This window comes from Lathamus discolor, chromosome 1, assembly GCF_037157495.1.
Source record: "Lathamus discolor isolate bLatDis1 chromosome 1, bLatDis1.hap1, whole genome shotgun sequence".
NCBI classification, from domain to species: Eukaryota; Metazoa; Chordata; class Aves; order Psittaciformes; family Psittacidae; genus Lathamus; species Lathamus discolor.
This window is the reverse complement of record NC_088884.1, coordinates 41,475,099-41,546,125: the sequence shown is the minus strand read 5'-3', so window position 1 is coordinate 41,546,125 and position 71,027 is coordinate 41,475,099. Positions and strand designations below refer to the sequence as shown.

Genomic DNA, 71,027 nt, shown 5'->3' with positions numbered 1-71,027 from the left:
CTCTATGAAAGCAAGAGCTGCAAGAGTCCTGTTGATTTCTCTGCAGAACAGATTGTATCTAGTGTTCCTAGTCATTTTCCTTCAAAAGGATAACTTCAAAGATGTTCTCTGCAATGACAGTGTTTCAGTGCCAAACTGCAGCAGCAAGGAGATTTCAACAAGTTCTTTATAGGCTGGAGCAGTATTTGTACAAAAGCATCCCTGTCGTGGTTTAAACAAAGTCAGCCATAAATTATGCGGTCGCTGTCTCACTCCCCACCCTTCTTGCCCTCCCCCTACTCCCGGAGGGATGGAGAGGAGAATCGAAAAGAATGCAACTCCCACGGGTTGAGATAAGAACAGTTTAGTAACTAAGGTATAACACAAACCACTACTGATACCACCAATGATAATAGCGATAAAGGAAATAACAAGGGAAGAGAATACAACACCTCAACACCAGCTGACCAATAACTCGCCCCACCCCAACTGAGCACCGACCAATACCTAGTCCAACCCTGCAGACCTAGCCCTTCCGGGTAACTGCTCCCAGTTTATATAGTGGGCATGACGTGCTGTGGTATGGAATACCTCTTTGGTCAGTTTGGGTCAGGAGTCCTGTCTCTGCTTCCTCCCAGCTTCCCCTCCTCCCTGGCAGAGCACGAGGCTCACAAAGTCCTTGGTCAGACTAAAACACTTGAGCGGTAACTAAAACCATCGGTGTTATCAGTGCTGTTCCCAGGCCAAAAGTCAAACCACAGCACTGCACCAGCTACCAAGAAGGAGAAAAATGACTGCTACTGCTGAACCCAGGACAATCCCTCACTCAGTGCTTAAGTGAAGACCTTAAAAACATCCATCACTTTATTTGTGCTCTGATGTTAGCATCCTCATGGTGCTTTTTGTGCCTTAAGGTTCAGTCACAAGCATAAAAGCCACAAAACCTTAAATAAAGCCATCAGTGGGAGGGAGAAATGCAGAGACCCACACTCGATGGCTTTTTGAAGCACTCCATGAGCAAACTAATCTCCTGACCAGTGCTAGTTAAAATTAATGTGGTTACCCTTCCTTTTTCTCCACTCTCTTGACCACAATTTCTTTTTCTAGGACAGACAACTGAGTGGATCTACAACTGTTTGCTATATAATTAATGTTTGTGATTCTTGGCCAAGATCAGAATCATGGCTTCATCAAAAATACCTCTGGATTTTTTTTACATCTATATTAGGTCAGATTCTCTTTTACGTTCTGCCTGAGGAAAGCATTTCATGTCCAAAATTACAAATCACCACAAAGTTTGTTGGAATAGTTCCTGTATGATCATGAGCAGTGAGCACCTTAAGTTCATTTTTTTCAAGGGTGGAGGGGGCAAAGGGGCCAATTGCTGGTTAAGACACTTGCTGTAGCTGTATATTTGCAGCAAAAAGTGTTGTTTCTCTGTGCAAGGATGTCTCTGCCTGGAGAAGCCACTCTTCAACACAGCTGCATGAAGCATTTACAGTATCAGCAGAGCAGCTGCTTTTGAAGGATTTTGTGTTTTTGCAGGGTGGCTGAGTGTGACTAATAACAGCCTCTTAATCATCAGGCCTGATGACCAGAGCACAAACACCTCAAACCCTATTTGTTACCATTGTTTTTTCTCTGCTAGCAATTCTAAGTCAGCAATCTGCAAGGAGAGTCCTTAATTTTCCTGAGCCTGATTTGATGGCCCGCTGTCAGTGGGCTCAGGGTGTTTACATTCTGTTTGCTATTCAGGTCTTTTAAGTCACAAAGAAAAGTACAGGCTAGCCCCAAAACCCATTGTCTTATGCCTCACTTAAACCCATGCTTATGATACTTGTGCTTTCTCCCCGCTGAATGGAGGGTAGGACCACTGTACAAACCCATTGCTACCCTGATAAGATACTTAAATTACTTTGAATGGGATTAAGCACAGTATACAGGATTGATTCCCTGCACCCTGAAAGGAAGAAACTACCCAGCTGAGTGTCTGGAAGAGATATCCCCAGTTTAAGGCTGGCAGAAGATGTAGTTCAGTGACTCTTAGGGAAGATTATTTCCTCTCTCTTTTGTCATCTTGGGAAGCATGGGAGACCCCTGCAATTTGGCTGCTTTACTCTCTTTGGGAAGGAGCCTGGAGGCCTATGTTGAAACAAGAATGAGGGGGGAGCACTGGGGACCTCCATCATCACCAGCACCATAGGGACTGCAGTGGCAATGCCCATGTGCCCCTTACAATCCCACGCTGGGGAGTAGAGCTGTAATGTGCAGCTGAGACTGGAAGGTGTCCCCCGTCACATTGCAGGCATGGGTCAGCTCTGCAGCATGCCCAAGCCCTTTCCTCCCACTGTTGGGACTTCGTCGTTGTACAGATGGCATCACTAAAGGGATTAACTACTTCCAAATCATGTCAGCAGCACCTGACACCACCTCCCAACACACAGCAGCACAGCGCTCCCAGAGCACGGGACAAAGGAGAAGACATCAGTGACCAGAGTATTAAAATCTCTGTTACATGCTGCTGGGCCTGGTTGCTGAATGTGCTGTGGAAATGGTGGGGAGAGAAATCTCAGAAAGGAAAAGGAGAAGATAGAGAAGGAATGATGTTATTTTGTTAGGACTTTTAGGACCCAACAGATCTGAGATGTAGCAGTAGTAACTAGATCATTGAGGAAATAAAAATAGGATGCTTTGGAAATATGAGTACCGGGAAGAAAGGAATTGGTCTTGTATGTTGTAGATAAGCTTGAATGATGGGGTCACATGCTGCAAGCTTTGTAGTACAATTTCTTTTCCTTCACACATCATTCAGTTGTGTAAAGCCTATTCATCTAGTTATCTCATTCTAAATATTCTACCCTGCTGCAGCCATTGATGGTTTTTATCTCATTACCATATGCTTCTCTTCATCAGGAGCGGTTCTTCGTGAGCAAGATTACCCTGGTAACAAAACAAAAACAACAGAGAAGGGAGAAAGATATATCATTCAACACTGTTTTTTCAAAGATAATACTTGATTTTATAAATATTTCCCCATCTAGAACAGTTTTCATTCTCTGCTCTGAAGGAGAGAAGGTAGCTTGTGGTTGGGATTTGTTACATGGTACAATTTCCAAACAAATATTCACAGAAAAAAGTGGGTTTGTTTCAGTAAGTGCAGGAAATGAAAGCTTGACTTTTCTGATGATTTTTCTGTTCTCCCCATGCATCTTGATATCAAAGGAATAACGAAAAAGAGACTCCGGCACCAATTCCTGTAACTACACAAAACATCGAGTTAACGCCACAACCCTTTTTTGCCCCCTACTTTTTTCTGTGGAAACCCTCAGCTTATTATGTTACAGTGTGAGGAATGTTTGCACTGGTAGCAGTTCTCCAATGAGGGAAAAATATTAGTTCATTTATAGGCCAGGTAATTAGCGAACCCTGAATCTGATCTTGGCTAAACATCTATCCCATCAACATAGGATACCTTCATATTTTAAGACATCAAGCCTTCAAAGCAGAAACAAAGGAACTGTCAGTGATAGTGACAGTGTCCTTTTAGACAGCCTTCAGGACCTGAGAGCACCATCTCTGAAAGTCAATTTAAATTCCTGTAAGCATCTAAGCAACCAGGGGTAGAGCAGGCAGAGGGACAGATAACAAAAATCAATACAGGCCTTTAATAAAGGACAGTTGCAAAGGAGAAGGAATGTAAAAATATTGTAAGGACAGGAAATTGCTGTAGCTCTAGTAGTGTTTCAGCCCTCTTCACCTGGTTCAACCTGCTGTTCAACCTCCCCTAATAAAGACACGGGGTTGTTAAACCTCTTCCAGCCAAGGGAAGATGTTGAGTAGAGATGGAAGAAAGCAGCCTGCTTTCTTCTGTAAGCCTTTTAAAAAGCAGAGGACAATTACATTAGAACACTTTGTCATGGTTTAAACCAAGACACACTTCCTGCCCTTTTCAGGTTTTGAAGAGAGGCTTATTGAGAGTGTCTGTGACTCTTCAGCATGAGAAAGCCAGCAGTTAAAAACTACTGTATGTGTACACCAGTGCATTCACCTTGTGAGGGCAAAAAATCACTAGTGGCTCCATGGCACCCTTTACACTGTCTCTAACTGGAGCAGCAGTTCTTGCCCAGGACTTCCCGAGCATTGATCTCAGAGCTCATGATGAAGAAGGCTTGTGGTATTGCATCGGTGTCACTTAAACAAGAATGAATGTGCTTTACAGTGCAGTTCTGCAACTACTTTAATACTTTAAATATTAATCATTCAGACCAAGCAGGACAGAAATGTGAGGAAGGTGCAGACATCTTGGCTTCTGAAAGTCCCCGTAGATGAACTCAGTGTCATAGGCTTCTGCAGCTGTAGGCTGCTGAAGCCCAGCCAAGCCCTGCTTGGGTTCAGGTGTCCATGGAGACCATAAATTGCATTTATGCCACTCCAAAATCTCCCTCATCTTGGGATCAGCTGGGGATGGCTTTAATCTCGTGCTGCTAGTGAAGCAGACCTCTGGACTGACCACAGTCAGCCACCAGTGCGGAGGTGCTGTGTCATGCAGCTCCCCACTGAGCATCCTCCACACTGGGATGGGATAAGACTATGGGCAGGCTGTTCAGAGCTGTGCAGGTCCTCCCAGTAAATCCACTGCCTGGTTTGAAATGAATTTGTGTACTTTTTCTCCTGCCAGGTTGGAGCAATAGCTCAGCAGCAGCCTCCTGCTCTACTTCCCTAGGCTGCATGGGGGCTGCTTCGCTGTCATGGCTGCAGAGCTTTGGGCCCACCTCTGGAACCGTGCTCAGTGCTGGTGCCCCAGCACTTCCTATAAGCATCACCTCCAGGGTTGCACTGGGCTGGCTTCTGCTAGAGCATGAAACCAAACTTGTTTTTTTCCACAAGAATCAGTAGCTTAAAATCCTGTATAACATGATGCGTGTGGGGCAGGGCAGGAAGGGTGGGCTCTGGGGATGTGGATTTTGTCTGCATGAGCAAGGAAAAAAAGCATTTTGCTCCATTAGTCATCCCATAATGAAATGTCTGGCCTCCAGAGGCATGGAGGATGTCATGATCTCATCAGAGTTGCACGGTGGGCTTCTCCAAAGACAGTTAATAGGATCAGCGCCAGCTGGAAAAATCTTACTGTACATCCTGGAGAGCAAAGGCACTGCAGCAACTCAGGGGGATGCGATGCACCACTGCTGCCTATATACATGATATAAATTGTCCCCAACACTAACCAGCCCTTCTGCTCACTGTCAGTCAGCCAAACAGAGAAAGAAATAATTGAACCTGGGCATAGCTCCTGGGTGGGCTGATGGAGCTGACCCTCACACTGCTCATGGCCATGGCTGCATGGGGTGAGCCTCCCTATGTGTTTCCAATGCGGGCCTTGGGAGCAAGACCCTGCCGGCTCCTCTCTCCTGCACACACTGCTGTGGGTGCTGTGTCCTACCTATAAGCACTAGGCAAGCTTCAGCAGGGACTCCCTTCTGGTATGCCACAGCGAATTGTTCTTTTCATACCACTGTTATTGATTGATTTGCACTAGCTGTACTGAGAGCTGCAGCCCACGGGGTTCATCCCTCTCCGTAAGACTTCTGCCTGCAGCTGGAGGGGCAGCATGCTGCCAATCTCCAGGCACCCCAGCTATTGAGAGCCCATCACAGGGCTTGCATGGTATTGGTGTGGTTGTATGGTGGCACAGGGTAAGCCAGCTCTGGGTCCCGGCTGGAAAAGGTGACAGTCCCACTCTGGCTTTTGGCCATGCCTGCTGCATGGGGCCTGTGACAGGAGGGCTGGGCAGTGCTGTGGCAGACAACGGCAGAGACAGGTTGATATCAGGCCGACTACGGACTCTCCAGTGGGATCTGTCAGGTTATTGCAGTTAGGTGCCAACAAGGAGACGTTTTGCAGGTTTCACATGAGCAGGCATACCTAAGTACAATTACAGCATCAAGAGGCAAATTTCAAGTTTTAAAATGCTTTTCATAGTTTGGAAAGCCACAGTTACAAAGCTCATAGAAAGTGCAGAAGGGTAAAAAGTAATCAGAACAAAGTAACTATTGCTAAGCATATGCAATCTCGTTTGCTGCATTCACACAGCGGGGCTGCAACAGTGCTTTCCCATGAAATATCAATAAGTGGTCAACATCCCTCAAGGAACAAAGCGGTGGGGTGTTTTTATGCTCTAACTTCCTTTCCAGTGTTTCCTAGACACTTCTTTGTGATTAAGCATTCTCATTAACTAGAATTGATCCTTTGCAAAGCTAAACCTAATCTGTATGTAACCTGGTGCATTTGTTTATTACCATTCAGTGACAGTTTATAGTTCAGCGGCAATGGATATGCAGTCAGAAGAGAAATTGGGAAAGAAGAGATCCCTCAACAAAGAGCCAGTGCTTGTCCCTGTACCAGAAATATGATCCTTTGTTTCAAAGGAACATGAAATAGATCTTAAAGCTTTGTCGACTTCCTGAAGGTTGCCAGTGATGTACAGATAGGAGAAACAGCAGATGAGGCACAGATAGGGCAATGGCAGGCAGTAGACTGCATCACCTGATAGTCTGGATGCTGTTAAAAAACATGTAGTTAATGCAGCCAAGCTCAAATCCAGACACATGAGGAGATGGGTGCAGAGCATCCTTCTGGCGGAAGGGCAGCTCTTCCTCCCAGGAAACAGTGGCAGGCTGGAAAAGAGCTGGAAGCCATGCTGAACATGAGCTGCTAGCCCAGCCCCTTCTGCCAAGTGATTAAAGGCAGGAGAATACTGAGTAAGTAGGATATATTACCTCTATGTCTGGCAGCAGCACACTGGCCAAGTAAGTCCATTTCTGGTGTCAGCAATCCAAAGAGGATACTGAAAAATTGGAGGGGATCCAAGAAACAACTACCAGGATGTAAAAAAAAAAACCAAACGGAAAACATGAGGAAGCCTCAAGGAGAGGAGCCTGTTTATCCTATCAAAAACAAGGGTAGTGCAGTCTGTGAATGTCTACAGAAGAAAAATTTATTAGCAGATAATGCTTCAGCCTAAGAGACAAACATACAGCATCATCCACCCAGAACAGCCAAAGACAGAAACACTTCAGATTTAAAGCATGGTGCAAGCATCTAACAAAAAGAGCAATAAGCAATTAACCTCATTAATAACTACAGTAGATTGCCTTTTTTTCCTGCTGAAAGAAATGCTCTGGTTCCAACAGGGGTTAACATGGAAAACTGAGGTCCATGTTCTGCCAAACAAATGATCTCGTTCATCTCTTCCAGCTCTGCCACTGAATCTTGTAACATGTTCTGTTCCTAGTTCAATATGGGGAAAAGGTTTCATCTCAGTATCTTTAATTTCTATCAAATGCTTTTTGCACTAATTTTCAGTATTTTCGATTTCCTGTAACGAAATTTTGGCTGATCTTTAGCTGTGTGTATAAACATTGCTGGCAGATAATGGGTAAGGACTTGTTTCACAATCGGGCAGCAACATCCAAAGCTTCATAGGAGCACTCCATAACACTGCAGGCAATTATGAAAATAAATGATTAGATTATGAATCTGCTTCTGTGCCCTGAGGGAATTTCAGCCAAAATCCCACCCTTTTTATAAAAGAACAGTCAGGCCTTTTACCAAGGGCTTGCAAAGGGGATTGGAAAAACAGCTGTTAGAGCCCTATATGTCACCCCTAACTGTATTTTGTTGTACTTGCGTATTGCAGATGTGTATCCAGGAGTGCATACTTTAGAAAATAAATCTTTCATCACAGCTTGTGTGAGATTTTCATTTTTCAGGCCTTTAACTCCATTTCTTCCATCAGCCATATTGTTACAGCGCTGGGAGTTCATCATAACTGTCAAAAGCTGCAGGATCCAGACTGGTACCTAGTACTGCAATGAGCTGAAAGAGGGGTACGTGGCATCAGGAGAGAGAGGAGCTAAAAAGAGCAGAGGGGATAATGGTAAGGCCTCTGCTTGATACTGTTTTGCCCACTGGAGCACCAGTCCTGAAGGCACTGCATGGTTACACAGTGATGGTCCCTGCAGCTGCGGGAGGGATGCAGGCATGCAGTTCTCAAAGGCATGCTATATCACAGCAAAGCTCTTCTTGGCATCAAGGCCTGGTGGCATTTTCTGACATTAATTGTGGTGCTTGCTGAAATGCATCTCTCTAACCTGGTTTTGCATAGCCTCGTATGCTGGAAAGTCCATGCTAGGTGGATGTTAAAAGGTACTGAGCTACAAGATGAGTATTTTATGTTTGTTTTCTGGGGGAGGAAGAGCAGGACAAGTACCTGAGCTCAGTTATTATATTTCTTGTCACACCTTGTCTATGCCTTGTGCTTAAGAGAACTGCATTCAAGGACCGCTTCTTCCAAGCTCAGGATCGGAGCGTCCCAATGAGTAGGAAGTCAAGTAAGGGATCTAGGAGACCGGCGTGGTTAAACAAGGAGCTGCTGGGCAAACTCAAGTGGAAAAGGAGAATCTATGGATTATGGAAGGAGGGGCTGGCCGCTTGGGAGGAATATAGGACAGTTGTTAGAGGATGTAGGGAGGCAATTAGGACAGCTAAGGCCTCCTTGGAACTCAATCTTGCTAGTCGGGTTAAAGACAATAGAAAGGGCTTCTTCAAATACATAGCAAATAAAACTAAAACAAGAGGCAATATAGGCCCACTGCTGAACGAAGTGGGTAACCTTGAGACAGAGGATATAAAGAAGGCAGAGGTGCTGAATGCCTTCTTTGCCTCTGTCTTTACTCCTGCAGACTCTCCCCGAGGGCCCCGGATTTCTATAGCCCCAGAAGGAGTCAGGACAAAGGAGGAGTTTGCTTTGGTAGATGAGGATTGGGTTAGGGATCAGCTATGCAAACTGGACATCTGTAAATCGATGGGTCCGGATGGAATGCACCCACGGGTGCTGAGGGAGCTGGCGGAGGTCATTGCTAGGCCACTTTCCATCATCTTTGGAAAGTCGTGGGAAATGGGCGAGGTGCCTGAGGATTGGCGGATGGCAAAGGTCACACCAATCTATAAGAAGGGCAAGAAGGAGGACCCGGGTAATTATAGACCGGTCAGCCTTACCTCCATCCCTGGAAAGATGATGGAACAACTTATTCTTGACTCCATCACTAGGCATATCAAGGATGAGGGGGTCATTAAGAACAGCCAACATGGTTTTATGAGGGGGAAGTCATGTATGACCAACCTTATAGCCTTCTATGAGGAAGTGACTAGGTGGAGGGATGATGGTAGAGCGGTAGATGTAGTTTTTCTTGATTTCAGTAAGGCATTTGATACTGTCTCCCACAGCATCCTCATAGATAAGCTAAGGAAGTGTGGGCTTGACGATCAAGTAGTGAGGTGGATCGAGAACTGGTTGAGAGGAAGAAGGCAGAGAGTTGTGGTCAATGGCGCAGAATCTAGCTGGAGGTCTGTGACTAGTGGAGTTCCCCAGGGGTCGGTGCTGGGACCGGTGCTGTTTAATATTTTCATCAATGACCTGGATGAGGGAACTGAGTGCACCCTCAGCAAGTTTGCTGATGACACAAAACTGGGAGGAGTGGCTGACACACCAGAGGACTGTGCTGCCATTCAGCGAGACCTGGACAGGCTGGAGAGTTGGGCGGGGAGAAACTTGATGAAATTTAACAAGGGCAAGTGTAGAGTCTTGCATCTGGGGAAGAACAACCCCATGTACCAGTACAGGTTGGGGGGTGACCTGCTGGAAAGTAGTGAAGGGGAAAGGGACCTGGGGGTCCTGGTGGATAGGAGGATGACCATGAGCCAGCAATGTGCTCTTGTGGCCAAGAAGGCAAATGGCATCTTAGGGTGCATTAGAAAGGGAGTGGTTGGTAGGTCAAGAGAGGTTCTCCTCCCCCTCTACTCAGCCTTGGTGAGGCCGCATCTGGAATATTGCGTCCAGTTCTGGGCCCCTCTGTTCAAGAAGGACAGGGAATTGCTTGAAGGAGTCCAGCGCAGAGCCACAAAGATGATTAAGGGAGTGGAACATCTCCCTTATGCGGAGAGGCTGAGGGAGCTGGGTCTCTTTAGCTTGCAAAAGAGGAGACTGAGGGGTGACCTCTTCAGTGTTTACAAATATGTAAAGGGTAGGTGTCAGGATGATGGAGCTAGGCTTTTTTCAGTGATATCCAGTGATAGGACAAGGGGCAATGGGTGTAAACTGGAACATAGGAAGTTCCACGTTAACATCAGGAAGAACTTCTTTACTGTAAGAGTGACAGAGCACTGGAACAGGTTGCCCAGGGGGGTTGTGGAGTCTCCTACACTGGAGATATTCAAGGCCCGCCTGGACAAGTTCCTGTGTGATGTACTGTAGGTTACCCTGCTCTTGCAGGGGGGTTGGACTAGATGATCTTTTTAGGTCCCTTCCAACCCTTGGGATTCTGTGATTCTGTGATTCTGTGAAATCTCCTTTATTGAGGGATTTCTGGGTTGGGCCATTCACTGGATTTAGTATATAATTGTCACTGGTTTATTACAATGATATTTTAATAATCATTATTATTGGTGCTACCCAAAGAGTTTACAAGGCCATGGCATGTGAACACATGATACATAACATTTATATTACCATTCATTTATGAATTGACCATATGTATATTCTAAAGCAATAATAAAAAAGCAGCTATATTTAACGAGATAACATGGCCAGATTCTGCATGTAAAATTTGAGGGAAGAAGACTTCATTAGGGAAAATTCAAGGTGTTTGGTTGGTTTAAGATGGCTGTTTGTGAATGACTCGTATAACTCACTTTTCTGCTTGTGAGGCAGAGCAGCTCCTCTAGTTTCCATTTTTAAATAGTTTGGTATGTGCAGGCACACATTGATAACTGAGATCAGGCTGATGAATTGGGGCACTGAACTCAAATGAACACATTTTCTCCATGAATTTGGAAGGGGCAGGCACACTTAGTTGACTTGTTAACTTTGTATTGTTTTCAATGAAAATGGAAGTGAAAATCCCATGCAAACAGCACGAATTACTGCCTAGACTTTGAGGGCACCCACAAAAGGATTTGCTATTTACAGGGGTTTAGATTCAGCATTTCAGTGCTATCAGCTCCATTATTAAAGTCAAACTTTGGTTTTGGATTTACCATGCACAAACATGCCATTAATACAAACCCTCTGTGTTTAAATAACAATAATGTGAAGCACCGGTAAGCACAAATACTACTGAGAAACTTTCAGACCCCTTTTCCACACTTGCTTTAGAAGTCACCCCGAAGCCTTGGCTCAGACTTGCATTTCTGTTTCTCTTGAGAAGCCTAACACACCATGTGTTCAAAACATGAACACCTAAAATGCAAAATTGAGGCAAATTTGGTCTACAGACATGTGGGGCTGTGGCTGAGTCTGCTGCCAGAAGCAGACAAGTCAGTTTGGCTTTGTCAGGTCAGTAGCCAGGCCGGTTTGGGTTCCCTCAGCCCTGTCATAGGAAGGCAGGTGTGGGTTTGGTGTTGCTTCCGTTTCCTTATTCTTTTTCTTCTTTTCCTTCCTGTTTCGTCCAAGGTGCCTCATGCCCATGGTTGCGTTTCAAAGCAACACTCCCCACTACAGGTCGTCACCGAGAAAGAGGAAAAGCCATGTCCATCCTGTGAGGAAGGCAGATAATGATCAAATGATCAAACGCTCTCACCCCTGATACAACTGACCCACTGGAAACTTAAATCAGACAATCCTGTGCTCTTACAAATTCACAGGCAAGCCCATTTACTAGTAAAGTTTTTCTAGGTCTAACCCTTAAATGTTTTTGAGTTTCTAAGTTAATGCTAAGCTTTGGATGAACAAGTGTACGCTGCAGAATTAACAGGGGTAAGAGATAAAGTAAATAGCTGCCTGTGTTTATTCTGCAATATATGAAATACTGAATTCTGAGCTCTGCAAGAGAAGTTGTTCCTATTTCTGAATAGGAAACTTACGGGGGTGTAAATTCATTCTCAGCCTGCCTTCCAGGCAGCCTCTCTGGTCTGGCCCTGGGCACTTTCAGTGTCCGTGTTACGGCAAGTAGCTTTATACAACTGCTTTTATAACTTTCATAATGCAATGATAAGACCTGCTTTGAGTTTGAATGTGTATGAGTCATTAGTCCAAAGCCAACAAGCGTTTTAAGGAAAAAGAAAATGCCAGGATGTGTTTTTGTGTGCTTCAGCCATTGAAATGTGAAAGCAGGAAGAATAGCAGGAGCAAACAAAAATGTCATCCCAAGAAAGTCCAGTCTGAGAAACCCTTTCAGATCAAGAACAGGGGTATTAATTACTGCATTTTTGAGGTACGACTTTGCACAGGACTTTGTTCTGCACATGTGCAAATTGCTCTCATCAAATTTCTGCTGCAGATGCTGTCATTGGCTGTGGGGGTACCTGGGAGGTAAGTATTTCAGCCTCTTTTGTTCACTTGTGTCTTCCTAAGACTTGTTAATATTTTAGGAGTTAAATGTATACAGGATGAAAGTGGGATTATTTCATCAGGACTATCACAAAAATGTCCTTTAAAGTGCATTCAACATTCCTTGGAGCTTCTAAAATCAGTATAGGAGTATGATAACCAAAGTAAAGATGTGGTGTCTGTAAAAACATGACTAAGCTGTTACTAAGAGGGTTATATCTCTTAAAACCAGACAGAATTCAGAAGCATGGCTTTGCTCTGTGTTCGTGTTCATGTTGAAGAAGGCTGAGATAATTCAGAAGGGGGCTTTACTTATCCAGTAATGACTCAAGACTAAAGAAGGATCTTTTAATTACACCCCAGTGACAGAAAAGTATGAAAGCACTATTCATGATACCCTGGAGACCACGCGGTATCTTGGTGGCAGTTGTTCTGTCCAAACAAAATTATACAAAGAAAACTATCTACATTTTGTCTAAATATGCTCCTACAAGGATTAAAATTTGCAGGGGATTTGGGAAAAATTGGTTTCATATCAACATAGGTTATTTAAATGAGAAACTGAATGTTACAGCAACGGAAAAGGATCCCCAAAAACCGAATGACCAGTGGCTGTATTTGCTAAGACAGAGAAATACAGGTGTTGGGACTCAGCCTGTAAGTAACAGGTAAGGACTCAGGGGCTGGGTTTTGACTGATGCTGGCCCCACTGAGGGTGCAGATGTGGCATAAGCAAAGGTGGCTGGACCCTGGGGAAACAATGGGCTATGGCTACCCTCTTTGAAGGTGCATAATGCTTGGCTTTTTGCAGTTTCTAGTTGAGTGGAGTTGCCTCGTTCCTTTGTTTAAGACAAACAGATATTTTGGATGTATATACCTGAAATCCCATTGCTCAGAATTACTGGCCTGGCCAGCAGGGCGCTGCACCAGCACACAGAGATGGGCATTTGTTTTGTCACAGGCACTTTTGGTAAACACAGCACTGATTTTCATAAGAGAGGCAAAAAATGATCGCTGTTATCTTTTATGTTCCTCATCAGGTTTGTGCCCTGCCCTCTGGGGGTTTTGAATCCTTTTCATGGGGAAAGCTAGGACCAGTCCCTGCTGCAGGCGGGGCAGTGCTCTACAAGGAATAGAGGGGTGAGCTATTTCTGTCATTTCCCATATTTAAAATGTATAGCTTTGTTGGTGTGGGTTTTTCTGAAGCCGGGGGGAGGGAGAGCGAGACAACCACAGCCTTTCAAGGAAGGAAAGCCAGTGGGAATTTTTGGTGTGCTCCCAAGTCATTAATTAGCATCAGCTGATGAGTAAGAAAAACGTGTCTGTCTGCTGACTTGCAACGTGTCTTAGTAACAAAACAGGTTCCTGTAGCAGCAGTTCACCGTTACTAATGCAGAGTCAAGCCCTCTGTCAGCCCCACAGCCAAATAAAGGGCTGCCTTTTTGCTTCCCGTTCGCTTGCCTGATCTCTTGGTCCCCCTACCGACCTCTGCGGACAGCCTCGCGAAAACACTGTTTATCAAACTCTACAGAATGCTGTGTGTAAATATACTCAAAATGAGTCAATAAGGATACTAGACTGCATCGTCAGTGAATAAAATGGCATTCTCCATGTTTAAGACTGTTTGACCCTCACTACTGAAAACTGCAGGGGTTTTGCAAAGCAGTTTCAGGTCACAATAGTGGGGAAGCACTTGAGGTAGGCACTGAAGGCATCCCTTACCCTAGCATGATGTCTCCCCCAGCAACCTAGTGCTGGTTCTCCCTGCCCGGAGAAGCAAGCAGCATCATCGACTGGGATATGCTGCTGCAGGGACCTGCCTGTGTCTGCTGGGAGGCAATATGCTCCTCGGGGTCAGCTGTGAAGGAACGGACCTAGGGAAAGGCAAAGGCAGATGGCACACAGGTTGATCCTGCTCTGAGCGTGAGGCTGGGCTATAGCAATGACCTGCGGAGGTCCCTTCCTTACCCAGGTCACCCTGCAACCCTCTAACCCACACCAGGACTGCTCAGGATTAGATACCCTCTACCCACTTGCCCGTGTCAAATACTTGTCTCTCTGACCTGTTTTCAACTTTGGCTTTTGGACACACACTTGTACCTGTATCATCATTTCATAACTTAAAATTCCTCCCCACTCATCTACATTTTCTGCATGTGCACAAAAGGAAAAAGGGCATTTTTGGTTAGGGAAATTATCCAAGGCTGTGTTTTCTGGTGGATTTTTATGGTCTGAGATCCAGATTTGCTATCTGCTACCAAAGCTGAGAGACAGGCTTGTCCTAAGGAACCTTAGGAACCAGGGCAAGAGGCATTCAGGGAGCCTGAGCTGGCAGGCACTGGGGTATTTGTCCTCTGTGCTGGAGCTTGCCACACTTTGGTGCCCAAGACATGAATTGTTGTGGCTACACTGGTCAGAGCAACGCCGTGCTAATGTCACCGTGAGAGGTAGGGCACATAGGTCCTTGGGATCACAGTGGAGCTCCCAGCCTGGGGGCCAGCAGTGTCACACCCTTCCTTCCAGAGTAGCTGGGAGGCTGTGCTGTGTGCAGGGGCCGGAATCAGGGGAGCACACCCACTTCAGATACAGCTCAAATCCATCACTCCTCCCATGTTCAAGTAAAACAAGCCAATGGCCTCTGCTTTGGTATTACTCCCAGTGGTCAGAGTTCAAAAAAACACTAGTGTTTGCTTTTTCCTAGCAAACTGGGGAGTGTAGGAGCTCGGAAAGGCATATCCAGGCACATCCTTGAAGCTGCTGGTTCACCTTCCCTGCTCTTCACCCAGAAGTACCAGGCTAGACCTTCTTGCACAGATGGGCTGGTGCAACTTGTGAACTATCCCCCCCAACCCCAAAGTTTGCCAGTGGCTGAGCAGCTTGGACACTGACTGCCAGTCTGTGGACCAATGTAGCTGTTCCTCTTCCCAGTGGTCCCCCATGCTCCTCGGCTGCCGGTGTGCTTGGTCCCCAGCACAGTGCCTGCTGTGGAGAAACAGCAGACGGGGCTCAGTGGGAACAGCCCCTGTGGAGCTGGACATCCCTGGTCATGTGGCAGGTCCCAGTGTATGAGTCCTGCTGTAGGAAGAGTTGGCATCCACATCCAATGGCTGCTGCACTGGGAGGGGTTGAAAAACCTACAGTTCCTTTGTGAGTGACTTTTAGACATATCAGCATCAGGTAGTGATGCTGACCATTAAAGCCCCTCCTGGAGAGGCAGCAGCTCTGCGCTTGTCACCAGCTGCTGTAATGAAGGGGAAGGGGAATCACCACTTGCCACCACCGCATGTGCCAGGAAGCATCTAAGCCATCCCCCTCCACTGCCTTCCTGGCCCACCAGTCCCCACCAGTGACACAGGCTGCAGGTAGCTCCCTGTCCATCACCCCATGCACGCCCACTGTTCCTCCTCCCAGCCACCAGCACATGGCAGCCCAGTGGGCTTACATGAGGTTGGGAGTGCTTTGGCCAGCAGCACATCTCTTTTAACCCAGCCTATCTCCTCATGGAACTGTGTTTCAACAGGAAACCACCTTGGCCACCGTTTAATGGGGGAAAAGGAAATGTCTAAATCTCTGCCCACATGGTACGACCTGTATTTATTTCACCCTGGGATTTTGAACTGCAGTGTCCCCAGTCAAACAAAGTCACTGTAAATCTGTTCACTCCTTCATATAGGGTAATGAGTGCACATGACTTATCTAAATTACTTAACAGCACCGATCAAACATATTTATCTGCTAATGAAATAAACAATTGCTGGGCCACAGCACCATACGAGTGATAGCTTAGCGAAGATAGCTGGGTTTCAGGCGCCTGCCAGTCATTGCTAATATTGTTTCGAGACCTAATTGGCAAATGAATTGTGTTTTTAAAGTGAACTGGTTTTTGTTGTTTGCTTGTCTGATTACTCTTATTTTCCTCTTAGCAAAGTTCTTGCTATATGAAAACCAGTTAAACGAAAAATCAGCTTATGAGACTGTTCTGTTTAGCTTCATAAGTTTCCATCTTGCCTTTTTTCTAGCTAGCTAGATATTTTTAATCACTCCTGGTTGACAAGCTCAAAGGTAAGGACCTAACTGCCTTTTGTTCACGTTAGCAGAAACTCAGGCACATCTCAGTTTAATCATAATCTCTGAATCTGGTTTGGAGGAAAAAGGCTGCTCAGAATACATACAGCGTCATGATGTGTGGACTGTTTCCTGTAAATATAAAGCGAACTGGGGGAGAGGGCAGGAGGGACACGAATATTTTGACACAAATAGACACACAAAACATTTTTTTTCTGGTAGTTAATTTTCAAAACAGAAATCACTTCTACGTAATTAAATCTTTTGAGAGGTCCATCTGCATGCTTGTCCCTGCCGCGGGACTGGTGTTTTGCTATCCATAATTAGGCACAACTGGTCCCTCCTGCAGCTCCCCAGTGAATTGGAGGCTCGGTCAGCAGCTCCCAATGTGTTTGTGGAGGCGGTGGCCGCAGCTCCAAGCCGCCACGTGCTGGGGAGGGGAAGGGCATTGGGAAGAACCAGCTAAAGTAATGACAGGAATCACCAGTTCCCCGGGCCAGGGTTTCAAAGATAAGCATACAAGCCCTGTTTCCAGCAATGTTGCACATGTAGCCACTATTGTCCACCCAGTCTTTTAGCCTGGAAATACGTTATCCTGATGTAAAGAAAACAGAAATGATCAGCTCTTACTGAGATTTATTGCCCTCTCTGCTTGTACTCGGGGTGGGGAAAAAAAATATGTCTGCAAATGTGAGTAGTACTCTGCACTAAAAATAACAGGTTTTGATCAGACTGGTTTCATATGTGTGTGTCTCCTCTTCTTGCTTCTGTCATTAGACTCCATGTATTTCTCTGCACAGCACAGAACAACAGCCTGTTTTCTTTCAGAGTGCCTCGTGTTTAAGACCTCAGCTGCAGGTATCTTGGGTATAAATTATCCCAACACACTGTGCCAAAGCTTGTAGAAGCAATGCAAATGTCCCTAAGCCAAGCAGTCAGCATCAGGGTGATGTGGGAAGCCATTTGCTTCCATGGATGGGGTGATTGCTGGCAGGCAGCCCTCATCCCCCATGCAGTGGGGGGAAGAGTGGCAAGATGCTTGTGGAGGGGTGGCAGGACCCTACAGAGTCTTCCTGTATGCTCCAGGAAACACATTCCATGCACTTAGAGATAGATCAGAGCTTTCAGGGAGGCTGGGGAGAGGGGAAGCTGCCCCCACGCCCAGCATGCTTTCCTGTAAGAGCCGTAGAGCTGGGCTGAGCTGCTGCAGGGGAGGGGGTGGCTTTATGTATGCAAAACTGCACTGAGCGCTTCCTAGTGTGCTGAGTGCTGGACCTTCCCAGGAGGAGAAGAGCCTGGGTGCCACCAAAGCACTGATCTGTGCCAGCGTTGTGGGGAGGGGGAGCATCAGACAACCACAGTGCTGGAAAGCTCATGGAAACTTTCCAACATGGGGATGCCCTGCAACAGTCCCGGTCCCCCTAGAAATCTTCATAGAATTATAGAATCACAGAATGGTTGGGGGTGGAAAGGACCTTCAGATCATCCAGTTCTAACCCCCTGCCATGGGCATGGACACCTCACCCTAAACTGTGTCACACAAGGCTCTGTCCAACCTGGCCTTGGACACTGCCAGGGATGGGGCATTTACCATGCTTCTCTGGGCAACCTGTGCGTCACCTCCCATCTTTCCCCAGGCCAGCTCCACCAAGGCAGCCCTTCACTAACAGCACCACACACTGGCTTTCCCTGCTGTGCTCATGGGCAGGAGGGAGCCGCCCTGGCACTTCGTGTCAGGGCAGGGCTAATTTTCACTGGTGCCTTTTACATGATCCGGGAGCTCAGGGGTAACAGATGGCAGTATTTATGGCGTTGCGGTGGTGTTCCCTGCCAGCTTCACACTGATCCAAGCCCAGCAGGGCAGGACAATCTCTCCCATTCATAAAATCCTGGGATTTTTACTGTTTCCTTTGACATTAGGTTTTTGAATGATACTGATTTATGCACAGGAACATCCTAGTGATCTTGTGAAAAATCACACAGTGGCATGGGGTCAGGGCAGGGAGGCAAAAGCGTTATTCTTTTTGCTCCAGTTCTCTCCCAGCCTGGGTTTGAAATACGGTCTGCAGTTAATGATGAAGTGCTGAGGCTGCGGGGACATTCTGCTTACCCAACAAAAGGAACAAAGCACATCTTTTAGCAAAAAGCAATATTTTTTCGTATCTGAAAGACTGATAGCACCCGCAAAGCACTGAGGCTTTGAAGCTGGTGTTCAGGGGGAGGTTAAGTGCATGCAGCAGTAAAGCTAACTGACAGCTTTAGAAGCAGGGACACCTAAAACCATTCTCAAACAGAACTGCAATGCATACAAACTGCTAGATTGGGCTTTCATCTCTTTATGTGCTATTGTTTTGCTCTTGTATTTGGATTTGAAGCTTACAAGTAAGAAAATCGCTTCTGCTGCCATTGCTTTTAAAGCAGAAATTAAAGATTATATTAACCATGCTTACAAAATGTGAAGGCTCATTTCAAGTGTTTTCTCAGAGATTGCTTGAAACATCCTCTTCGGTAGTGTGTAGGTCTAACTCCTGCTCATAGATGTGGTTACAGCTGAGAGTAAATGACTGTCAAAATAAAATGCTATTATGGCACAGTGCTTAAATGATCCCTTATGCAGCTACAGCACAGTTACAACTTAAAGTCCTGGTGGAAAGGGGATTGTAAATGTCAAGACCAAAAGGGTAATATGATAATATAATACAATTTTGCAGTACAAAAGCTTTGTATCTGTCCTGGATTTCATAAACATGAATTGGTATCTTCTGGCATGGTAATTCAGAGAAACCCTAGGCCATCAGGCTTCTCAGTGGGTAGCAGTAGCCTTGGATGCAGTCAGTATCCCGTGTGCCAGCACCTCACAGGAAGTGAGTGTCTCACTCCCCCTGGGAAAGCTGCTTCCCCCCCCAACATGATAAATATCATGTTCTACTCATTCAGCATCCTGCACATGGTCCCTGCTGTTACTGCATATCCAACCCTCTCACAGCCAAACCCTGTCCTCCATTCCCTGAGCATGCTGGGTCATGAATTTCATTACACGGCCTCAGGCAGGTGCAGTGGAGATACAAAGCACTGTAACGCCTACCACAGAGGGATAATAAGTAAAATCAAATGTGATTTATGATGTATCAAATATGGCGTACTGCTTACCAAGTAGTATTAAATAGAATTTTCAATTTACATATCTACAAACTCATTTTTAACTTCAATTTTTTGTTTTCTTGAAATCAGTGTAGATTTGAAATTTAATTCACAATCATGATGGCCTATTTTAAAGTTACTATAAGGTATTAAAATAGCATGAACTGAATAAACACTGATAGATAATATTCAAGCAATACTTGTTTGCTCTCAAAGTCCTTGAGACAGCTGGAGCTCTAGAAGAAGGTCACTCACAGCTGACCACTTTGAACCAGAGTTTTACTGAGGAGACGTACTAGCTTTTGGCAGCATTAGCCTTTTTTCCAGGTACAGAAGGAATATCTGCTTTGCTTTGCTCTATTTGTTTAAAATCCTTGACTATGGACAAGGCTTTCAGTAACCAAGCCATCCATTTCCAGTGCATAACGTAATTTGAGAAGAGTAAATGATACATATAAAACAAATCTACCCTAGTTTTACATTTCTGCGCTTTTATTAAATCTCACTTTCCATCCAGAAACAGCAGGATGCAAAAACCAGTTGGTTCTTTCAGTTCTCATTTGCTGTTCTCTGTTATATAAAACCTAAGCAGGGTTTGTTAAGTTGTGTAGTGGCTTAAATATGACCACCATGTGTCCTCCTGGGCAGCAAAAACAAATGCCAAACTCTGTGCAAAGACCATACACAACTCCAAATCAATACATCTTTCTGGCTGGTAATCAGCAAGGTTCTTGCTCCTAATTCATACTGCAATTAAAGCCACTGATTCTAACCACTTTGGCTGAAATGAACCTATTCATATGCCCCGCACTCTGAAGATGCCTCTCACTGTCTCCCACAGCTAGAAGTCACAGGTCTGCGTGGACAGAAACTTCGAGGAAAAAACAATTGCTCTTGAGCAATGCAAGTGGATTAAAGGACCAAATCAGAAGCAGGACCCACTGACTAGGCAGGGCAGCCAGTCCTGTCCTCATGAGAAGAAATGTTGTTGCTATGGGAGTGGGCAGGCAGTCATGCTCTCTTCTCCTACCTTAAGGACCCAGTAGGAAAACGTTCCTGTGCCAAAATGTTGTCTCATTGCAGCAGTTGATGACTTCTTTGAGGCAGAGATAAGAGCCTCTGTGGTCCCTCTAGAAGGGATAATTGAAAGGGTAACATAAAATATCCTGCTGCTGCATTGTGTGCTACTGGAATTATTCATGAAGTGTTATCTGCTCTAAGGTTCCTCATGCCCCATAGGGATGTCACGGCCGGCTTGTTACCAAACACAGTCTCATCAATTATAAAGGGAGAAGTTTCCTCCTGGAAGAGAAGCAATAGATGATGCATTGCGGTATTCAAAACATGTAACCATGCAGAGATTTGCTGAATGGGATGATGTTGCCTCACTGCGATTTCATAAAATCCCTTTAGCAACTTGGGGTCCCTTTTCCGACTTTCATTGCTGTATGCAGAAACCAGCCCCATCCTGCTTGTTTGTTCACCAAAGGACCAAGAGATGCTGAAGTACTCTGGAGACTCAGATTACTGCTGGCTCTCCAGGACACCATTTCACCTGGGCTGCCAGTATTTGCCATGATGCTTATCCCTCTGATTCTGCAGTCTCATTGGCTGTGTGCATCATGCAGTGTCTGTCCTGAAACATGATGCTTTCTTGGACTTTTAGGTGGGATACTGAGAGCTTTGCAAAAAACGTCCTAAATGTTGAACTGATCACATCTGAAACCAGAGGAATTTTGCTTTGGTGTAGGAAGTAGCAGGGGCTTGTGAACATTATGGATAAGGCTGTATGTAGATAGCTGTGTTTCAGCCAAGCTACTGAAGGAGAACTTCTAAAAGTGAATTTTCCTTTTAAAACTGATGAACTGAAATAACTGTCACAGTACCCGGTGAACTGCTCCTTCTGATACTGAGCAAGCAGCAAGAAACTGCTGGAGTTTGTGACTTAATGGGAGGCATTGCTTATGTGTTAGCAGTGAATAAGGGGATCCTTAAGATAAGGGAAGAGCATCAGCCTTTCCCTACACTACAATTTGGTTTTGCTCATTCTTCACTCAATTCTAAGGACTGTCTGATCTAAATAAACAGTTAAAATTCTTTCACACCTTTACCCCATTCCCATTTACTCTTTGATACAAAATTTTACACGTTTTAAGCACTTTTTATCACTCTTATTTAGCCATTCAGCTCCTATCATCTTTTGACCACCACCCAATTACAGTCTATTAGACTCCTGCAGGGTAGATTTTGCCAAGTGTGTTTGACTTTTCTCATTAGAAAAATGAACCTCTTTGCAATATTATCTTCTTTTTTATTTATGTTTTATTTTGTGTGTGTGTGTGTGAGTGATGATGAAAACAGCCTGTGGTGTCAATACAAATGCTGTGACATTTATAGCAGTTCAGCTGGGAACATGCTGCCTGCCTGTTCCTTTTATACCTAATTTGCTGATGATTTCCAACAGGGTATGAGCACAAGCAAGCACTCTGTTCAATAGCAGTGTCTGCTGACGCCCTTTTCTTTTTTTTTTGCTAACCTTTATCTAATTTTGGCAGGACCACAGTTCCTGCTCTTAAACCTGATAACAGGGTCAACACACAGCCCAATCCTACACTAAAAAGCTCTGAGACCACTTAGGTGGGATGTCTCAGTCCAGCACATACTGAAACGGGGTTATCTGACCCAGGAGACTGGCAATGTCTTCTGGTCCCAGTGAGCTTGCTGGGTGCCAGCAGCCCTCATAATCCCAGCACTTACTATTGCTATTGGCATGTCTTAACTTGCTTGCCGATTCCCTTTGTTTCCTCTCTCCTGATTTGAAAATGGTCTCAAATCCTAAGCAAAAAGTGCTACTTAACCACAGTGATTTACAAGGTTATTTCCTACTCTGTGCAAGCATTAACGTGCAGAACAATGTGAGGAAAGAACTGGGAGGGCAACAGTCTGAAGACAAGAAAGGACAATTAGATGAAGCACAATCACCTGCAAGGAACAGCTCACTAGATTTGTTTCAATGTCCATGTATTGAAGTAAATAACTTGTGTTTAGACTAAAGCGTATCACCCAGAAAGGCATCATATCTTCATCTGATGCCGTCAAGAGGTGGAGAAACAATTTGTATCTCAGCCCTTTGCTAATCACTCTTCTTTCTGAAAAACAGATTTGTGTAAAAAAACGCATTTCTTATTACTGCTACCTAAAACTGGCAACTGTTGCCTTGATGTTGATTATGTTGATAATTTGACTATTACTACTGAACCCTTTATCTGAATTAGTACCTTCTTAATACTAGGCATTTTGAGACCTTATAGAAGCATTCTCTACATATTTTGACAAGCAAATGGCATTATTTTTTTCGGAGCTTTTGGCAATTTCCCTGTGTTACAAGTCTTTACTGGGTCTTTTCCGCAAGTTAATTTTATTCTGTAAGAAATGTTGTCACTAACTTGACACAGGTTTCCAGGATCACTTCACCAATGTTGTATATAAGCATTTGTATCCCTGTGTTGCTCACTATTTTCTTGTCTATATATTTAATATATTTTTATATCTCTTTGTATCTTTATACATTTTTTTTTGTTTGTTTGTTTTGCATTGGATTTTTGCCGCAGCATTGTTCAGAACACTCCAGTTCTAGTCCTTGCCCTCTTTTAATTCCCAAACACTAGAAAGTCTTTTCTTTCCAGCATCCTATTTTCCACCATGCAAGTCCAGCACTCATCCTTTATAGATGTGTTAAAATCCTTTGCATCGCCTTGTGTTAAAATCCGTCTTGTTTGGGTGACTTGAGCTGAGCAACTGCCCCAGCTCACTCCTCATGGCTGCCATATCATAGCACATTTCCTTTGCAACCTGGGCATCTTCCACTCATTGGATTTGTGGTGTTCCTGTAACTGCTTTCAGGTGCTGAATAAAAATGCTACCTTGGTCCTCCAGTGACTGAGTCAGAAATCTGGCAGCTCATTTCATGACTGTTCCTCATTGTCAATCAGCAAGGTCTTAGTCCACTGGTTGTGTCCTGTATTACGTAATGGGGATATTTTGTTGATGTTGGTGGGGTTTTTTTTGAGATAACACGAGATAGCCTGTTTCAATGAGTATGGGTGTCCTGGGTTCAGCAGTAGCAGTTGTTTTTCTCCTTCTCAGTAGCTAGTGCAGTGCTGTGGTTTTGTTTCAGCCTGGGATAACTGGGATATTCAGTGCTGATAACACTGATGGTTTTAGTTGTTGCTCAAATGTTTAGTCTGACCAAGGACTTTGTGAGCCTCATGGTCTGCCAGGGAGGAGGAGAAGCCGGGAAGAAGCAGAGACAGGACACCTGACCCAAACTAGCCAAAGAGGTATTCCATACCACAGCACGTCATGCCCAGTATATAAACTGGGGGCAGTTACCCAGAAGGGCCGGATCACTACTCGGGTAGGGCTGGGTATTGGTTGTCGGGTGGTGAGCAGTTGTATTCTCTTCCCTTGTTATTTCCCTTATCATTATTATCATTGTTGGTAGCAGCAGTGATTTGTGTTATACCTTAGTTACTGGGCTGTTCTTATCTCAACCCATGAGAGTTACATTCTTTTGATTCTCCTCCCCATTCCTCCAGGAGCTGGGCGGGGGGGGGGGGGGGGAAGAAGAAGGGGGAAAGTGAGTGAGCAGCTGCTTGGTTCTGTGTTACTGGCTGGGCTTAAACCACGACAATGGGTTAGAAGTCTGTGATGTGTCCACAATTGCCTTTCATTAGCCAAACTTGTAAACAGGAAAAGTGGAAGATAGGTCAAATTATGCCAGTTTGTTCTTATAAAACATTGGTGCCAGTGGTTAAATGTACATCTTCTTGAACAATGAACTAACTGCACATCAAGCTTGTCCGTAGTTTCATCTATCATGGAAATCAACCAGCCAGCTCATAGCTTTCAGCCAGGGACCTCCTACTTGTTCTGTTCAATTAGAGCGTCACCATCTTGCTTTAAATTTTCTGTAATTCTCCTAGCACTTAGGAAGCTACTGAAAAGCCATTCCCTTCTCAGCCAGCTCTTTTGGGACACTTGGGATGCACAAGACACAGTCTGCTCCTGTTACAGAAGCCAGCCTCCTGCATCTTCCAAAAGCAGAGAAAAAAAGCACTCTACTGGATGTTTTGCCCTTTTTTGTCTCATTTGAAACATTCTTCTATCCCCAGGTTTTGAATATATTTACATTTAATAATTTTCCTTGAACAAATGGTAGATTCCCAAAGTAAAAACATGCATCTATCTAGCGTTGGCCATGAGATTTACTACTGCTTGCACGATGTGCTGTCCTTCTCTGAGTTTCTGGAAAATCCTAGCATGTCAGTCATGTGGCTGTGGAATGATGGAACTAATGTATTGTTCTGGGGTGGGCGCAACTGTGATGCTCTGCACTGGAATCTGTGTAAGGTCCCCCCTTCCCTATAAGCCACGGGTTGTGCTAAAGGAGCCCAGCACCTGCTGCCTACCCCATGCCCACCCACTCACTGCTCACTTTTTGATTGGAAGCTGCAACAGCAACTTTGTGCTTTACAAGTGTGGGTTCATTTGAAAGATTTCCAAAGCAGCCTGTAGCTTTTCCAACCTGCTCAGACTTGGAGTCTCCTTGTATGACAGCCTTTTGAAATGGCCACAAATATGTTTTCTCACTACCCATTCATGTATTAAATAGTCATCTCAATGATGAAATGCTTGCCTGGGTCTCACTTAATGAACAAGTGTCAGATGTTTAGCACCAGTAGACTTCACTGCTCAAAGGCAAAAGTTTCTTGGAGCTCCTCTCAGTCACTTCCAGCCCTGTCTGACTGAAATAATGCAGAGGGGGGCGAGAGAAAGGAAGAGGCTGTTCCTGTCAATGGGATTCCAGCTGGTTTGTATATAAAATCTTTCCAGGACACCCAAAATACTTCATTCAGAAGCATTGGACGTCATATTCTAAATAAAACCAATTATTTGGTTGACATCTACAACCCTGCTGAGGTATGTGATAATGGTGCCCCTTGTCTGCTAAGACAAACACACGCATTCTCCCTGCAGCGAGCAGCCAAGCGGCCCTCGCCAGCCTCGGTGGCAGAAGAATGCACCCCTATTCCCCGCTGCTTTCCCTCTGTGCCTGCCCGTCCCGGCAAGCCGAGCCCATGAGAATACCCTGGCATAAATTCCTGGCGAGGACCATCATTTTTATGTTGCTTTTGGGTAAACTTCAATGACTCATCTTGTATTCATGCTCCTCTATGGTTGGCTTTTTTGATTTATCTTTTTGTTTTTTCTTTGAATGCCCTGATGTGCCAAGTTGCGAGCAGTTTGCTTGACAATGTGCAATGCTTGGGGAAGAGATGGGCTCTTTCCTTCCACCCGGTGGCGTGCAAAAATGAAATGTTATCCATCAAACTTCAGTCTGTGACATTTTATTCAGAACGGTTGTTTTAACAACTACTGTGCCACCCACCAATTCAGTTGTATTTCCTTCCACATCGAATACAACTTTATGACAAACTCAGTGTTTGTCAGCTTCAGCAGTTTGCGTTGCAGCAGTACCTTGCACAGGATCATCTCAAATTGCCCTCCTCTACAAGTACATACTTAGAGAAAGTTCCTGCCCTTGAAAATTTACAGTTTAGGCAAGGAAAGTGGTTTGTCAAGCTTAATAGCAGCTCTGGTAATGGACAGAGCTAGCTACACTGTCTGACCTTGCCTTTGCCAGGGCTGGTCCAAACTCACTATTATTTAACCTACAAACTCTATTTAAACCCAGACAAAACATTTGTGGGAAATAACGGTTTGGTTTTCCATATGCCATTTCCCGAACTGCTGAGCAAAAAGATGAGAAGGAATGTTTCATGCTCTGCCGCTCCACTTGTTCAGAGATGGCCTTTCCACAAGGTTGACTGGTATCATTTTTTTCACTGAAAGTTTGCTTGCTGCCATTAGGAAGCAAATTGCACATCACTCAAATGCGCACTGCTCATCTCCATGAAATCCCAAGGGGAACAGCTAGCGTAAGACACCACGATGACTCAAAGTCAGATCTGTGATTGCTGCAGTAACATACACTCAGTCCAAAGGCCATCTGTGCAAGAAGAAAGGGTTCACTCCTTGGTTGACTGAAAGACTTATCTCCCTGTGGGTAAAAGAAAATGTATGTAAGAGTTTGGACATTCCTATACGGAGCAGGTGCAGCTCAGCTTCTTGAAGGTGTTGATGACTGGCACAATGCTTGCCTAGAGCAAGATCAGCACATGGACATGCTAGGCTTTTGCAAGCTTTAAAGATGGATTAAAGCGGAATATTCACAAAGGCTAATTAAGCGACAGCAGCTGCTCTTCACAGGACAGTCTGCAGGCAGTGGAGGGACAGAAGGTCCCCAGGGAGAGACTCAGAGCACTTCCCTGCATTAAACTCTTGTTCTGAATCACCTCTTGGGAGAGCCTCTGACGCCTCACAAATGCCCCTCTCCACTATTTCATATGTCTTACCTTTCCAGCTGGGTCCCCTGGGCTCCTCTGCTGGTACCAGGGATACAGGCCAAAGGAAATTGCTGTAAAATCTGTTGTGAGTAGAAGGATAAGCATGTTGTAAATGACTCCACAGGCTCAAATGGGGTTTGATCTTTCCAGTTATAAAACACAGCTTGCTAAATTCTGAGGCTTGAAGCTCTCTGCTAATATTTTAAAGTGAAAAACAATAACCAAATAAGATTTAGCAAGTCACAAGCTGGGTTATGACGAGCTGCTTGGTTTGTCAGTTCCCAGCTGCTACTTTGATAAATCACTGGGGGATTTCCTCACTGGCTGTGCTGCCAGCTCTCCCAGGATGAATACAGAGAACAAGAAGTTTTGTATTAGATTTTATGGGCTGGAGCCCTCAGCATACCAAGTTCCCTCTGAGCCACATGAATGTGAACCAAGGACAAGCTGACTGCGCTGTATCTCTGTGTTTATGGGGATAGGGTTCCCCAAGAGCACAAACCTTATGGAAACACTGCTCCAGCTCCAGATTTCAAATACACGTCCTCTGGCACAGAGAGGTAGAAGCAAGGGAGATACATGGGAACAGGGCTCCTCGGTGCCCATCCTCTCCCTGCTGGGTTCCTCTGAGCCTGAGTTACAGCTGCAGCAGAAACTGCAGGTTTACAGCTGCTCTTACCGCTCCTAGGGCCAGCTGGCCAGCACCCACAGCTTTGCATAAGCACATTCACTGATACATCTAACCAGGACAAGAACTGAGGTCTTACATGCTCTCTGGCACAGAAAGTGTGAGAGTGTTTCAGGGTGAGCCAGCTGATTGCTATCGTGCCCTTCGCACAAGAGAGCCTTATCAGACTTTGCCCCCTGAAGCATCTGGCACCATTGGTAGCAGTGAGCTTGCCGCAGAGCTCCGTTGGACTCAGTGTGAGGAGCAGCCCTGTGGTTGGCTGTACGAAGCTCTGTATCTCAAAGTTAATTTGTCTGTGGTTCTGCTGACACCTTCTGATTATACTGCTCTCCCAGTAAAATAAAAGGCATGCTGAAACCAATTTCCCGCCCCCTACTCCACTGCAGATAGAAGACAAAAGATATATTGCTAATTAAAATGTTCTTATCTGCTGGAAAGCAGTTTTTAGGATTGATTTGAATAAAACTGATGATGCAGCCCACTCAGATCACTGGGAAATGACCTCTCTATTATGGAGTCCCAGAATAACACAGCAAAGCAATCTTGATTTCCTAAAATCTGTCAAAGGAAGAACTTCTCAGTTAGTTGCAGCATATAATATGGATATTCCTGAAATGTCCTTTGCTTAATGAACAGCTGATATTGGCTAACCTCATGGAAATAAGAGAGAATTAGTACCAGCTGCAAAATGTATTCACTGGATAGTGAAACTGGCAGTTGGTATTATGCCTGCTATAAATATTTTTAATTAAAAACTGTTTTCTGTCTCTTCAATTGGTATAATAACGATAATGCTTACTGAGAGTTACTGAAGATGTAATAGGATTCCCCTTCGTGTACAGAAAAGCTATTTATTCTGCTGTAATATTGCTATAGTGGAAATCTGCATAATAATGTCCAGATTCTAGTACAAGAGAAAAATCGACTGAGGGAGTGTTTTATCTGTGCATTTGAGAATAGCACACACAAGCAATGTTGTGAAATCCCACAGGAAAGCTGTGCTCAAACTCTGGTTGCTCACGTATGACTCTAAAATTATTTTAACAACCTTTTTGGGGAAATTCCAGCTTGAGATGCCATTGAGAAAGGGTCTGCTCTTTGCAGGTTTACAGGGAGCGGCACAGCAGATGCCCTTCTGCTGCTCTGGAAGGGCTCTGGCACACGGCTGTACCAGGGAGGACAGAGCTTGGGGGCACTTCTCCTGCCCTGATTCAGAGAGGAGCAGCCCCTTTCCCGAGGGCTCCCCAGGCACCTACTGCTGAGAGGCTGGGAGAGGAACTAACAAAAGGGGCCCTGCAGTGCTACCGCAGACCTGAACCTCCAGACACCCAAAACCCGTGTGGTGCTCTGTTGCCGCAGCTATCCATGGGTAAGGAGGGACACCTTCTCCTCTGGGCAGCTGCGAGCCGTTAGACCAGCTCCGCCCTGGCAAGCACAGGCCATGTTAGGCATTACCTAAATAGGATGGAGACTGAGACAGCTGGAGAAATCACTGCTAGCCACCCCTGCTGGGCCTTTGGGAACATGTGATTGCTCTCTGTACTGTGTGGGAGACTTCCCAAAGCAGGTGAGAGCAATCACTTTGTAATCCTCCCTTGACTCTCTTCCCTCTGAGACTTTGGATCAATATTCTGATTTAGGCATTTCCTCCCACCACCTTCCTCGGCTCCCTGACGTCCTTCTCCCCAGCTTCCAACACACCCACCCTGACCAGCACTCACCTTCACCCTCCCGTTTTTAATCTCTTGTGTGTGGCACAACTTGCTACGGTGTTTGTTTTCTGACAACTCCCAGAGTCAAGACAAAAGCCTCATTCTGTCAGTCACTGTATGATTACATGATTAGGCACATCCCTTGCTACAAAGACCTTTTGATCTAAACCTGCTGCTTTGATTTCACAACGATATCAAATTCCTTTCCCAGTTTGGCTCTCATCCCTTTCTTGTCCCCAAACTGACAGCAATTTCATTGCGAGCGAGTCTTTCCCCAGACAAAGCCATCATTTTTTCTCCTCATCGGTTCTTCCTTCTTATCTTGGATTCTTCCTTCTGCCATAAATTACCTGGTTTGCTTTGCCAGCTTGCCCTCTGAGATGCCTTTTGTTTTGCAGTTCTCTCATTTTCCAGCTCTTTTTTCCTCTTGGGTTTTAGCATGTGCTTTCTTCTCTGCTCTCTTTCAAAGGAAAGCCCTTGTTCTCACAAACTCAGCTATCCTTCAGCTGAGCTGAATTTATGATGACCACTGTACCCTCTTATCTTTTCAAGCCTAACTTTACAAGTGTCTTCATGGTAGCTACATCTGAAAGCTTTGCTATCGTGTCAGTGATACTCTTCTCCATTTATTGCAAAATCTTCTTCCTGTCTTTACAGCCTCAAAATATGAATAGATATCTGACTGGATGAGCGTTTGTTTTTCTTCTAGGTTTTAAGCTCACTAACAGCAGTGAGGGTGAGTTGTTATTTGTCCTTCATGTCCTTGTGGTAAGATTCAGATTTATTATATGGTGAAAAGATCACCTGAAAGGATGGGAATTAGCATATGATCCCGTGATGATAGAGTAAGTCTCTTTCTTTCTTTTGAAATTCATGTTTTCAACTCCCACTTACCTGTCCTCACCTCTGATAAGCTCTGCCTGCTTGGGCATTTCCCCAGTTCTCCACAGAGAAGGCAGCAGCACCACTACAACGTGGCTCTTGCCTGACTGGGTTTGCAATGGGCACCGTTACCTTCATCTATCAGCACCTCTGCACATCACTGGATTTGACAGCAAAGACAAGAAAAAAAGCCGGAGAAGGGACTTACACTGCTGCCCAGGGATAGAAAGGCAGAGGGAAGGGAGGAGGGAAGAGAGGAATTAAGACCACAACCTCATCCTCTTGAAGGCACAGAGGTCACATTTGCCAGATGGGGAATGAATCAAAAGGGGCTTTTCTGGAGGTAGCTGGGCACGGGGAGCTTCTGTTTGATTATTTTCATTCTGCCAGGGTACCTCCCAGTGTCAGGTCACTCACAGACAGAATTTTGTTCCAATAATGAAAGAACTCTATATAAATAGAAAAAAGGAGAACACATCTGTGATTATTTTTCCTCCATCCAGACCCATTAATAGGCTTTGGTGGCCAGTGTGAACTATATTTTGATCTCTTCAGAGGTTTTGTATGAAAATTGTATGATAAGAGCCAATCTCATTTGCCCGTGTGCCTGTTTCCTGCCCTGTTGTAAACTAAGAATTAAGAACACCCTATGCTAAGATAAATTTGAAATACAATTCTCCAGTTATTTGAATCAAAAGGCAGTATTGATTATTTAATTACATAGAAATGATCCAGATGCTGAGCATTTACCACAGATTAATGACTGTCCCAGAGCAGTTAATGGCCCTTCTCACTGCCATCAACACAAGCTGCTTATTAATCCCTGGAAAATGGCTTGCATAACAATCATAACCTGCTGTTAAAAGTTTATAAATAGATAAAAGTGTCACATGGATTTATGAGTGCTGAGGCTGAATGGGATCTGTGTGGCGTTTCTAGTGAATGAATGCCATGTGCATGAGCTCATCTGATTGCTTGAATTATCACAAAATCCCAAGTTGCTCTTTTGGATTGGAAAATGGCACGTTAAGAAAGTGCCAAGTGGCCAGAGTCTTATCTACTGACTGGGAAATAATTACTTTGCTGCATAATAAAGAGGCACCTTCATTCTAACAGCAGTGGTCTGTCCTTTTTATCATATAGCCTGAAATGCATGTAAGGGAGGATGTGTGGCTGTGCTGTTTCACTCCTTTGCTTTATTTTTAAGAGGAATTAAAAAACACTTGCATGCATGCACACACACAGAGCTGATCCAGGTCCACCCAAAGCCCAGCGATGGGTTCAACAGGCATAGGGCTTTTGCTAGGGTGGGATCTGTATTTTTCACACAAAGGTCTTCAATGGAGCCCTTCACACCTGGGTGTCTCCATCCCATACTGGGCTGCTGTAAAATGAACACGGTACATGCTGCCAGTGAAAGCTCCTTTCAGAAAACACATTGCCTCTTGGTGCTGGCAGAACTGGGGGGGGGCACAGACCTGAGGGTGTTGGAAGGCAGGGAATTGCAGTGGCACTGTGTCCCACCGGCTGTGCCCCACTGCCATGCTGGCACTTACACTCCTCTTCTGCCTGGGAGCTCAGCTGCCAAACCAGCCTGTGGGAAATGCCGCCCTGTGGGTCTGTCACAGCACAGCTGGAGTCACCTGGGCAGCAGCCTTTAGTCCCCAGTCCCCTCAGCAGCCACTGTCTTTAAGCTAGCTGTCCTCACTCTCCTAACCCCACCAGACAAGCAGTGGCTGGTTATTGCATTTGAGTGGTGACTAATGAAAAGGCTATGGCTGAAGCCTGAGAAGGCTTGCCCAGAGGAGCAAAGCAGATCTGTGGGAGCACCTTGTCCCTACCAGGAATTAGGGAAGTGGCTTCCCCATACCCAACCAGACCACAGATCCCAAGGTAAGAGGAAAGATGAGCATTTAATGTCTCCTTTAAAGAATCAGACAGGAGGGGACGTGAGGGACCTTCCTGAATCAGTTTCCAAGTCTGTTAGCATGACTGCCTCTGTTTTCTATTACTTTTAGTGGATCTGTCTCAATTGGGAAGGACACGCTTCAGTGCAGCACTGCACCAGTTGTTAATCCTTTGAATTGGAGAGGTTGGGTGCCACAAGGCCCCAGCCCCTTGCCCTTTACGCTCTGCACAATACACCTCTCTCCTTCTCCAGCACAGAGGACTGGGGGGCTCGGTAACCCCCACAAAGCAGCAGCTGGCACAGACTGTGACGCATGAGAGAAGTGGGCACATGGACAGGCTGTCGCTGCCACTGCAGAGGTGTGAGGTATATACCCAGAGCAGAGCACTGCCCCAGAGGTCAGCAGCAGAAAAAAAAAAAAAACATGTATCTCACCCAAGACCTTTCCTCTGGCCTTCAAAACTGCTCACAGACAGAGAGCACACTACTGCAAAGACCTTCTGCCTCACTGACTGCTTTGGCTGTGACACCTCCTCCCTGCACCTTTGGGCTCCCTCTTCCCTCCAGCCGCAGCCCATAATTTGTATTCTTTTCTCTGACACTTCACAGCCTGCAGCCTCCCCACCTCTCTCCTCTCATCCTAGTCAGGAAGCTGCCAGCATGTCACAGCCATTCCTTTGACTTTTTGGTGGGTTGCGTCTTACTCATAGGAGGAGTCAGGTTATAAACAAGTACAGAACTAAACTACTTGTCCTCCCTCAAACCCTTTCCAAATCTGCTTTGCTGCACTTCCACAACACTTGGCCAGTTTTCAGGTAAGATTAGCACTGCGCACTTCATGTGCTACCTCTCCGAGGAGAAACACCCATCCCTGCCTTCGCATGGATCGGGTGCCTGCAGCCGGGAAGGACACCCATCCCGAGCATGTGGGCTGTGCATCGCTCGGGGATATCAGATCAGAAAGCAAGAGCTGAGAGAATGCCTTCCTGTGTGCGCCCGGGGCACTGCACCCTTCTGTCAATGGCATACACCATCCAAAGCCCGGTGTCGGCGAGGCAAGAGCAGGACTTCAGTCTCTTCACACAAGGCGGGGCAGCGGGGCAGCGGGGCAGCGGGGCAGCGGGGCAGCGGGGCAGCGGGAGCACGTTCCCCATCGCCTCCATCTCTCCACATTTCCTCCTTCAAGCAGAAAGCAAAGGGCGGGCTGCAGCTCAGTTGAGGATGCTCCTCTTAGCGTAGCGGTCCTGCCATCTAGCGGTATCGGGAATGCATAACCCAAAACGGCCGGAGGGAGCCACCAGCACACTTCGGCATTCCCCTTCCCGCTTTTTCCCTCGTTGTCCTCAGAGCAGGAGGTGAATCACTGGGGTGCCGTTCCGGAGCAGAGGCCCTCGTAGCCCCACGGTGGGATGCTCTGTCCTTCACAGGCCCACAAGCGCTCCCACAGCTGTACCTGACTGAAGTACATGGGCAGGCAGAAATTGCAACGAATGTCTAAACCCATGCATGATCCCGATGGCAAACTTGCACGTGGGAGGGATCCTGGTGTCCCATTCATTGTGGGAGATGGTGCAGGCATGGGGCTAGGAGATGGAGCAGGCTAGGAAAGACAGCAGTCAGGTTCAAAGACAAATTTTGGTGAGGGAGCGGTGTAAAAAACGATTTCTGAATTAATACTGTATTTATGTGTAGATCAGCCGATAGGAATTTCTTTCTCATCACGACGGTAATTAAACAACCTAGAGTGCAGGCTTTTGTAAACAGCTCTGATGAACACCTGCCAAGGACACCACCATCCTGCTGCAGAGATGCAGGTGTTTTGCCCAGTTCTTCACTCTACTGGCTTTTCACGAGCCCTGTAAAAGAGTGAAGAAGGCACATTCTTGCTTTTTTTTTACTGAAGAAAATGCTCAGTTACACGTACAGGAAGGGGGAGAGAGGAGGATGCAAAGCATCCCCTTGATTATGTTATTCAGCTGCATAATTAGGTCTCATCAGAAACATGTTTTATTTAGTTGTGAGCACTCAAGTACCTCAACTATTTATCAGTGTGCTTCAGCGTACTTTTTGATGACACTGAATCTTTTTGTGTGCTATTCTGCATGCGAAGGTAAAGCCACTCTCAAACCACAGCAGCTGCCACTGAGCCACTGCAGCGCGCCCTGGCCGCCCATACCGCTCTCCCTCAGGCCCGCCGGGACTACCATTCCCGGCATGCACCGCGGCCACGGTGCCCGCTCCTTCCGGTGCATCCCGCTTCCGGTGCCGGGTGACGGGAGGCAGCGCGCGGTCAGAGATGGCGGATGATGATTCTGAGGGGATCGGGTCGAAGCAAAAGGAAAAGCCGAAACACAGAAGCAAAAAGAAAGCGGCCGCAGGTAGGAACGGGGTCAGCGGCCGCGCAGGTCTGGTACCTGGTTTTCTGGGAAGCCTTCGGGCTGAGGGCTGCACACCCCGTGGCCGCGGGCCTGCTGCTCTGTCCCGGCGCCGGGGGTCCCTGCACTTTCCATGCACAACCGGGGGCTGAGGAGCTTGGCTGCGGTTTCTTGTCAGCGGAGAAGCAACGTGGGGAAGGCACAGAGGCGGCTCTGGGTGTAGGGGCCACACGGCGGTGGGGCCTTGTGGTGATGTACCTCTTGTTATAGTGCTCTCAGTGCTCGCCTCAGCCTAGGTCTTCTTCTTATGTAATATGCCATCCACAACGCGCATCTTTGTTAAATAAATAGCCTAAATCAGTAACTTAACTTTAAGGTCAGAAGAGATGCAAAACAACCTTTTTTTTTTTTTTTAATTTATACTTATAGCAGTTGATGAGTCTGAACTTCTCACTGTGCCAGATGGATGGAAAGAGCCAGCCTTTACAAGAGAGGATAATCCCAAAGGGCTGCTGGAAGAAAGCAGTTTTGCGACGTTATTCCCAAAGTACAGAGAAGCGTACTTGAAAGAGTGCTGGCCACTGGTCCAGAAGGCCTTGGGTGAACATGTATGAACATTTACTCATTGTGAAGGCTATGTTTTATCTTTTAGGAGATACAGGTCTTACTTAAGCTTATAAAAATAGTGCAGGTTCCTTTTCTGGTACAGTATTTGTATATATTTCTACTATGCTTGCATTTAGAATTGGTAGTGTAATTTTTATCGGCATCAACATCAGTGAAGGTCTGTGTAGACAGACTTGCAGTTCTTTACATCTTTACAGATGCTGGCAGCAAAGCTCTCTGAAGCAGCAAGTGTCTCAGCATCAAGACACTGCCAACTTTGTTGTGCCTGAATTCAGGGGAACAATGGAGGTGCTGGTTTGGGCCTTGTGACACATATGTTTGATCTTTATTCATAGAATCAACCAGGTTGGAAAAGACCTTTAAGATCTTCATGTCCAGCCTTTACCCTGGCACTGCCAAGTCCACACTGAGGGCTTCTTCTGCACAGTTTTTGAACACTTCCAGGGATGGTGGTTCCACCACTTCCCTGGGCAGCCTGTTCCAATGCTTTGAGCACCCTTTCAGTGAAGAAATCTTTCTGCATATCCAACCTAAACTGCCCCTGGTGCAGCTTGGGGCACTTAACCTCTTGTCCTCTTACTTAGGAGATCATCCACATCCTCTCGCAAGGAGTGTGTGCAAATTTCCTTAAGTTGAAAGTCACTTAAGTAATTTTGGAAAATGGATCTGTATTCCATATGTAAGGTTCTGTTTGTGAACTTCTTACTGCCAAAGATGAATTCTGAGGTTCTTATTTAGAGGTTGACTCGCTATTTCTGTTCAAATATTGCAGTATGTGAATGCAGCGCTGGATCTAATTGAAGGAAGCATGACTGTCACTACCACTAAGAAGACTTTTGATCCATATGCGATCATCAGGGCTAGAGATTTAATAAAACTTCTGGCAAGAAGTGTTCCATTTGAACAGGTCTGAGTTAAATCCTGGAAGCTTGTATCAATTCTGTTGTAATACTTATAAAATAGTATGTTTTCAAAATGTGGGATTTTCAAGTGAGTCAAGTAAAATAAAATACATATTTAAAGTAAATATATCTGAAAGCGAAGTGAGAAGAATAAACTGAAGTATTCTTTTGACTCTTCTGAATGATACATTCAGATGATATTGCCTGCTTCTTGTCTCTTCAGGCAGTTCGTATCCTTCAGGATGATGTTGCATGTGATATCATTAAAATAGGCACTCTGGTGAGGAAGCGAGACACTTTTATAAAAAGAAGAGGACGACTTCTTGGGCCAAAAGGGTCTACTCTGAAGGTATTTCCTATAGGTGTAGTAACCAGACAATTCTTAGACCCAAATTTGAGCAAGGTCTTTAATTTATACTTCATTAATTTCTCTTTTTTCTTTTGGTAGGCCCTGGAACTGTTAACAAACTGTTACATTATGGTGCAAGGCAACACTGTTTCAGCTCTTGGACCCTTCAGTGGGCTAAAAGAGGTAAGGGGAGGCAGATGAGCCATTTGTGTAGCAGACTTTTGTTCCAGGCTCAAGCGCAAAATCTGGCAATCTCAGGAATATCTCACTGACTTTTCAGCTATGTGTGAGATACTTTTACATGAATGTGTGTAGTCTTAGCATCTTAGCTGCTGAATTTTGCTTCGACTCTGAGGTCTTTCTGTCTTAGAAGTAAAAGGGTATTTGTAAGCTACTGTTTTGGGTTTTTTGTTTTTTTTTTTTTTTTTTAGCAAGACTTTTGGTAGTTTTGGATAAGAGGTGCAAGAATGAAAATACTGCAGAATTCATGATATATAACCTTAAAAAATATATAATACATTTTTAATAACTATGTAGGAGAAAAATGCTCGTCAACACCCAAGTTTCTCATGACACCATAAAATCCATGGTAACATGGAAGTGATGTTTGTGGGGTGTGCATGACAAGATTATTGATATTTCTGAAGTGCTGTGCCTTCTGGTTAACCATGTGTGTTAGCTTTTTAAGTCTACCTACTTTGAAGGGTAGTGGCTGGGAGAAGAAGAAAGATCATATACCTGGTAATTTAATTGATTAGAATACAAAATACTTGCTAGTTTTCTGTTCTTTTTTTTTTTTTTTTTCTTTTTTCTTTAAATACAGGTCAGAAAAGTTGTTCTGGACACAATGAAGAATATACATCCCATATATAATATTAAGGTTAGCATGGTCCACTGTGCATCTTTGCTCACAAAAAAAGTACTTTTTTTCTCAGAGAGTTGTATGTTGATAATTTCCATGTTGCTGTGTGGTAACTTATTTTTTGAGACTTGTACCAGGATATATTACCATAATATCATTAACAGCATCTCAGAATACATCAAAGGAGTAGCGTCTATAAACATTCCTCCCTTTGATTGTTTGCTTGATAGTTATTTAAACTGAGGCACCTCCTCCAATGCATTCCATCCCTGCTTTGAGACGTACCTGTCTTTCTGGGTCTGCTGTTCATAATTAAACCCCTCTGCTTATACTGAAGTGAGAGATGGAAGATTTGGATGTCGCGTATTCATTCTAAGAAAGATTAGTAAAACTCATAGTTTGGAGCTCTTGGCTACTACTGTAATACTATTTTTTTAATAACTTCTTTGTGACATTCTAAAACTACTGAAGACTTTGATGATCAAAAGGGAATTAGCAAAAGATCCTGTGCTGAGGTCACAAAGTTGGGACAGATTTTTGCCAAAGTTCAAGCGGAAGAACTTGAAAAAACGCAAGGAGCCAAAGAAGAAAAATACCAAGAAGGAGTACACGCCATTCCCACCTCCACAGCCGGAAAGCCAGGTCAGATGAAGCTTTATTTGGTTATAAATATATATAGGGCAATATAGATATGTGCAGGAATATAGCTCAAGTTGAAATCATGCTCTTGCTAACAAGAGATTGGGAGGCCTTTTCTATCTAGATACAATTTCCCGAGCCTCTGGTTTATAGTGCATAATAACCTAAAACTCCCTGGTACTTGTCTTACGCAGGTTGATAAAGAATTGGCAAGTGGTGAGTACTTCTTGAAAGAAAGACAGAAGAAACGAAAGCGAGTGGCAGAGATAAAGGTAAAGTTGTTCTAACTCACTGTACTGCTTGCTTGGTTTTGTTTTGTTGTTGTTTTTTTCTTTTTGAGTGTCCCTTTTGCCCTGCTCTACTGATAATTTGACCTTTTTATTGGTAACTTTAGGCAAAGCAAGCAGATGCACTCAAGAAAAGACAAGAAGAAAGAAACAAAGCTTTTATTCCACCAAAGGAAAAGCCAGCTGTGAAAACAAAGAAAGGTAACCATTGATATCTTTTTTTTTTTCCCTGTTCTAAAACCTCTAAAATCATCTGCTGTTGATTCCTAGGCTGAGTAAATTTTGCAGAGGTATAGCTTTAGGAAATAAAAAAGGTCATGCAAAAAAAATCCTAGTGGTTAGATCCATGCCTGTAGTTGCCAGGGACAGAAGGTAATCATGCAGGCCATAATTCTATATCTATAAAATGACAATTCCCCATAGAACATTTTCTTAATGGAGATACTGGGATGGCCAGCTCAGTTCTGGTTACATCAATTTTTTGCTTTCGGTCTTGTAGTGAAGCTGCTGAAGCTTTTGCATTCAAATAGCTTTTCTGTTAAGGAAAAGAAACCCAAAAGCAATACTTACTTGAAAACTTATGCCATAGGTAAGTGCTGGTATAAGGTAGGGTAAATAGCTTCTCTAAAAGTTAAACCAAACCCACCCTGTACGCAGAGTGAGAATTTGTGTTCTCAATGATTTGGGGTTTATGCACTAAAGATAAAAGGCTTCAGTTTTCCAGATTCATTGATTATAGTACATACTCATTCATTGCATTAGATATATGATGTATCTTTTGTATTAGCTATGCTACCTACATATTCTTACAGTGTATATTACACAGTTTCTTATGAACGGAAAAGTTCACTTTTATCGAAAAGCCTGTGTTCTGCAGCATTGACACAGTACTTTTTTTGTGATGCCAGTAAATTTTCAGTCATCCTGCTGTGCTGCATTTCAAATACTGTGCTTTTCTGGCTGCTACGTATTTTGACCTGAAATCTGTAAGTCTTCCAAGAGCAAGTAGTTTGTAGAGAAGAACTGTGATCAAAAGACTGTGTAAGACAGGAGAGTTGGATCCAGACTCATGACTTACACCCTAAAATAAAAATGCCATTGCTTAACTATAGAGTAGGCTATTCATGTTGCTTGGCATTAAGTGCTTAACTTGTAGCTTAACCCTGGCACTCCTTGTAGAAGTCTCTTACACAGGCATTCATACATGTGGCATGTGGCATCTCTGTTCAAATGCAGCTGTATAGGATTTTTTCTGATTTTTTATTTTTATATGACTGTTCTCTGAATTCTGTTGAAAGAAATTTTTGTGTATAATACTGTTTTCAACAAAAATTATTATTAGAATAGTTAATAAAATCAACAGTGAACATGAGTCCTAGGCAGAGCTCCTGGATGCAGTTTACTGTGTTTATATATGAAGTCATCTTGTAGACTGTTAAAATTTAGAGAAAAGTAAAATTAATTTCTGTTGTCTTTGTATTTTTTACTATGTAGCCTCCACTGAGAAAAAAATTGATATCGAAGCCATCAAGGAAAAGGTAAAGAATGCAAAGAAGAAGAAATTAGGAGCACTTCCTATGGAAGAAGTCAAATTAAAAATGGCAGCAGATGAAAAGAAAAAAAAGAAAAAGTAATTCACCACCCAAGATTTTCTTGCTTTTCTCCTGTGTTAATGGACACTTTCACACTTGGAAGATTTGAGACATCTTGCTATCTGTATAATCTGGAGAAGAAACGACTAGGTAGAAAGAGCATTCTCTTCATAAGTACAGTTTAATTAGCTCACCTAAGGCAGCTATGAAGAATTGCCAAGGTTGGTGAAGAAAATCTGCACTGCTCTGTTGTTCGAGAAAATAAGAGAGTGTATTTGGATAATACCTGTCTGCCTTAAGGAAAGGTTTTGTGATAGAAACGTTCAGGAGCTTGGTACAGGAGGGTCAGAGAACTCTGTCGAAGTTTAAGGTAATTCTTCTGTGAAAGACTACCAGACTATATGCAGCCTTGGTTATGGTGATAACTTTTGAAAATGGGCAAGATTTATTACTATATTATGCTTTTGCTTCTGTAAAAGCTGATTATTTTTGCGTGTCTTGTCTTGGTGTTAATAAATATTTTAATACATTGTTCTGAAATCCTTTAATTAGTCATCTGTTGCACAGCCTGCGTGTTGTTTTCCAGGAAGCAAGCTTACAGCTTCGTGTGAGAATTAGATAAACCATAACCTTAATTGATTGCCATTAATAAGCTTCATTTATTAGCATTATCCTGGAGGCTGCTAGACAGAATGCGGTACAAAGCAAAAGCAAGTGGTTTTCCACACAGAATGCGCTGCAGGGAAAGCAGAAAGTCTTGTTATCTTTCTTTAAATATATTCTTAATTCATTTCTTGCTTGGAAGAAAGTCTAAGAAATTGTGTTTCTTCTTTTTTCTTTTTTTCTCCCTTTTTCTTGATGCCCTTCCTTGTTTTTAAAGGAAGTTTATTTTTTAAAGGAAGTTTAGAGGGTTTTAGTTTCCTGAAAATGCAAATTGTGATAAAGTTCACTGAAAGAGCAGATGTTGCTTCTTTCATACATCTGAGATTAAAGAAGCAAATGTAATGATTAGGAGGCACTAAAGCAACGCCAGTTTAATGATTGTGTTGGAGTGCTTTTGCCAGGTTTTGGAATTCTGATGATCTGCACATGCAGTGGAAATGATTATACTAGAATACTGCAGCTCTCTGCTCTTAGTTTCAAATAAAAGGTCACTACCCTAACACAGCTATTTCCTTTATTAAATGTACAAATAAGAATTCAGAATACATGTGGTTAAATAACCAGTACATGTGCATTGAGAAATAGCTGAGATGCTTGCCCTTTAGGGTAGGAGATAACGTTAGCCTTAGCATGCCTTTCGGTTATGTGATCATTTATTGGCACATAATTGTTAGGAAGAAAGATGCTTACATTGCTCTGCATTATTCATAAATACCAGTTTAATTACTGTGGAATCAGGAAAATACTATAACAGATACTTCACTGTGAATATCGTATTAATAAGTCACAAACTATTGAGCTGATGGGTTTAGTGATGAGCACTATGAAAAGCTTTCTACAGCACTGTGAAAAGATTTTTAGAAACACCAACTAAGCAGTAGTTGACTGTACTGTGTAGAGGGGAGATGGAAGTTAAGTGTCAGCTTGTTACTTCTGATCTCTCAAACAGTGAAAGGACTAATTTCAACAGGAGGCACTGCAATGCTGCAGTTTAAATGCCTGTTCCCACAATGTGAATGGGTGCCTCAGTAGAAGAGTGCAGAGCTAGAAGCCCGTAAAGATGAGTCTGACCGTAGCCAGGGAAGGAGCATGGGTGTCGTAGGGGAGGGAGAGTCCTTGGTTTTCTAAATTGAACTGGAAGAAGCCCCTTTCACTGCAGAGGTCTGGCACAGGTGTTCCCTTGTTGGTTGTTTAAAAAGTTGAAAACAAGTGTAGGACTGGTCGCAGGTTGGCATTTCATTTCAAGAACCTTGATCTAGCTGAAAATACCCTACAAAAGTCTGCATCTGATAGGTGCCTGGTTGTCTTGAGTTGCAGTGCAGGAAAAGATAGCTCAGCTTGGTGGCAGCCTAGCCTTAAATTATATATACTTCCATGGAAGTCTGCTTTTTTTAAGTTAGAACCCACAGCTGAGACACCTGTGTAGCTTTACCATCAAATCCCACCTGGTAAAACTCTTAACAGACTTCAGGAAGTCTTGTCCTTCTGTTGTTAGGAGGTGAAAAGGCTTCCCATTGTGTTTAAGCTTTTTCAGTTGTTATGGTTGACAGGTTTCAAGGATTAGCTTACACTGGAAAATGAAGCAAGCTTACTCCTATTCCTCTAGACAAGTTAAACCAAACCTAAAAAGCCCCGTATCTGGATAGTAACTGGCTGCATGGGCTCACTGTTGGTGCTTTTGTACCAACTATGGCTTACCAGTTCTAACACTTGTATAAAAAAGTAAAGAATAGGAAATAAAATGGATTTGGAAGGCTTTAAAGGTTTTGTTGGTATTTTCAGAACAGCTTGACCTGTTGCAAATTATCTCCTTAAAGTGATTTTAGAGTTTACAGACTTACAAAAATGCACCCAAAGGCTGTAGTTTGCATTTATCACATGGAATTCATGGGCACAAACCGTAAAATAGATGCGAACTTAGAGTGGTTTGATCATCAGAGTTAAATATAAGGATTTTTGGATGTCCTTAAAATGAGATGAACTGGTTTAGCTTTGGCTTCTTTCAGGCTTTTTTTGTTTGAAAGATACCATGTTGTAAAGTTTAGGGATTTTTTTTCCCCTAAGCTCCAGTGATTTACAGTTTTCTTAATGAAGCTTTTCTATGGTATTTCCTTAAAGCTGCTGAAAAATAGTTTAATGATACTGCTGTGAACGTTTTGAACTTTAAGGACTTTCATTCTGTTTGCTGTCCTGGAGACCAAGCATAGATTAAACTAAGCAGGGGAGATTCCTGCTGAGCTCAGTTTTGGTCCCTGGACGCAGCAGTGTATGCTCTTTCCTCTCCTGAGTTTCCCTTTGCAGTAGGAGGCTCTAACTGCATATGGCTTCCGTAGGGCAGACACTGTGCCAGGCTCCCTGCTCGTGAGGGAGCCCTGGGCAACAGAGTATACAGAGTAGGTCTTGCTGCCCATGTGCTGCTTGCCATCTCATTTTCAGATGGGACTGTGAAGTACATGGAGCTTGAGGCTTTGTTCCCGCACAAAAGAATGGCAAAAAGACAAGTGGGGAGGAAAATAGCTGCTCTTTTTAAGAGATATACCCATGTTCTTACTTTTGCAGTGGGGATTTTTTAAAAAAACATCCCAATCTGCCCAGTTTGGAAGACAAAACTGAGCTTGGCTCTCTCACAGGTAGGTCATTATGGGTACTGCCACCACGGTCACCGGAGTGTGGAAAAGAAACTGCTCATCTCTCTGCAACTGTGATGTCTTGTCTACGGAGGCTCTGGTAGCCAACAACCCAAATATAAAGATACATGAATGGCAACATTTGTAATGTTTTTCCCCAGCCGTATTTGCATTTTGAAAAATGGTGTATTGAGGGAATGCTGTGATGCTGAGATGGTTCTAGTGCAAGCGGTTAACCTGGAAGAATAATGTGAGAAACTTTGGGGCCCAGTTCCAGTGTTTTCAGTTAAGATCCACCCCAGTGGTGGGCTCAGGAGTGGATGCGGAAAAACACTGACAGGTACATGCCAGGGCAGTACCCCAGACAAGAAGTGGCAAGGGAACTTTTGGCTTCCTTTACAGCAGAGCAGGTCTGTTTCCTGCACAGGGGCATGGTGCAGAAGCATCTAAATGTGTAGACATGGATCACTACGGTCCAGCTGTGAGGTTGTGCAGCTCTGTTACTTCCACTCTTCTTCCTACAGCCAGTAGAGGACATGCCCAGCTGAACACAGCCACTGTCCTCACTGCTTTCTGCCTGCTCCAGATGTGCGGCTTCCAGGAGACTCATTCCTTGGCGGCTGTTGAACCAAAGGTGTGACTAAAGGGACAGCATGATTTTATTTGTTTTATGCCATGGCGGCGGGGGTGGAACTAGAGGATCCTTAAGGTCCCTTCCAACCCAATACAGTCTGTGATTCTATGCCATCTTTCCCAGCATTGTGTTTCTCAGCATTGTGCAGGTTGGAGCTGAATGTGTTTTATTTCATGCACCAGCAGTTAAGCTTTAGCTCATGTTGCAAATACACAATTGCCATACATGGGAAGCAGGAAATAATGATTTATTGTTTGAAACAGCAGTCAAAAACTATGATCAGAAAAAAAAAGGAAAAAACAACCAGAGAGGAAAGATTGCAGTGATATCTAATCATGTGTAAACACAGGTGAAACCGTATCTTGGCACAGATGACATGTTTAGAATCAAATCATAAGCAAAGAGAAGTGCCAGTGGCCCCAGTGCAGGGCAAATGGGAAATACACTGCCTGCCCCCCAATGCAAATGACAGAGCTCCCAAAGGTCCAAAAAGTCTTTAAAAAGAAGTTCAAATAAAAGCTCTCCAGGCTGCTCTGCATCTTGCTGGAGTAACATCCAAGGGAAGAGGGCAAGAGGACTGAAAAGAAGGCTGCATGGAGACCTCATAGCAGCCTTCCAGTATCTGAAGGGGGCCTATAGGGATGCTGGGGAGGGACTCTTCATTGGGGACTGCAGGGACAGGACAAGGGGTAATGGGTTCAAACTTAAACAGGGGAAGTTTAGATTGGATATAAGGAAGAAATTCTTTCCTGTTAGGGTGGTGAGACACTGGAATGGGTTACCCAGGGAGGTTGTGAGTGCTCCATCCCTGGCGGTGTTCAAGGCCAGGTTGGATGAAGCCTTAGGTGGGATGGTTTAGTGTGAGGTGTCCCTGCCCGTGGCAGGGGGGTTGGAACTAGATGATCTTGAGGTCCTTTCCAACCCTAACTATTCTATGATTCTATAATGAGAGAGGGGAGTGCTCTGCCTGGGGCCAGGCTCCTGGGCTGGGCACCCTTCAGCCCTCTCTAAGAGAGTGTGTCGGGCACCTGCCTGTGCCTCAGTGTGCTGCCTGGGCAGCGTGCTCTCCCACCCACCGGCCCCTGCTCACACCACTCCACTAAATACATGAGTGATTTAAAACCAGTTACTGGCTCTGAGCAGTGAAAAAGCTGCTTATCAGCTCTCCCAGCTGCTGCCTGCAGCAAAGGTGGTATTTCTGTACCTCTGAATCACCTGGGGGGGGGCAAACAATGTCTCTGCCAATCTTTGTGCTGCTGGTAACTTATGTGCATGGAAGGGATGAGTTGACCCAAGTACTCTTGTGGTCTTCTGCCTGTGTCACTCACTGGCAGGTATTAGAGACCAGTATTTTGGTAGGAGCCAGGTGGCCAGAATTGTCAGTATAAGGAGTAACAGCCTTAAAGCAATAACAATGATGCAGTACGCGTCACATGGAGATCTGTCCCATTCTGGATACCACTTGGAATCACCTACGGACAAAACAAGTTACTTGTTTTCAAGTATAACTGTACCAATGACAACACTTGGAAGTAGTAATTCTGGTGGTACTTACTAATGACTTTGTCACGCTCTGCATTTCCTGGAGAGAGAAAAGAAGTGAACACAAGCAAACTTACACATCGAAACCAATTTGAGTCTAAACAACAGGGAATGAAATGTGAACATCGGGACAGCCTCACAAAAACAGCTATGGGAGCTGTGCTTATTCCCAGGAAGAAGCAAAAAGCCAGTGACTTTGTGAGAGCCCTGCAATGGCTCCCAGGCTCTGCTGAGGAGCGCTTGATCACACTATGCTGACTTCTCCCACCACTGGCCTAGCGAAGACTCACTCCCCAGGGCGTGCTTCCCAGGATCACTTTGCCTTTTGCCCAGTGCCTTGTATGTAAGATCCTCAACCTGCAGCTAACATTCAACAGCCCCGTGCGTCAGGGACTCCCTCTCATTCCTGCCGTGCTGGTGTTTTAACGTCACCTTCCCACTCTGTTAGCTCACCTGAGGTCAACTACTGGGAAATGTGGGACCCGAACCTACCCTCAGCTCTCCCCATCAGATGTCCACAGCACAGTGCCTTGTCCTTGTGAGTATTGCAGAAGGTCTTCTCCCCTCCCGACTCCATCCAGCCATTGCAGAGCCAAGTGGAGGAGATTCAGGTGGGCTGCTAGGGACTCAGGCTGAGCACTGTGTCCCCACGAAGGGCATGGCAGCCTGGCTCTCTCCTGGTGCTTAGGGGCAAGCAGATGGCCAAGCTGATGTTCACTGGAGCGAGCAGCTTTGCCAGCGCCATGGCAGCTCTCCCCTCCCACAGTGGCACAGCAGGGGCAAGGCTTGCCTGGACTTGCACCAGCTCAAGCCACAGCTCATGCACCACATAATAACCTGGAGCCCCTAGAAGGGGATGTGTATCCCCTTCTGTGCTTCCCATTTCTGCAGGCAGTAACTGTTTGCAGAGTAATAACATCTTAAACTGCAGCTACTCTATCTCCTGTAACATACCCTCCAGCACCCAAAAAGCATGCCCCATCCTGTCACTCCCTGGGGTAGAAAACAGGCTCTTGCCAGCGTTCTCCCCTCTCTTTGTGCATCACTGCTCACTTGGCTTCTGACTGCAGTTTTCCAGGCTATCTTAAGGATCAAGAGGGCACTGTGCCTGCCTCCTGCCAGTATCTTTTTGTGTGCTCTTTCCCTTTCTACGTGTGCTTGGGGAGGAGGGCTGGTTGTCTTCTACTTACGACACAGCTGGTTAGTGCACTGCTCGCCATTGCAGTCGCTGCATGCCGCTCCCGTCTTGTATGGGCGCACTGGGTAATTCCCACTACAAAGTAAAGAAACACTGCTCTCAAACTGCCCTTGGGAGGAAAGTGTGAACACCTACCACTAATTAGTTTTAACCTGGGTTTTGCTTCACTTGTGTCGACACAGAGATGGTTTTTAGATGGTCCCTGTCTGACTGCACAAGACATGCAGTGAAGCAGAAGAGGTTAAGTGTAACGGGGCACCCTGTCATTTTAGAACCTGGAGACAGCAGTATTACAAACCTGGGGGTTAAAATAGACTAAACGCTGGGTAATTTATGTGTAGAGACTGCAGGCTCTCAGAGCTGACTCTGGCTACAGGAACAAAAGCAGGTTTAGTTACCTGTGTATGTGCATATTCAGCCTTGAAGAGGAATCTCTGGTGCTGGAGAATCTTTCATAGGTATTGATTTCATCCATTCGTTGGTAAATATTTTTACGAGAGATGCACGTCTTCCCCTGCTTCCCACCTCTGCCAGCAGCATGAGTGGCACCAGCTACCATCCCAGCTGGGTAGCCTGCTGACTATGCATATGAAGGACCTCTGGATAAGATTTTGCCTTGAGAAGCCCCAGCCCTCAGCTGCTAAGATAGCAGCTGCAAGCATTGCACTTTTCAATATGTATCCAAACCATTGACCCAGAGGCTTCATTCTGCAGGCACATGTGGAAACGTTTTCAGACATTTGGCTTGCACCTTAGCTGGTACAATCTGTCTGGGGCCATCTTGGCGCTCAAGAACAAGAGATTCATTTTCAGCTGATCACTTCAGTATTTTCATGTCAGCATCTTGTATTTAACCCTTTCTACCAGTGCCACTGCTTTTTGGCTCAAATATATGGCCCTCACCCTCAACCAGCAAAGAAAAAGCTGGTTGGACAGAGGTGTACCTCTTTCTCTATTTTGGGGACCATTTTCTACCACGAAAGACAAGAATAGATGGACTGATCTAATAAAGTTGCATGTTGTGGGAGGGAAGGGGCAGGACCCAAGCCCTGTGAAATGGTATTCGTAATGAAAACCTTACGCTGGCCCGTAGTTGCAGATGAAGTGTGCTGCGTTGGTTATGGAGGAGTATGCCACCCTGGGACAGAAGTGGACAGCACAGCCAACCTTGTAGCTTGTAGCCCAAACAATCTGCAAAGACAGATGGGTACACTGGTCACAAAGGCTTTGCTTTGGCATCTGAAGCTTTATGGAAGTGACTTGCCTTCCTCTGTGTCACAGTGAATCAGCTGAGGAGCACTCCTTGGGCAGGCTTCATGGAGAAAAGCAGCAGTGATGGAGCCCTCGAAATCACACTTGTTCTGTCACTTGTTTTGCCCTATTTGCTAGATATTGTTAAAATGAGTCTGAAAGGAAGAATAACTGTAACAGGCAGTTTTTCTTTCTTCCAAAGGAGAAGCTGAAGTTCATCTCCTTTGCTTCAAGGTAATCCATTAGCTTTCTGTCTTTCCTGCTGGGGGTATCAGATCAAATCTGTGCAGAAAGGCTGTGTGATCTGCTATAGCTCCAAAGAGAGCTGATTGCCCCTGTACTAAATCCAGTGGGGACATATACACAAATTGGTGGAAGACACTGATGTTATGGGAGGAGCAGGAGGGGCTGCATGTCAGGGCTGTAAACCTGCGTTTCAGCATCATGGCAATGACTAAGATAATCTAGAGGCATCATCTAGCAATCCTCTGTCTACCAGAAGCTGTGCAGTTCAATCCAGCATCCTATACCCAACTCAAAGATTACAGTGCAACCAAATATTGCAGTCCTGGAGACAAAAACCCCGTGAAGCAGAGGGGAGACGAGGGCACAGCAGTACCCGAGGGTGATACAACAGCAGCAATGACTGACTATGGAGAGATGTGGAGAGATCCTGGCAGCACATGAGATGAAGACACACGCTCATGTCTCCACTGACTCAAAGGGGAGGCCTGGCCTTTCTGTTTGTGCCTTTTTGGTGCCAGCTCTGGGAAAAAGGAGCAATCCTCAGGCTCTTGAGGGTGTTCTCAGTGCACTGGCAGAGCAGAGGCTGCCCTTGACGTCAGCCATAGACACCTGCATCCCTGAAGACCGTGACTGACCCTCCCCATCCCAAGCGGCTACCAGCTGAGGCATATGCTGGGCAAGCGTTTATGGTAACTGCAGTAACTGTACCTGAGAGAAAGTCCTCTTTGCCACAGCTGGGAAGAAGGGGAGGAAAGAGGGGTTCCCTGGAGATATGGACCCAAGGATGTCTCCCAGAGCTGCCGGACACAGCTTCTAGCTACAGTCACTGTACCGCTGACTCCAAGTGAGAACAACCTTACTTTCTCATTCTCACCCAGGCAACCACTTGGGCTGCTCCTCTACACACAACATGGTAAACAGCCCTGTGCCTTAGTGCCAGGTAAGCTGCCTTTCACAGGAGTTTCCAGATGCTCAGTCTTGCCTTGTCCTTGTGGGCAAGGTTAAAAGCAACACACTGTCACCTCTCACACCTCCTGCATCCACATACCTTCTCTGCATCACACCTGCACATGTTGTTCAGCCACCCCACTGGCTTCAGCTCATCTCTTCAAGTGCTAAATGTGTATGTGTGTCTCTGCAGAAAGTATGAAATAGCCTCAGGTCAAAATCTAATCCCTAGAGCCACTGCTGCAAGCTGCCCTGCTTTCCCATAGCCATGGTTAGCAATTGCAGGGTTGCATGGCAGTGGCACTCCTCTCCCTCGCTTGTCCTCTTTCTTTGGGAATCATGGTTGGGAGAAATATGCATGTGATGCTTGCAGAGCTCTTTACATGCTGGTATTTCCCCAGCCCTCAGTATGTAAAGGCTGCATGCCAGAACTGGGACCTTGTCCCTCCATGCGTTGCAGCCCACAGCCATTTGCTGTTGCCTGTTTCTTGGCCACTGCTTGGCTAAATCTGACTGCTTGATGGCTGACCTGTTTTCTTCCTGGAAACAAAATACAACTGTCATACTGAAAATAATAATACAGTGACTCTTTTCCTCCCTAAAATGGGGATGTGAGAGTATCTTGTGAGAATATCAGATTCAACACAAGACTACACATGGAGAACAACTCACTGCCTCTTCAACAGAAATCGAGAGTTTCTTTGTCAAAATGGCAACACTGGTTCCTGGTTTAGATAGAGAAATGCAATGCCTACCTGTGTATAGTGGCCGCACGCTCCTCTGCATTTGTTGGTGGCATAAGTGTAGGCACTGACCTCGTTGTACCAAGAGGTGATGGCTCCTTGCACAGTAAACATAGAAAGTGAGCCAGTCCAGATGTTTTCTCCAACGGGGCTAAATTTGGGGTGAGCCTGCCCCGGCTCTTTCAGGTAGGTATTATGTTCAAACAGGCACTTCTTTGCCCAAGCTTTTGCAGTCTTCGCCAAATCTGGATCCCAACTCTGCAAAATAAAGACAACTGAAAATCACTTTGGTACCTTAGCAGCGTGGCAATTCAGAGCAACTTTTGGGAGAAGCTGGGTCTCAGTAGCGTGTATGCTATTGTTTTTTGTCTCTGCTGAGACTTCCAGAGCTACACGGCAAATTGTTTTGTAGTTAATTTCTGATTTGAACTTGCTCGTTAAACTTGCAGAAGTTTTTGGGGTGGTGGGTGATCTTGGCTGACTGGTTTGTTGGATGCCAAGAACTGTACGTCAGTCAAATACAGTGTCTGGGGTGCAGTGTGCATTTCCAGGCTGTGCTGACCACCAGGGAATGTTAACGTAATTTAAACAGTGAACTTACAGGAAATCTGGAGATTGGGGTGTATGCTTACACCAATCAGACTGGAGGCCCGTGCAGCCTCATGCATTAAGGCTACTGCTTTCAGGTCAGTTCACAAGCACACGTGGATTTTTGAGACAGTTTACACAAACTCAACCCCTTGGTTTGTATCTTTGTGTTCAGTGGCTTCAAATGTTAGTGATGAATTCATATTTATGGAATGACTAATTCACTTGCTATTCAATCACACAGAAAGTGCTCATTTAAGCAATTGAGTTATATAAATGTATTTTGTTTGCATTGGAGGTGGTGTCTGGTTTTGCTGTGTTTTCTTGTTCACACAACTTGATTGAGCAAATACAGAATTGTGTCTCACGGAAAATGCAGTACCACAGGTGCATGTCTGTAGCTCTGGTTGCAATTTGTGTCTTGTAAATGAATTTGTTCAGCACTGCTGAACTATTTTAGATTGGATTTTGTTTTTAAAAGACACCTTTTTTATTTCTCCTTTTCTATATGGATCAAAATACCTCCCTTGCTTCTGCAAACAATAGAATGACCAGAGAAATTGCTTTGAACGGATCAGTAACAATGACTAAGGAAAAGTTAATTATTAGTTAATAGTAATTTTAAAGGTAAGTCAGTAAGTTTAAATGTACTTTTCTGAGTGCTTAAAGTGGCTGAGAGTTGAAAAAGCAGTGTGCAGAAACTGATACTTCAGGGTGATCTTTAGTTTAACTATTTGCTCATGAAACTTCATTTATGCAAAAAGATAGGACTAAACGGATGCACAGGACAGGGACGTTTGCATACAGATATCATTGCTATTTAAGAAGACAGTAATTACAGGTTTTTCTCCTAATGAATTATTTCTCAGTTTTGGTTGTGTAACTCAGGTGAGTTCCCTTCTGAATTAGGCAGGGAAAATTGAATGTGTGAAAAGCAATGTGAGGCATCTCTCAAAGGAGACTGTAGTGAACCCTAATTAAACTGGTGAGACACTTCCTGCTGATTTTGATGGGCCTTGGAACAGACCTAAGCAATGCTTTGGGTGAATGGGAAAGGGGTCACATTGGTCAGGTGAAAAAAAAAAGTCAGATCAGCATTCTCATAATAAATGTATTACGAATACAGATGGTTGAGCTTGGTTACTTGCAGTTAAAGGGGTTTCTGTCCTGTATTTTCTTTTAAAAACTGTTTTTCCAAAAGATGGAAATGCTTTTGAGTTCACATGGAAAGGCTTCATTTTTATGTATCTAGGTGGACAGTTATCGGCAGCAAACAGAAGTTCCCTGTGAAAGAGAGAAGTCTTCATTTTTGAAGTGCTAAAGGCCACTCAAAAAATGAAGATATCTGCTGTTTTCAATTCCAATGCTTTTACTTTCATAACAGATTTTATCACGTATTATACTGCTTTCTCCATGTTAAATTCTTCCTGGGAGAGGTCGTACTTAAGATTAGGGGGGGTTGCAGTTTAAAAGAAACTTACCATGATTTCTTATTTTACTTGTAATAATCTTCATATGTTGAAGCTTTTTTTCTTGTTATTTTTTCAGATTTCAGTTCTTTAATTTTTCAAAAGGAAAAATTAGGCATAATTTAAAAATATGACTATTGTTTTTTTAATACATCCTTACATCCTAGCAAGATTTTGGTAGTACAGGGCTAGTAAAGCAATCCAGGGAACTGAGTGTGGAGCTATATGTACTGGAAGTTCAGGATGCCCAGCAGAAGAAAGCTGAAGTAAAAGATACATCTAGAAAAGAAACTGAATTGTTCCCTGTCAGGCTTGTAACTGGAGCTTGCTCACTGCTCAGTTACCCCTCCCTAATGGGCACTTCTTTGTTAGTGTTTGACAACCAGAAATGGTAAATGAGCTTTAACTTTGGTTGGGGTGTTGCTAATTACAGATGTGGTTATGTCCTCTTCTGGTGGTGACCATGCGAGATAGCAAGGAAGAGGAGCAGGATGAAAGAGATCAGAATTAGGACAGCCACAGAATCACAGAACCATTGAAAAGTTTGGGTTAGAAGCAACCTTGAAGATCATCTGCTTCCAAGCCCCCTGCCATGGGCAGGGACAATTGCTATGGTCTATCAGATCTGTGATTATCCCAAGGAGAAACATGGAAATCTCAGGTATTACCCAGTCAAGGCACAAAAGGTGATGGATGTTGCAAGAGGCAGCTCCCAAGCTATTGGAATTTAACATCTCACAGATCAGAGCTGGGCTTCTCAGCCATAAGCCCAGCTTTATGCACACAGCTTCCTCCTTGCTGGCTTTTCCATGTGCCACCCAGCAGGGAGACAAGTGTCACGAGCCATCTGACATGAGAGGTGGCCACTTTCGGGTGTATTTTGGATTGCAACAGGCTATTTTTTGCATGGTGGCTGCAGATATTGCCTCCTGATGTGTCCAGGGAGAAGGCAGGGGTGTAAGAGCGATGTGGGACCTGATGCCTCCAGCACTTGCTCCTGATGTATGTTGCTTTTTGGCTTCCCCTGCGGCCCCAGTGCCTAGGAACAGCTGCTCCATTGGCTCAGCCCATGAAAGCCTTGCAAAGAATGCTTAAAGAAAGCTCTCCAAGAGACTTTTTGGCAACAGTCTGTGCTCGTGCTGACTCAAGTATGAAAGGCTGTGCTTAAGTGTGCACATAAATTACACCATGGGCTGTCAAGGCTTTTCACAGCACAAAACACTGAGGGTTGAAATCTTGGGTTTCAAATGAGGAAATTAATCCAGGCAAAATTAGACACAAACCCGAGCGCATAAAGCCACCTGATAATCAGAGCCTTTTTCTCTGCTTTAAAAAGAAGCAGCGCGTCTTTTTATGCTCTGTGATCTATGGTTCTATGACCTATGAGCTCTATGATCCCAGGAGGTTGCTTTGAGAACTGTAAGCACAATCACAATGCTACACGCTTGCATATAAGTCACAAAGATCTCCTTACCATGTAGAGCATGTTGCTGGCCGATGGATTCACTCTGGACCGGAATCTGTTATGGGTTTGCACACATTCCTTAATAAACTCTGCATCTCCAACATCAGGCAATGTCTGTGGTCCATATGAGTCAGAGGAAAGACAGAAGTGCAGTAAAGCCAGCACACAAGCAGAAAATCTGCTTGTCGTGATTCTTAGCCTGTCCAGCTTTAACAGCAGAATGCTTCAGAGGTGGTTTTAGCCCCACAGCAGCATTCTGCTTGGATGGCTTGTGGGCTGGACTTATCTTAGCCATGGTAATTGAATATGGCTTTGTTGCAGGAAATGAGTCAGATTTCACCAGCCAGCACTGCTGCAAGAATGAGGAAATTAAGCTACAAGTTCACATCAGAGCTGTGGCAGCTTTGTCTCTCATTTCTTTCTTCAGCTATGATGGGTAAGCTTCTGTCCTGTCTTTTGGGCTTCTTTGTTTTTGCTTCATTGGCTCCCAACATCCCATCCGTAGCAACCACCATGGATTTTGGAAGGCTTTGGATAAATTTTCTGCTTTTCATTAAAATAGCATTGCTGTTATGGCTGTTACTCTTACCCAAAATGCTATGAGAAATAACTGAACTTTGACTATAGTATGCATAGTCACTTTTGTTGCATATGGAGTTATTGGAGGGGTATGTTTGGCTGAGAATCACGATTTAACTATGCCGCACTTACTGATGGGTTTGTCCTGTGACCACATCCTTGTGCTACGTGCTATCAAGCTTCAGCAATTTGTAATTAATTTCCTGTAACCCAAGTCCCCAGCCGAGTTGGATGCTGGGAAAGTTGGTGCTGTCTCGTGCTGGGTGCCCAGTACCCACATTGGGTTTCACAGCCAGAAGCTGGGAGCCGATGTCCCGTGAATGTTGCCTGGGGTGCCCAACAGTCCCTGCTGAGACCCACCACCACCCCGCCTTCTTCCTCGCACTGCCCTGAACTATCACCTGTCCATCAAGCTCAGGCCCCTTCCCACAGTCCCAACCTGAACATCTCTGTGGGAATGAGGTTGCAGTTCTCACTCCATGTTCATCTAAGGCACACCTTTGAACACACCTGGGTGCAGGTCCCAGCTATCACTTCTGCACATGCATTCCTGTGGGTGCTGGGGCTGGTGGCAAGGCCACATTCAACACACATTAGGTCCTGTGTGTCACACACTGCCAGCTGTTCATGGGGAGATTGCTTACAGACGAAAAGACTCTCTGAGGGAATCATGGATAGGAAACGCTTTGTTCACATCTCCCCTACAGGCCCCTTTTTAGAGCAGAATAATGTGGTGTGTTGACCCCTGTCAGCAGCCAAGCACCCACACAGCCACTAACTCACTCCCCTCTCCCCATCATGACGGGGGTAGAAAAGAGGAAGAAAAGTCAGAATATTCATGGGTCAGGATAAAGACAGTTTAATGTGTGTGGAAAGAGGAGGCAGGAAACAAGCGAACAAACCCCCCCAGGTGATGCACAGGCAATCACTCATACCCGCCAAGGGCAGACTGATGCCCAGACAGTCTCTGAGCAACGGACATCCAGGAAGCCAGCCCCAAACCTTTCTTCCTCTATGGCAGGTTTTGTTGTGTGCGTGTGTGGTTGTTGTTTTGTTTGTTTGCTTGCTTCTGAACACAGTGTCATACGGCATAGAATATCCCTTCAGCCAATTCGGGTCAGCCATCCCAGCTGTGCCCCCTCCCAAACACTTGCCCAACCCCAGCCAATTCACTGTTGGTACATATAAAAGATGGCAGCAGACAGGAACTGAAAGTTGTGAAATTAAATATGTGTCTTCTTACATGGTGACATTTTGCAGCATATGACAAAAGCCCAAATATCTGGAGCCCATTTTTATGCAGTGGGACGCCATGCTCCTTCAGAGCTGCAGTGTGGCTCTGAATTTGAGTCACTGCATTCTCAGAGCATTAGGGCTATGATAAAGGAGGAGAAACAGCTTTAAATATTGATAGTAGAGTTATGCATTGCTAATACTAGCCAGCATCTCTTAGCTTGGAAAACAGGTTTGTTTCCCTTACTAGCATATGTATACATCAAATACATCAAATGTATACAGCAAATGATAGGGGTTGAGGGTTAAATGTCTTTAAACCCAAAATGAATCTATCACTCAACAGTTTGGGCTTTTTTAATGAAGCTGAGATCTCCCATTTCTGAACCAGAGGCTGTCCTGAGCCTATTTTATCTTCCCCCTGCTGTTTTTCCTCCCTGCTCCCCCACCTTCCCTGTCTGCAAGCTCAGCATGGCTGTCATCCAGATTCTGTATTTCAGATTTTGTCACCATCTCACATCCTAAAATTAAGCTCTCCCCATTAACACCCCATCTTAGTCCTTGCTCTATCAACTTCCCCTGGTATTGTAGCTATGGAGGACAGAGCTTAACTCTGGGAGGAGGAGAACAGAATAGTACACCTGACAATAGAGTAACTTTAATAGAGACTGATACATACACATAGGCTAAACACTGTAAAAGACAAGCTTTACTCCTGTTCATAAGTAATACATATAGTTAGATCTCCATTATCTGGGGAAAACAATGTCTGGGATAATTTAAGGTTAATGGAGATGAGTTATTGCTTCTTTTTGATACAGTGTGTCACTTCAGACATGTCTTTGTGATGCCCCACGTTTCCAGGAGGCTTGTTAGCATGTATAGTAATATATAGTCTATGTGGTCCCTCTATCAGTCTACTCCTGAACCAGATCTAAGTGGCTTGTACAGACACAGAAGCCTGTGCAGCTACTGCCAATAAATTATGCAAACTCTGCCTTGAGTGGAGAAGAAGCCTTTCCTATGGTGGATAAACGTCACTAGGATAATGGAGAGATGATCAAACGTTTTCTTATATGTGTGCAATTCTGTGAGAGTATTACAGAGCAGTAAGATCACTATTAATACCTTAATTGATCGTTACTCATTGAAAAAGTATGTGGAAACCGCTTTTGTACTAAAAGAACAGCACCAGTACTTAGTACCAAAAACAGTGGTCTTAAAATTGAAACACAAAGACAGTATTGGTCACAAGAGGGATGCGGCTGCTCAGCAGGTGGGATGCGGGGTGGTGCTGGAGGGCTGGGGGGCCGGGGCCGCGGTGGCTGGGGCTGTGTATCCCAGTCCGGATGCCAGTAGGCATAATCTAAAACAGTGAAGAAACAGGCATTAAGACTCATCGAGCTTGGCCATACTTACAGGAAAGCAATTAAGAACAACTTGATACGTACTTATCAGCTTCTCACGTTCGGTATTTGCTGAAATGAGATCAGAAGAGGAAACGAATGTGAGTATCACTAGGTGGTGGCTCTTAATGTAAAGAGTAAGCCTGGCTCACTGCAGTGATGATGCCAGCTAGTGCGTAAAACATCTCGCAAGGAGTAAGCATGCCAACAAGAGCAGGCTCCTGGCTGCCATGGGACTCTTTATTAAATTACAAGAGATGCAGGAAAGAGGCAGTTGTGTCAGGAAGAATTTGTGTCATGGGAAGGAGGGAATAGCAAATAAAAAACCAACCATGGAATTTATGTAAAATTGATAAACCAAATTTAAATAGTTACAGACAAATATAACAACTAGGTTTTTCACAAAACTACACCTTTACTAAGAGCTTTGATGCATTTGCAGGATTGCCTATGTGCATCCTACTGGAATTGCCGATTTGCCTTATAGGAGAACATGGTAAAATGGGTTGTAGGATCTAGCACTTAGTTTTTAAAAGCTCTCTTCCTCCTCACCCTCCCCCTAGTCTTTGAGATGTTCCCAGTTTTCCTGTGATGCATCAGTCTGAGACCTCAAGATGAGTCAGCCAGGATATCACAGAAGGAAATATGAGTACCAAATGCTCAATTATTTCTACAGCTGAAGTTATTTGGAGCGTGGATTGTAGAGACCATCCTCATTGAACCTCTGTATAGAATTCAGATTTCATTTAAGACATTGTTGCACGTCCTTTAATCTCTGTTTATTTAAAACACTACTTCTGACTAGTCTGGGACTAGGTGTAATGACATAAAGGTCCACAGCTGCAAATTGCTGTGGAAAAACAAGCTCTCACTGCTGTAGTTCAGAAAATTGCAGAAGTTAGAAATAAGTGTGCTTTTCAGTATAGTGTTGTCATTGATTCAGAACTATAATCGCCTGGAAAACGTGACGGGACAAACTAAACAAGCAAGAAAACAGAAGTTAAATATACAATTTCTGCTAGGAAAGAAGAAACAGAAGGGGAATATTTGTCGGGTCTAGAGTTTTAGCTTTGACTTCCTGATCAGATAAAAGGCAGGCAGCAGTCTGCAGCAGTCTACCTGATACTTCCTTTCATCAGAAACTGTGGTTTCTGCCTCTAAGAGCCTTCAACAGAAAAGTACTTCAATTCATTCCTTCTTATACTGTTCTTACCAGGGTTTGGTACAGCTGTTCTGTGCTGCGCTACAGACCCACTACGTGCTTACTACAAATCATCTCATCATCATACTTCCACTCATAGTTACGCCACTTTTATTTCTATTCAACTTTCTCAGTTGATCACTTTGGTCTTACCACAGAGCTTGTCTACACACTTGTCGCTGCTGCATTCACTGCATGGTCGCCCTACTTTATATGGTTTTCTTGGGTAATTCCCTCTGCAAAGCAGAAAAACAGTATTTTGCTAGCTCAACCGTTTGAAAAGCAATTTAAATACATAGTTTCATCAGACTGTTAGGATATTTTTTCATGAACAGCTATTATGGGGGGAGGAAATCCCTTTATGCAAAACCTGACCATTGCAATTGTTTGAAATTCTTTTAGCTCAGAATAAAGCTCTCACTGGCATGGGGAGCAGCTCCCTGGTGCCTCTTGAAATTAATGAGACTTCTCAGGAAATACCGTATTATTCACCGTGAGCACACAACAGTCTGCCTCTAGTCCCTCCTTTCCCGGCTGTATTTTAAAAGCAAGTATGTAAAAGGTAAGCCCAGAAATTGCAGGGTATGAGATAAACCAGAAGACTGATTGTGATTTCTCCAACTGAAATGTCTTGTTTGAAGCCTGGGTGGGGCCGTAGAAAGATGTAATCTTGCTGAAGCAGAAAGCCTGCACCTTTTCCTGCAGAGACTGAACTGATTTTGTTCCACCATCTTGGTTATGGTGAGTGCTCTCAGCTATGTTCCGCTCTCCTGCCTTTTTTAGAAAGGAATCTTCTGCAGCTGTGGCTATGTCCAGCAGCTCCTGCTCTCAATGGCTGGGGAAAGCTTCCCTTGAACCAGTGGCATATGGATGTAGCTTCTTCTCAAGTTTGTTACAACTGGTCCCATCATTGTTCCATCTGGTACCAGGTCAGTTCTAGGATATTTTAATAATACTAACAATAGCAACAGCAATAATGATAATGTTACAAGTAACTTACGCTGGCCCATAGTCACAAACAAAATGTGCTGCTCCAAAAAGTCCTGGAAATTTTTCAACTGTATTGCAGAAGTGAACTGCACAGCCAACTTTGTAACTGTCTGCCCAAACAACCTGAAAGGCAAAGAGAAATGTGATGCACCCATTCAAAGACTGAACATACAGCAGCATTAAGGGAGGAAGGAGAAGGGGAGGATCTTGTGGAAACTCAAAACAGCTGACACAGGGGCAACATCAACAACCCGAACAGCAGCTAAGACAAACGACTGAATGATAAATGCTTTTCCATTTATTATCTGGCTCGCCTGGAAACATGAAATTGTCATGGGATAATCCCTTTCACCATACAGGAAATAGGACTTGGACATCCCTGGGACCTGGAATATTTATTTCCAGTCTCATTCAGCAATAAATAGGGGGTTGTAAAATGTTGCTGTAATTCCTGTCCAAACAGTCTGTTCCATGCCTGTACTTGGATTATCCGTGTAACCATGAGATTATAAACCACTGGGCATATAAAACTCACCTGGGTGTAGTGACCACACATACCAGTGCACCTATTGCTGTCAAAATCATAGCTGCTGACTTCGTTAAACCAGTCGCTGAGAGCTGCATCCACAGAGAAGATGGTGGCTGTGCCAGTCCAGATGTTTTCTCCAACAGGGGTAAAGGTGGGGTGCACCCTCCCAGGCATTTTAAGGTAAACGTTGTGCTTAAACTTGCACTTCTTTGCCCATGCTTTGGCAGTCTTGGCTAAAGCAGTGTCCCAGGACTGTAGAAAAGGAAAAAAACCCACAATGTAACATGCACAGCAGTGACTTAGCTGAAATTCTTAAACAGAAACTTGTAAGGATTCTTTTCCCCTTTTCTACTTCCCATCCCTGCGTTCACTTTCTTTCTCTGACTTGACATTCCTACTCCCATAACAATTTTTTTTCTTCTTTCTTCCTTAGATACTGCAGGACATGTACGATCTATCCACTGACCTGTGGTATATAGGCTGGACTTCAGTCTGTAAGCTGCTGCACCTCAGAGTAGGTAACTGGGTGAAACTCACAGTTGTAGAGGGTCTTGAAGGACTTTGCGTCCAGGGATTAGCCCTTTGCCTTTAACTCTAAACCAGATAGGAATTCTGCTGGCCAGGACGGAGAGGAAACTCACTCCCTTCCCCAGCCCGTTCTGCCTCTTAGCTCTTCATTGAGAAGTGTGGCTGAAGCAAATAAAAGGCTCACTTATCTCTCCTGAGCTGAGGAGTAACTATTCCCATCCTGAGTGGCACAGTGAGAATCTGAGAAACCAGTCTGGGAGACTTGCAGAAAGACTTCATGCCACTGAATGACCAGGCAATAGAATAGCAGGTAAAAATGTAAAATTCCATACATAAAAAGTAAGTTAAAGGATGTGTGAGGAAAAAAAAAAAAAAGAGCACAATTTTGTCTTTGTGTTCATAATGACAAGTTTGGAGATGGTTATTTCCACTTGTAAATCAATATTAAGGAGTAGTCTAAAAAGCAAATGAAGTGATAGAGATTTCTTAAGAAGGGATGGAAAATAAAACCAGATATATAATTACACTACTGTGAGAAGTCCTGTTATATTAAATGCTGTGTGCATTAAGAAATGGACACTAGAACTGGAAAGGACGGAGAGAACATGGAGGGTGATGATCATCCTGAAGTATGCAGGGCTTTCATAAAGCAACAAAGAGTGCTCTGCAGCTTTGATCAGGGACAGATGGACAGCTTGTGTGAAGTAGGTAAATAAGCAGTTAATTAGTTGCTCCTTCCAATACAAACACCAGAGACTATCAAATGAAACTAAGAATTAACAGGTCAAATCAAATGGAAGGAGGTATCTTCACATAACTTGTGCTTAGATTGTGCAGCTCTTTGCTACATGATGATAGGGATGATAAAAGCTTGCATGAGCTCAAGGCTGAAAAAAAACCCCATACAAGAAAAATCCATCAAGAGCTTTTAAATACAATGTGATACCTTTGATTTAAGAGGTTTCTATATATTTATCTTGCTGTTATTCCAGGCTTGCTGGATCTTTGGTCTGAGCAGCTGGTTTGTTCTTGTGTAGTAGCATTTTAATGAAACACTGATTTTTTAAAATGGCACTATGAACTTCCCTTCATAGCAATGATTCATACTGTGCATGCGGTTATGCATGTAACTTCCTTTGCAGCTATGCTGCTGGAGGGCTCAGAGGAATGACATGAACTGACTGGGGCTACCTCTTTCAGCCTCCTATCTACCTTCTTCCTTATGTATCCCACCAAACAAGCTGAGACTTATCCATAGTCTGTTCTACTATTCATTGCATTTATAGGAAGCTCTGTCTTCCAGCGCAGATATTAATATCCCTACTCTTCAAACCCTGCTACAGCAAATGACAAGCAGGTATCAAGATGGATGTCCTGGCAAATCCCTTTCTTCAACATATTCTAGATTGGAAGAAAGAAGAGGAGATGCTAAACTTGCAACAAATCCTTTTGAGCTGGTTGCCTATTATGGAGCTCTTTAATACCAGCTTCCCTATATGAAACCTGGACTAACATAAAACAGATTACTATCTCTCTTAGAAAGAAGCAAATGAAATGCTGAGAACTGAATACCATTTTTTTTTTTGCAAGACAGCCCTTTGTTCTGTCTTTTCTTCTGAAGCTTAAAGTAGCAATCCACCCCTAAAAAGGGAATTCCCTTCAAATTATTAACACTTAACAATACTGTGAAAACGAATGTCTTTTATATTTCTTATGAAGTACTAACATATATAGTAGGTAAGCCATTTGCAGACATGGAAAGAGCACAAAACAAATGAAGAATAAAATGGGCTAAATCAGCAGCACAATCTCTATTGCTTTTCAAACAGATCATGAACACCGCCTTACCATGCGAAACATGTTGCTGGCCGGTGGATTCACTTTGGATCGAAATGCGTTGTGAGCTCTCACACAGTCTTCAATGAACTTTGCATCTTCTATGTCAGGCAAGGGATACCGTAGATAAGCATGACAGCAAGCAAAGAGGTCCAGTAAGAACAATGCAGCAAAGAAAAATGTGATTTTCATAATTCTTCAATGCTTTCAGTAATGTTTTTAAGTTTCTAAAAGAAACCAGGTGGAGATAATACTGGCAAGCAGTTCTTCAGAGGGCATCCTCTGGGTGTGGAAACACTTGAAACTGTCAGACTAACAGGAAGCGAAATTGCTTCATAAAGTACAGCTCTATCTGCCATTATCTGATTGCCTGAAATCACTGGAGGAGCTTCCAGTGCTCCTGGAGAATGGCTATAGGATTAGCACTTCTGTGTAACATTCCAGGACTGATCGCTTCTTGGGCCACTAGGGTGGCCTGGGCTGGGATTTATATTGTCTCATCGTTCTACAAGCTGGTTGAGGCTTTTCCAAACCTAAACCAAACTGTCTAAACATGCAAGAGCATAGGAACAGCCATGTTTTAAAATAAGGCCCTGTGACTCAGATTTAGGTAGGTTTACAGAGAAAATACGTTGTAGATTGTAAACTATTCATGAGTCTCACTCTCTGCTCAGTTTTGCAGGTCAGGTCTTATCCTGCTGAACACTAGTGGAAATTATCATTCTGGTGTTGCATGATGGCTTTTCCCTGTTAAATAATACCCTTGAGTTGCTGCAGAGAGTCTTGTAACAATCTGTACATCTTATTCAGGCAGGCTGAAGGATCTGTAGCCCTCCAGCACCATCACAGCTACATCTATTTAGGCTACTAACAGGAGGCATATAATGAAGTATTTCTGTGTGTATGTGTTTACGGATGACCACGCATTACTGACTCTCCACACCCTCCTCTTAGCCCTGCCATGATTTGTTGACCATTTTCATGAAGGTAGGGGCAGCTGTAGGAGGCAAAAAAGTCGGGGGTGGGGGGAAGGAAAGCGATCCTGGTGCTTTGGATCTTTTGGGAAAGAAACAAAAAGAAGACTTCCAATTATTTTTGTTGGACAGGCTTAACACAGCCCTTACCCATAAACAGTCCTCACAGGCAAAAGAGACCTGGACAGAGAGGGAACTGAAAAGTACTATCTTCCCCTTTTCTTTTACAATAGTTTCCTGTATTTTGAAACTCTCCCAGTAAGGTCACCATTTTTTTTTCTCTAATGAATTATTTGTTTAAAAAACACCAAGCTGAAGTAGTCAGTGGGAGGAGACTGGCCATTTTCTCTGTGGCCACAGCAAGCTGGGTGCAAGAAGCTTTTGGTACATCAAGGTACTGTCCTTGATGATGTGATAAAAAGATGCTTGCAGCACTACCAGTCATCTCAAACTCTCACCTCCCTTGGCAAGTAAAGAGTAGTAGGGGGTGAAGCACTCACCCTGACACAACCCCAGCCTCAGGCGGTAGCTACACTTGCAGCCCAGCCATTGGCTTTTAGCTCTTACTGCTTTACCTGCTCCTCTACCAGGCTGTGGCTCCATCAGGCTCCAGAACATGTATGCGATGGTCATGATCTCACCTACACTTACTACATCCAACTGCTGACTCTGCCTCCTGGTGCACAACTAACAGCGCCAAGGTCCCTTGACTACCAGATGTAGTTTCTGTTCTCTTCTGCTGTCATGGCTTATTCCAGAAACTGTGTGTGGACACTGGCAGAGGTGACAGGGCCCTCAGCTGTGGTGGGACATTTCTGAGTGTACGGGAGGACAGACCCTTGCTGGTATTGATGACTGCTGGTCAAACTGGGATGGTGAAGCAGATCTCGGGAGGGAGGCTTCTTCCTGTGGCTGACAATATCTTCTGTACCACCTGGGGACAGAGGCTGTTCTATCAGCTGCTTGCTTGCGGGTTACCAAAGACCCTCTATTCTACCACGTGCACTCCTGAAGCCCACAGGGTACCTTCCAGGTGCCACTGGATGTGCCACTCTGCAGGTAATGGAAAGATACTCAGATCAAATTATGACATTTTACATCATTAGGGTGAACGCCCCTCTCCCCTGCTTCCAAACTGAACATAGCCTGCCTGCAGTTTTGTTCCTTTGAAAGTCACCTTGCCTCTTTTCTAAACCAGGACCAAGTTCAGTTTACTGCCAGTTATTCTTTCTCCAGCTGAGTATTACCTAAAAACTAGGAAGTATGTTTTCTTTCTTTTTCTTTCCTAATAATGCTGTACAATCTAAAGCCTTTGGGCAGCTAGATGTAATGCAAACCTATATACTATATATTACAACCACATGCAGTTTGCACTCAAACCGCACCATTAATTTAGCAATGCAGTGATCTTGCAGTTATATATGTGTGCAGTTGAAATTCTGTGCTTGGAAGCTGAACCGAGACCTTTATGAAGCAGTAAATTTTGACATACCCAGGATAGTCCAGGTTACAGGAGACTTTCATGAAGAGCTGGCTCTGGCTCCATCTAGTGATTCTATGTATAATTGAAGCAGAAGTCCAGCCTGCCCTCAAGCATCTATAAGCAACGTTTTCACAAAAAGAGTTCCAACCCTTTGCCAGCATTAGTCAGTGGATCTTGTAAACCAGATTAAACTTAAGCTTTGCGATTTGGGCATCACATTATATTTGTCCGGACAAGACAAACATTGCCTGTCCCTGTACAGATCTCAAGTGAAATTGAGCACAATGAGTGAGCTGGGTATAGGTGGGAAGCCATACAGTAACTAAAGTTACATACAGTTACTTTGAAAAGATCCTCATGTTTACATCCCTCCTTCTCACTTTGCACCTGCTTTCAGTTTAAAATGCCTGGAAAAAATAAGGCCTCAGATTTAGATTTCCCTAATTATGATTCAGTCAGAGGACTAAAGGTTGGTGGATTACAGACTATTACAGGTATCCAAGATGCCTGGGAATCTGTAAAATTACACTTAAGTTTGTCCTCAAATCATTAACCTCCCCACATTGTTACTTGTGCTGGGGAGAGAATCTGTCTTTTGACTTACTAGGTTCAGCTGATCAAACACGGGTGGATCTGCTGGGTTTTCTTGTTCCATCCACAGGATTAGGCAGCTGTGAGGTCATTTGGCCTTCGAGACCTGTGAATAAACTAGTATTCTGACGTGCATTCCTACTTCTATCACGCAGTCTCACCTCAGGGCAGTAAACAGATTGAATGAAAGGATGGTGGTGGTACTGGAATTATTTTGTAATAAACTATTTTGTGTTTATTGAAAGCTAAAACTTCTTGCAATTATTCTATATTAATGAGGTTGTGAAGAGCCTTACAATTAACAGGGGAGCCCATCAGCATGCAATTGGACTGCAGGTAGTTTCACTGTAGTTTTGGTCAGGAGGATTTGTATAGTGCTGCTGCTTAGTGCAACTATGCCCCTTGGCCTAACTGAACAAAATCACTCTGCACTGCTTGCAGTGTTCTCTCAACAAAGTACTGGGATGTCACATGGACTGAAGCACAAGAGGTTGTTGGTAGGTGCACCTTTCTGTGGTGCCCACCTCCTGCCAGTCAAGATGGCTATGCCCCTCAAGGACAGCCAACATCACTCCCTTCCCTCAGCCAAAGGATAAGGGAAGCAGGAAGCATTCACCAAAGTCTGGCTGCTCCCTTTGGCAATAGGTCTGCCAAAGAGTGTGAAGGGAAGATGGATAGGCAGTGATAATGCCATGGAACACAGTAGTCCCTTAAACCATGTAAATACGTGAGGGGAGGGTGTACAAAAGATGGAGCTAGGCTCTTTTCAGTGGTGCCCAGTGACAGGACCAGAGGCAATGGGCACAAACCAGAACACGTGAGGTTTCCTCTGAGCATCAGGAAATACTTTCTTACTTTGAGAGTGATCAAGCACTGGCACAGGTTGCCCAGGGAGGTTGCAGTCTCCATCCCTGGAGATATTCAGAAACCATCCAGACATGGTTCTGGACAGGTCTAGGTATAAAGTGGCCCTGTTCAAACAGGAGTGTTAGACCAAGTGACCTCCAGAGGTCCCTTCCAACAGCAACCATTCTGTGATTCTGTGATTCTTGATGAAGCCAAAGCTCCCACAGGTTGTGCAGGACAAACGATCTAGCATGATCTCAATAGATACAGGAAGCTTGTCACAGAGTACAAGTATATGCCTAGCTGAACAGGACCTCTGGTTATCTTCCTTGTCCTTCATATGTCATTTAAATTTCTTAAACTACTACCATTTATCACATTTGTTTCTTTTTAAACTTAAAGCATTTGAAAAATGAGCCAGCTTTTCTGACGTGCATCCTAAGTCTCTTTTCACAGGATAACTGAATAAGAGTAAGCCCCTTTTCCCTCAAAGTATTCCAGGCCAGCTTGGATGGGGCTTTGCAACCTCGTCTAGTGGAAGGTGTCCCTGCCCATGGCAGGAGGTTTGGAACTAGTTGAACTTTAAGACCCCTTCTAACCCAAACCATACTAGGATTCTGTGATAACATCAGAAATGGTGGGTGCATGGCAGCAGTGTAGAAGTGTGGAAGTTCAAGAACCACTGCAATACTGTTGGAGTATTACAGAATATTGTTCAGGAATCTCCTGAGAGAAGATCCAGCAAGCCGTAACTGTCCACATCCATGCTGCTTTTACAAAAGGGATCTTTGAACTATCTTCTCAGCCATTGAGATTTCTTCCCGAGGACACCGAATTGCGGAATGGGACAAACTGTATGCATTTTGTGTGGACACCACAAGAACCAACACTGAGGAAAGAAACTGAGAATCACAAGTTCAAATACACAGAATGAAAAAATACTTCAATGGATGGAAAACTACTTCATTTATTGGAACAGTATCTGATGGCATCACCACCTGCACATCATTCTGTGTTGCAAATTCCACACTGCTGAGCTCACAACAAACAGTAACTGTCAGATGAAAGGACTACTATCAGCCTGGCATAAATATGGCTGAGGTTTTAAAGAAAAACAAGGGGTTTCTTTAACGCTTTGGGAGACTGCAGAACTCTCTTTCAACTTCGCCTTTACTCCAAGGCACACTCTGATTGTTACAGTCCTAACTGTGATAAAATTACTAAATGACAAGAACAGTTATTACCAGGGATAGGAATGGCAGTGTTAGATATTAATTTCTTTTAGGCTTTGTCACAGCTATAAGATGGAAAACTTATGTTTTAGTAACTGAATATGAATGGGAGTTTCAACTGTAAAAAAAGCAGTATCAGGAAACTGTGCAATATTAAACACCTCAGAACCTGAAAGAGCTTTATTGTAGCACCAAATTTTGTATTTCAGGTACTAAGGAAACTTTTTTTACTTACAGATGTCTGAAATACAGCTCTGAATTGAGTTTTTCAATCCTAATACTGCATCTAAATAATGATTTTCTCTCCAGAGATGGTGAGTATCAGCAACTTTCATGTAAAGCAATGGAAATAGCTGTTGCTCAGGAACTTTAATAGTGTACCATTTTCTATGTAGGAACCACCCACTTATGGTTTTAGGTACATAATATTAGGCTTCTGGATTTGAAAATGTAATCCAAGTTTTAAATAATAAAACTTGTATTTGAAATGTCTGTTCTGTGTTTTAGTAATGTTAGAAAACTTACAGAATAGTTAGCACATGCCTAATTTCAAATTAATGTACAGTAAAAGTCTAGTTTATTTTCTTTGTTACTGTTCCTAAAGGTGAACTCATGGAGGCCTCCTTTAAGCTCAATTTGAATTCTGAACAGTAAGAAAATAGCAGAATTTGACTTTGTGAGGTTTTCTTATTTGTTCATTTTACAATAATGGTGAAATATCGCCTAATAACAATGAACTTTCATGCAGTCATATTGGCATTTACTAGGTAAGACTAAGATACAAGCAGGACAAAATCTAGTTTGCTATACTGGTAAGAAACACAAGTGTCAGATTCTTGCATAAATTCCATCTGTCATTTGTTGGAAAAAGTGAAATGAAAGCATATTAATGAAAGATTTCAGTCTTGGAAGAGTAAAGAAGAGTAAAATCTCATGATTAAATGGACTTGAGCAAGTTTCGACATAAAGAAAATTTATTATTGAGACTCCAGAACACTTACAAAACAGGAAATATGCTATGCATAAGTAATGGTACACATTAAAATGAGGATTAAAAAAATAAAATTAATCACAAGGTTTAGAGAGAGTTAGAACAAAATGATAATAAATCTGAAGTGTCACACTTTGAATAAGGAACAATAAATGCATTATAAGTATCTGCTTGTGCTAACTTCACAAACAACAAGACTTCTAAAGAACTATCCTTCTATAAAATCCTACTTATATATTTTATTCAGAACATTCTATCACTCTAGGAAACAGGCCTGAGTACCTAATATGATGCTAGCTTTCTCTCAGCATCAAAATTAGGCAATTGTGATTCCAAAGACTGCCTTAGTATGAATTGTAAGAGTTGTTTAACTGACACATAGTTTGTCCTTGAAATGCAGGAAGAGAGCATGTCACAGTTTTGGGAAATCTTGTGTTTAAAAATAATGCTCCAAACCTTACTAGATACCACCTTTAGCTTAATATTTTCCCAATACAGGTTTTACCTACATATAATTTCACTTTATTTTTTTTTTGCATGTTAGCTTTCTCTAAAGAGCATAAAATAATAGGAACAAAATTACTGTCAAAGAAAGTTGTCATTAACGTCACATCAGTATGACTTTTTTGCTTATTTTGTTAGCAAGTATCTTCAGAAGATATTATGTGTTTCAAATCCGATTAGGTGTTTATAGGCATGTCTGTAAAGTAGTCTCTCATAAAATAAACAGAGGCAAAAGCAAGAACTAACAGTACTATTCTCAAAACCACAAGACTGACACAAGCCTCATCACACGTGATGCTGAACTCCCAAGCGGGTTGCCATCCTGAATAATCTATAAGTAAGCATATAGATGTAAGATTTACTTGGAGTATATATTTAAAGTAACTGAGGAACATAAGCAGCAGTGGAAAACTGTAATACATACAGATAAGTTTATCGCGTTCTGTATTTCCTGGAAAAAAGGATAAAATAAACAGTTTTAACACCTAGTCATGATTTCTCTCTCCTTAAAAATTTGTTATGTAAAATAATAGCAAAAATTTATCTAACTAGCTAAAAATGTTATCTATTTAATATATTTAATATAAATCATTTAATATAAAAATATTATCTAAAATAATAGCTAAAACAAACTCATCAGTTTTACTATCAGTAGAATTTGAAAAATTCTTTACAATTCCCACTGATAAACCTTACAAATAAAATAAAAGCTAGAATGTTCTGGTAAAAATGAAAACTGATACTTCATAATAGTAATGTCTCCATAAAGCTGTTACTGTTCATAACAATGACATGGATGGGGAAAGGGACACATTATACAGCCCCTTTATTTTCTGTTTGAACCCTCTCCTTTGTCTTTCTCAAAATAATAAATACGGATTAATATTCACAATGTACACATGAGCTAGTAAGTACTATCAAATACAATTTTATGGATGAGGAAGTGAGACAGACTGATTCCAAAGTGGGGCCTGATATTGGGATCAACTACAACCTGGTATTCTGTGTAGCTGTTTTTCAGATGTGTCTGCTATCTAAAAACTAAGACCTACAGGACTGCTGAATGTTTTCAAAGCTAGACTAACATATATATTGAGCAAATATAGTAACTACCTGTTAGACAGAAACCATAAACCCTACTTCCAGTTTACTAAATGAAACTTAAAAACACACATCCTAACTTTAGCCACAGGGAACTGCTTGCTTGTGACTTCCCAGCAGGCAGAAGTTGTCAGGTCTAGAGCTTTCTGGAGACAGTCGACTTACCGTCTCTTCATGTTTCACTCCATCAAAACGTGATGCATACTTAGCAATTCATGACTCTAATTCATTTTCTTGACAAGAACAGAGTTAAAAGAATTACCTAGTTTAAGGAAAGGATTTTATTCGCCATAGGGAAAACACTTTATAGCTAGAGAATTAAATCGGTATGCAGTCCCTTTTCACACAGATATAACCAGGTGGGAAAGACAATGGGCCTTACAACTCCAGCACGAATTACAAACCCAGAATGACCTTCTCACAGTTACTGTGACTGCTTCCAGAGTACATAAGCATCAGCTATACTGAAACTTGAATGTAATTTAGCTGTGGCTGGCTGAAACAGTCACACAACAGACTCAGTAAGTGCAATTTAAGTATTTCATTCCAAATATAACTGATTAGTAGCTCTGCTGTTTCTGAAGGCCTATGAGATTACTCAAGAATTGCTGCTAAATGCTACTCTGAAAAGTACATAGCTATATGCTGATTTCTTTGGTATGATTAATAAAGTCAGCACGATATCAGAGTGCAATAGAAAGAGTAATACATTTAACTGAAATCATGACTTACACCTATCATCAAATGGAGACTTCATAATGATCACTGAGGCCCAGATTCAGTAAAATATGAACTATTTGTTTCCTGCATATAAATAGACTTAAGGATACTTTTTAATTACTTGTGAATTGGACACAAAACAGCACCATCAAAGGATAAAACAAAGCTTGCAACATTCTTTATCAAATAGGCCATTGTATTTTTTCCTCTTGCATACTGCCTTTTACATTTACTTTTACTTACTACACAGTTTATTTTCACAGGTGTCCCCATTTGCACAATGACTGCATGATCTTCCTTCTATATATGGTCTTCTTGGCAAATTACCACTACAAAGGAAAAAGCAGAGTTTCACCCATAATTTTAAATGATTTGGTAAGTCGTATCTTAAATCATTTGTTGGAAGTAAATACTCTGAAAAGACAACAAATTGCTGACAATTCATTTAAAAAATCTCAAAATAATTTTCATTCTTTTAATTGTTCTGTCCCTGTTAAAGAAAGGAATCTTAAAGAGCTGTTATTTTTCTTATAGGAAAATACTCAGGCTTTTTATTCTATTATTTATACTAAAACAGAATATTGTGGATGAAGCTAGTTTTAACTGATGAAAAAAATAGGATTTTAGAGTGGAAACTTTTAAGGTGAAACACTCTTAAATAGATAAAACACATTCACAAAAAAAAAAAAAATAATTGTGAGCTTCATTCCACAAAACACACATGTCCAAGAATAAATAACCAGTCTCAGTGAACACACTGGGATCTTTCCATGCTTAAGGATCTCATTCAAGCAGAGACAAAGTGTTTAAGTGTAAAGATCAGCCTGCAGGACTTAGCACCACACATTCTCAGAAAAACTCCTTACGCATTGTAACTGCTGAAAAGAATAATAGTTACCATCATTCTGGCTGCCTATACCATGCTATTAGGTAATGGGAAACAGTACCTGGTGTATGCTGCATTCACTCAAAAAGATGAAGAAGTGCTATATTTCATAGCCTAATCCTGGGAACTCCAGGGCAGATTTAGTCCCCTCAAAGGACCG

At 43.7% G+C, this 71,027-nt stretch overlaps 3 protein-coding genes across 3 annotated transcripts; 1 reads left to right on the top strand and 2 right to left on the bottom strand.

The window, feature by feature from the left end:
- The first annotated feature begins 34,473 nt into the window (after window positions 1–34,473).
- Window positions 34,474–40,403, top strand: KRR1 (KRR1 small subunit processome component homolog). Its single transcript, XM_065669197.1, has 10 exons — window positions 34,474–34,608; window positions 35,035–35,213; window positions 36,005–36,139; window positions 36,358–36,483; window positions 36,583–36,666; window positions 37,307–37,363; window positions 37,817–37,987; window positions 38,179–38,256; window positions 38,379–38,472; window positions 39,766–40,403. Exons 1-10 carry the CDS (start codon window positions 34,527–34,529, stop codon window positions 39,903–39,905), a joined length of 1,146 nt encoding a protein of 381 aa, XP_065525269.1. The 5' UTR covers window positions 34,474–34,526; the 3' UTR covers window positions 39,906–40,403.
- A 3,610-nt stretch (window positions 40,404–44,013) lies between these two features.
- LOC136009097 (glioma pathogenesis-related protein 1-like) lies at window positions 44,014–53,353 on the bottom strand. The gene is made up of 6 exons (XM_065669176.1): window positions 53,247–53,353; window positions 49,728–49,973; window positions 47,609–47,718; window positions 46,520–46,602; window positions 45,343–45,369; window positions 44,014–45,259 (listed from the first exon to the last, which is right to left on the bottom strand). The coding sequence occupies exons 1-6, from the start codon at window positions 53,256–53,258 to the stop codon at window positions 45,108–45,110; spliced, it is 630 nt and encodes a 209-aa protein (XP_065525248.1). The 5' UTR covers window positions 53,259–53,353; the 3' UTR covers window positions 44,014–45,107.
- Window positions 53,354–54,659: 1,306 nt separating this feature from the next.
- Window positions 54,660–61,859, bottom strand: LOC136009084 (glioma pathogenesis-related protein 1-like). Its single transcript, XM_065669169.1, has 6 exons — window positions 61,552–61,859; window positions 59,182–59,427; window positions 58,657–58,769; window positions 57,810–57,892; window positions 56,501–56,527; window positions 54,660–56,415 (listed from the first exon to the last, which is right to left on the bottom strand). Exons 1-6 carry the CDS (start codon window positions 61,729–61,731, stop codon window positions 56,171–56,173), a joined length of 894 nt encoding a protein of 297 aa, XP_065525241.1. The 5' UTR covers window positions 61,732–61,859; the 3' UTR covers window positions 54,660–56,170.
- Window positions 61,860–71,027: the final 9,168 nt, after the last annotated feature.

Bases quoted from the DNA above. Each gene is read 5' to 3' on its own strand.
- KRR1 (XM_065669197.1), top strand. From the start codon at position 34,527: ATGGCGGATGATGATTCTGAGGGGATCGGGTCGAAGCAAAAGGAAAAG. The intron at 35,214-36,004 runs GTATGAACATTT...CAAATATTGCAG, and splicing joins AGAAGGCCTTGGGTGAACAT to TATGTGAATGCAGCGCTGGA. The intron at 37,364-37,816 runs GTTAGCATGGTC...AAACTACTGAAG, and splicing joins ATCCCATATATAATATTAAG to ACTTTGATGATCAAAAGGGA.
- LOC136009097 (XM_065669176.1), bottom strand. The intron at 47,719-49,727 runs GTAGGCATTGCA...CTGTCTTTGCAG, and splicing joins CGTGCGGCCACTATACACAG to ATTGTTTGGGCTACAAGCTA. The intron at 45,260-45,342 runs GTAAGTACCACC...TTTTGTCCGTAG, and splicing joins AGAGCGTGACAAAGTCATTA to GTGATTCCAAGTGGTATCCA.
- LOC136009084 (XM_065669169.1), bottom strand. From the start codon at position 61,731: ATGAAAATCACATTTTTCTTTGCTGCATTGTTCTTACTGGACCTCTTT. The intron at 59,428-61,551 runs GTAAGGCGGTGT...CCTTTTCTACAG, and splicing joins CCAGCAACATGTTTCGCATG to TCCTGGGACACTGCTTTAGC. The intron at 56,416-56,500 runs GTACGTATCAAG...TCACTGTTTTAG, and splicing joins CGAACGTGAGAAGCTGATAA to ATTATGCCTACTGGCATCCG.